This window comes from Pristiophorus japonicus, unplaced genomic scaffold, assembly GCF_044704955.1.
Source record: "Pristiophorus japonicus isolate sPriJap1 unplaced genomic scaffold, sPriJap1.hap1 HAP1_SCAFFOLD_931, whole genome shotgun sequence".
Taxonomy (NCBI): Eukaryota; Metazoa; Chordata; class Chondrichthyes; family Pristiophoridae; genus Pristiophorus; species Pristiophorus japonicus.
Window position 1 is genome coordinate 78,890 of NW_027254859.1, and position 70,345 is coordinate 149,234.

Below are 70,345 nucleotides of genomic sequence, written 5' to 3' on the forward strand. Positions count from 1 at the left end.
GACGCGGGACACGCGGCGGGCACCAACTCCTCCACGGAGGGATGTTGTTCCCCCTCCGTCTCATCGGAGCCGTGCCTCCTTTTGTTCCTGGGGGCGCGCGGAGTCAGGGAGACCTCCATGTCTGCCGAGGCCTCCCGCTCCGCCCCCCCCTTTTTCTTTTCTTGCCCGCGCCTGGGCCCCTCTGTGGTGTTATTCAAGGGCCCGGGCACGGGCTCGGGGCACCCCGCGCTCGCCGGTGACTGGGTTGGGCTGAGCGCGGTGGTAAAACTTTCCGGCGCACCGAGGGGACCCGCCTCTAGATGTTTCTCCTTCTTCCGCGCCTTCTTTCCGCTCGGACGCTCTCCCTCCCCCCCGCCGGAGGCCCTGAAAACAAAGGCCTCCGACGATGCCCGCGCACCCATGGCTCCCGGCACGCGGACGCAACTAGGGGGAGGGGTGGCGGCGGCGCCAGCTATGGCCGCCTTCGGTGGTTTGGCGGCCTTGGAGGCGGGGCAGTTCTTACGAACGTGCCCCACCTCCCTGCAGGCATGGCACCGCACGCCGTCCGACGTCCAGAAGACGCGGTAGGCAGTCCCCTCGTGCACCACATTAAAGTGCCCTTCTGTCATGTCCTCCCGCGCCAGCCGGACAAAGAGCTGGCGGCGGAAGGAGAACACGTGGCGCAGGCTGTTCTCCCTGAGGCCGAGCGGTATGGGGTTGATCCCCGACCTTACCTCCCCCAGTTGGTGTAGGTGAGGGAGGAGGAGCTCAGCGGGAACAAAGGGCGGGACGTTTGAAATGATGACCCTCTGCGCGGTGGCCTCGAGAGGGTCCACCGGCAGGAACGTCCCGCCCACCGTGAGCCCCTTTTCAAGGGCCAGGGACACCGCCCGCTCCGACCCCAGGAAGAACACGGCCTTCCCAGACATCTTGGAGGCTGCGACAATGGCCGAGGGGCCGACTACCCCAGCCATCGCCCGCACGCACTCCTCGATGGTCATTGTGGGGTGAGTGTAGCTCTTGACCCCGTGTTTTTTAGTAATTAATCTAAAAGGTGGCAGGGCAGCGGGTGGCGCAGGAGGTGCCGTGGATGTGGACACCGCCTGCGCATACGTCCTTGCTGGCCCTGCCACCGGCGTGGATGGGGTCGCCATCACGGGGTCCCTTTAAGGGCCACACCCACCCCAAAGTCACAGGCCTTAATGGTCTTTAATTGGCCTCGTTTGATTAGACTGAGCAGAGGAGCCCTTAATGAGGTACCTCTCCCCTAGTTGGTAATTGGGGAGGGGCCTTGCTCCCTCTGCTCAGTTGTCTTAGTTGGTTTTGTTTTTTTTTGTAAATTTGGAAGGAAGAGGCCTCAGAGAGAGAGGGGAGAAACAGAGTAGCAGAGAAAGAGAGAGGGGGGTGGGAAGGGGGGGGGACTGCGAGGGCAGGTCTCCCCTCGCAGCTGTGGGTGGGTGCACTCCCCAGATGGCAAAACACAAAAGTCTTTGGGGTGGTCTTCAGGTGGGGGGAGAAGATGTCTTCACCTGGGGTAGCTGGAGGCACCAGGCACTCCTAACGATCTTTAATTGGGTGATTAATGACAATCTTCAGCCTGGTAGCTCCAGCTATCCCAGGCTAGGCAAATGTGGGGGGGTGGGGGGGGTTCCAATTGTGGGGGGGGACCTAGTTGTAAGCACGGCCCCCACGCACACTACCACACACACACACACCCCCCGCGATGTTCCGGCCCTCAGTGGTCTTCTTTCCTCCCCCCACCGAAACAACAAAGTCTGTTTGGGGAAATGCACCCACACCCACCTGTTGAAATGTAGAGTCTCCCTCCTTCCACACTGGATGTTGTTGGTTTTTCCCCCTCTCTCCAACTCCTTGCAGAAGTGGTAAAAAGTTGATAAATGTTTTCTGTTCTCCTCCTCTCCCTCTGGGTAAAGTTGAAGGTGAAGCCCCTTCCTTCCTTCTCCTCCTGGGCTGGTCTCAGGGCTCTCCAGGCAGGAGCTCAAGTTGCTAGCTGCTCTCCTCACTGCTCACAGCTCCAACTGAGCAGGACACGCCTCTACTGCTCTACCATTGGTTCCTTGTGCATGAAACTCTTTTGAGTTTACCTGCGAAAACATAAAACATGTATCCGTGCCACCCGACCTGGGTGACACACACAAGACATTTACAAGGCCCTTTTTTTTTTTTTGGTTTTTTTTTTTTTTTTTTTTTGGGCACTAAAATCAAAAAATTTTCCTTTGTCCAGTGCCCCCTATAAAAGGAGAGGGGGACATTAAAAGCACCGGCAATTAAAACAAATTAAACTTAAAAAACGTAAAATCAAATTAAAATTTGGTTGCCGGGCGTGATGATGCACTCCAGTCCCTTCGGTGCCCACCTCTCGCGGAAGGCCGCGAGCGTACCGGTGGAAACCGCGTGCTCCATCTCCAAGGACACCCTGGACCGGATGTAAGAGCGGAAGAGAGGCAGGCAGTCAGGTTGAACGACCCCCTCGACCGCCCGCTGCCTGGACCGGCTGATGGCACCCTTGGCCGTGCCCAGGAGCAGTCCTACGAGGAGGCCTTCGGACCTACCCGCTCCCCTCCGCACAGGGTGCCCAAAGATCAGGAGAGTGGGACTGAAGTGCAGCCAGAATTTCAGGAGCAGCCCCTTCAAATAGTGGAACAGGGGCTGCAACCTTGTGCACTCCATAAAAACATGGAACACGGACTCCTCCAGACCGCAGAAATTGCAGGCGGCCTGGGAGTCTGTGAACCGGCTTAAAAATTTGTTGCACGGCACTGCTCCGTGCACCACCCTCCAGGCCAAGTCCCCGATGAATAGTGGGAGGACCCCTGCGTAGAGTGCCCTCCATCGGGGACCCCCGCCTCCTCCGGACGGCAAGATGGTACGCCATGGCGTGTCCGGACGGCCGGCGAGGATGGCAAAGTTGAGGGTGTGCAGGAGCAGCCCGTACAGGAAACCCCTCCGCGCGGAACTGAAAGGCACGGAGGGGATTTCCCCGAGGCGGCTCAAGTTGTGAGGCGCCGGCCCCCGAGGGAGGTTCCGGGGTTTGGCGCCGATGAGGAATTCCGTCCGGACGGGGGTCAGTTCGGACGGGATCTCCCCACGTGCTTGAGCCTCCTCGATGCACCTAACGGAGTCAGGGCCCAGGGCTGTTTTTAGCGACTCGATGGCATCGGCCGCGTGGCGGACGTTGGCAGAATTTAGGCGCCGCGCCAGCGTATCTGGCGCCATCCAGCCCGCTCCTCCGCCATCGAGCAGGTCCCTGACCCTGGTCACCTCACCAGCCACAGCCCTCTCTTCCGACCGCCACATAAAGCCTCGGCCGTGGAGGTACGGATTCCCGAGCAGCGGTTCCTGCAGGACGGCCGCCACTCCAGCCGGCGGAGAGCTGCGCTTGGTGGAGACTTTGTTCCAGACCCTGATGAGTTCCCTGTAAAAGACAGGCAGCTCCCGGAGGGCGGTCCTGGCACCCCCCAAGTTCACAAACAGGAGCTGCGTGTCATAATTGAGGTCGAGCTGCTGGCGGAAGAAATACCTCGCCAGAGCACACCACCTAGGAGGGGGCTCGACGTAAAGGTATCTCTGCAGGGTCTGAAGACAGAAAGTCGCGAGCTGGGCGCTGACGCACACCAACGACTGACCGCCCTCCTCAAGCGGGAGACTCAAGACCGCGGCAGAGACCCAGTGCTTCCTGTTGTTCCAGAAGAAGTCCACCAGCTTCTTCTGTATCTTGGCGACAAACGCAGGGGGAGGGGTCAAAGTGACCAGCCGGTACCACAGCATTGCGGCCACCAGCTGGTTTATGACTAGCGCTCGACCCCTGTAGGACAGCACTCGGAGCAGTCCTGTCCAGCGCCCTAGGCGAGCGGCGACCTTGGCCTCCAGCTCCTGCCAGTTCGCCGGCCAGGCTCCCTCGTCGGGGCTAAGGTAGACTCCCAGATAGAGGAGATGGGTCGTGCTCCAGGCAAAAGGCCTGAGCTCCTCCGGCAGGGAGTCCACCCGCCACTGACCCACCAGGAGTCCGGAACATTTCTCCCAGTTGATCCTGGCGGAGGACGCGGCCGAGTAAATCTCCTGGCACTCACGCATCCTCCGCAGGTCAGCGGGATCCTCTATCGCGAGGAGCACGTCATCGGCGTAAGCCGAGAGGACGACCTCCACGCCCGGCCCTTGCAGAGCCAGTCCCGTCAACCTCGTCCGCAAGAGGCGCAGGAAAGGCTCCACGCAAACGGCGTATAACTGGCCGGACATGGGGCATCCCTGGCGCACCCCTCTCCTAAAGCGAAGGGGCGCCGTCAAGGACCCGTTAACCTTAATCAGACACTCCGCGGCGGCGTACAAAAGTCGGATCCGGGCGACGAAATGCGTCCCGAACCCGAAAGCGCGCAGAGTTCCGAGCAGATAGTCGTGATCCACCCTGTCGAACGCCTTCTCTTGGTCGAGGGATAGGAAGGCGACCGACAGACCAGCCTCCTGGGAACAATGGATGAGGTCCCGGACCAGATGGATGTTATCGTGGATTGTCCGGCCCGGGACCGTGTATGACTGGTCGGGGTGGATCATGTGGTCCAGCACGGCACCAAGGCGAGCAGACATCGCCCTGGCGAAGATTTTGTAGTCCGTGCTGAGGAGGGAGACCGGGCGCCAGTTCTTAAGGAGGCGGAGATCGCCCTTCTTAGGCAGCAGGACGATGACTGCCCTGCGCCAAGAGAGGGGCATCTCCCCGGTCGCCAGACTTTCCCCCAGGACCCGCGCGTAGTCGCCCCCCAGGACGTCCCAGAACGCCCTGTGGAACTCCACGGTCAGCCCGTCCAGCCCCGGGGATTTTCCCCTCGAGAGCCAGGCGAGGGCACCGGTCAGCTCCGCCAGCTTAGCGGAGCTTCCAGATTTTCGGCGTCCTCCGGGCCGACCTTCGGCAGGTCCTCCCACAAAACTCTACGCGCTTCCTCGCTGGACGGATCCGGAGAGAACAGAGCCCCGTAATATTCACGGCCCCTGTTGTTGACGCCCTCCGGATCCGAGACGAGAGAGCCGTCGTCGGCCAGCAGCGTCAAGAGCTGCTTACGGACACTCTGCCTTTTTTCCAGCGAGTAGAAGAAGGGGGAGCCGCGGTCCAGATCCCACAGGAACCGGATCTGCAACCTCACGAACGCGCCTCGGGACCCGACGAGCTGCAGGTCCTTCAGCGCGGCCTTCTTCGCTTCGTACACCGTCCGCAGGGCTGGGTCCCGGACGACTTGACCGAGACGGGCTTCCAGGTCGAGCACCTCTTTTTCTAGGCGCCCGACTCTGGCCGCCCGCCTCTTGGTCGACCCCCTCGCGTACTCTTGACAGAAGACGCGGACGTGAGCCTTGCCCACGTCCCACCATAGCCTCAAGGAGGGGAAGCCCCCCTGCTTCCTTCTCCAGTCGGACCAGAATCGACAGAACGAGTCCTGGAAACGCACGTCCTCCAGCAGCCGGTTGTTAAAGTGCCAGTACGCGGACCCCGTCCTCGCGCGGAGCGAAGCGAGCTCCGCCCACACCAGGTGGTGGTCCGAACACGGCACCGGCCGCATGGAGGCCGCCGGGACGCAGGAAACGTATGCCCGAGACACGTAAAGGCGGTCGACTCTAGACCATCCAACTCCAGGCCTCACCCAAGTAAAGGCGCTGGAGTCGGGGTGGAGATTTCGCCAGACGTCCATCAAGTCGAAGGACCCGACCAGGTCCCTCAACTTCTCCATCGCCGTCATGCACTGCGGGGCACCGGAGCTGTCCCTCGCCTCGAGGGTGCAGTTAAAATCCCCCCCGAGGACAATGCAGTCGCCGACATCGACGGAGCCAAGAAGAGCGGACACCTCTTCAAAGAAGCGCGTTTGCTGCGGGCCGGGATGAGGGGCATACACGTTCACGAGATGGAGCGGCACGTCCCCCAGGCGAACCGTTACGTGCAGCAAGCGGCCTGGCACGGGCTCCTCGACCCCCAAGATCTCCGGCTGAAAATGCGGGCCCAGCAAGATGGCCACCCCACTAGAAATGGCGGTGAGGTGGCTCATGCGGACCTCTCCTTGCCATTCCAGGAGCCACGTGGCTTCGTCTCCCGGAACGGTGTGGGTTTCTTGCAGGAAGCACACCGCATATTTCCCCTCCCGCAGGAGCGAAAAATTGTCAAATCTACGGCGTGCCCCTCTGCCGCCGTTGATGTTGAGGCTGGCTATGGTTATCTTCATGGCAAAAGCATAGTGCAACCTCTACCTTAACCTATTGTGGGGGAGGGAGCGGAGTCTTTTGTTGAACTCCGCTCCCTCCGCAGCCCAGCGAGGAGTCCCTCGAGCTCGCGCAGCTCAAGGTGCTGCTCCTTTGTCAAGGGCCCGCCCGCGGCCAAGGTTTTAACGGCGGCGCGGACGGACCCCTTGATCAGCTCCGGCTCGGACCATTTTTCCAGGGCCAGTCGGGCTTGGTCGCGGCGACCCCGGCTCTGGGCCAAAAAGTCCCGGAGTTCCTTTGCAGGAATGAGGAGGGCCTCAGCGGCGGCCGCGAGCAGATCCACCGCCTCACTGGCGGTGGTCTCTAGGTCTTCACCCGCGTCCCCCACCGAGTCCCCGTCCTCCTCCGGGAGGTGGCTGCCAGCAGCCAGCCCATCGACCGCACAAGGTACGGCAAATGAACCGGCCGCTCCAACCGGCCCTGGCTCTGCCCCGATCCCACCCCCAGGATCGTCGGTAGAGGAGTCCCCACTGGGCTCTTTTAAAAATGGTGCTGGGTCGGGAAATGACAGCGGAAGGGGTTCCCCCTCCGCCCCAGGAACCGGAGAACAAGGAGAGACCCGGCCATAGGAGATCCCCAGGCTCCCCAAGTGCTCCAGCTCCAAAGTAAGAGGCGAGGGTGGGTGTTCCTCCCCCTCCCCGCTGCCACCCCCCGGCCCAGCATCTACAGTTTCATTAAAATCTGTTTGTGTTTCTGCCGGGTCGAGCGACTCCCGGGGGAAGTTGGGTATTGGCTGGGCGGGCTCAGGTTCGGCCTTTTCGGCCCCGCCCGCCTCAGTCCCCGGGACGCCCGGCCCGGCGGCAATGCATTCTTCCGCTGGCGCCACGCCCCCCACGACAGGCAGATCTTCCACTCCATCCCCAGGAGGCAGCGGCTGGGCAGCCTCGACTGCCTCACCCTCCCCGGGGACAGACTCTTCGCGCCTGCAGCGCAATTTGGGAGCGCTGGTGGGGGACGCGGGACACGCGGCGGGCACCGACTCCTCCGCGGAGGGATGTTGTTCCCCCTCCGCCTCATCGGAGCCGCGCCTTCTTTTGTTCCTGGGGGTGCGCGGAGGCAGGGAGACCCCCATGTCTGCTGAGGCCTCCCGCTCCGCCCCCCCCTTTTCCTTTTCTTGCCCGCGCCCGGGCCCCTCTGTGGTGTTGTTCAAGGGCTCGGGCACGGGCTCGGGGCACCCCGCGCTCGCCGGTGGCTGGGTTGGGCTGAGCGCAGTGGTCAAATTATCTGGCGCACTGAGGGGACCCGCCTCTAGATGTTTCTTCTTGTTCCGCGCCTTCTTTCCGCTCGGACGCTCTCCCTCCCCCCCGCCGGAGGCCCTGAAAACAAAGGCCTCCGACGATGCCCGCGCACCTACGGCTCCCGGCACGCGGACGCAACTAGGGGGAGGGGTGGCGGCGGCGCCAGCCTTGGCCGCCTTCGGTGGTTTGGCGGCCTTGGAGGCGGGGCAGTTCTTGCGAACGTGCCCCACCTCCCTGCAGGCATGGCACCGCACGCCGTCCGACGTCCAGAAGACGCGGTAGGCAGTCCCCTCGTGCACCACATTAAAAGACCCCTCCGTCGTCTCCTCCCGCGCCAGCCGGACAAAGAGCTGGCGGCGGAAGGAGAACACGTGGCGCAGGCTGTTCTCCCTGAGGCCGAGCGGTATGGGGTTGATCCCCGACCTTACCTCCCCCAGTTGGTGTAGGTGAGGGAGGAGGAGCTCAGCGGGAACAAAGGGCGGGACGTTTGAAATGATGACCCTCTGCGCGGTGGCCTCGAGAGGGTCCACCGGCAGGAACGTCCCGCCCACCGTGAGCCCCTTTTCAAGGGCCAGGGACACCGCCCGCTCCGACCCCAGGAAGAACACGGCCTTCCCAGACATCTTGGAGGCTGCGACAATGGCCGAGGGGCCGACTACCCCAGCCATCGCCCGCACGCACTCCTCGATGGTCATTGTGGGGTGAGTGTAGCTCTTGACCCCGTGTTTTTTAGTAATGAGTCTGAAAGGTGGCAGGGCAGCGGGTGGCGCAGGAGGGGCCGTGGAAGCGATTGCCACCTGCGCATACGTCCTTGCTGGCCCTGCCACCGGCGTGGATGGGGTCGCCATCACGGGGTCCCTTTAAGGGCTACACCCACCCCAAAGTCACAGGCCTTAATGGTCTTTAATGGCCTCGTATATTAACTGAGCAGAGGAGCCCTTAACGAGGCACCTCTCCCCTCGTTGACAATTGGGGAGAGGCCTTGCTCCCTCTGCTCAGTTGTCTTAATTGGGCTTTGTTTTTTTTTTAAATTAGGAAGAAAAGGGGCCTCAGAGAGAGAGGGGAGAAACAGAGGGTAACAGAGAAAGAGAGAGGGGGGTGGGAAGGGGGGGGGCTGCGAGGGCAGGTCTCCCCTCGCAGCTGTGGGTGGGTGCACTCCCCAGATGGCAAAACACACACAAAACACAGTCTTTGGGGTGGTCTTCAGGTGGGGGGAGAAGACGTCTTCACCTGGGGTAGCTAGAGCCACCAGGCACACAATCCCAAAAGATCTTTAATAGGGTGATTTAAAGAATCTTCAGCCTGGTAGCTCCAGCTATCCCAGGCTAGGCAAATGTGGGGGGTGGGGGGGGTTCTAATTGTGGGGGGGGCCTAGTTGTAAGCAAGGCCCCCACACACACTACCACACATACACACACACCCCCCGCGATGTTCCGGCCCTCAGTGGTCTTCTTTCCTCCCCCCACCGAAACAACAAAGTCTGTTTGGGGAAATGCACCCACACCCACCTGTTGAAATGTAGAGTCTCCCTCCTTCCACACTGGATGTTGTTGGTTTTTCCCCCTCTCTCCAACTCCTTGCAGAAGTGGTAAAAAGTTGATAAATGTTTTCTGTTCTCCTCCTCTCCCTCTGGGTAAAGTTGAAGGTGAAGCCCCTTCCTTCCTTCTCCTCCTGGGCTGGTCTCAGGGCTCTCCAGGCAGGAGCTCAAGTTGCTAGCTGCTCTCCTCACTGCTCACAGCTCCAACTGAGCAGGACACGCCTCTACTGCTCTACCATTGGTTCCTTGTGCATGAAACTCTTTTAGAGTCTACCTGCAAAACATAAAAACATGTATCCGTGCCACCCGACCTGGATGACACACACAAGACATTTACAAGGCCCTTTTTTTTTTTTTTTTTTTTTTTTTTTTTTTTGGGCACTAAAATCAAATTTTCCTTTTTCCAGTGCCCCCTATAAAAGGAGAGGGGGACACTAAAAGCACCGGCAATTAAAACAAATTAAACTTTAAAACGTAAAATCAAATTAAAATTTGGTTGCCGGGCGTGATGATGCACTCCAGTCCCTCCGGTGCCCACCTCTCGCGGAAGGCCGCGAGCGTACCGGTGGACACCGCGTGCTCCATCTCCAAGGACACCCTGGACCGGATGTAAGAGCGGAAGAGAGGCAGGCAGTCAGGTTGAACGACCCCCTCGACCGCCCGCTGCCTGGACCGGCTGATGGCACCCTTGGCCGTGCCCAGGAGCAGTCCTACGAGGAGGCCTTCGGACCTACCCGCTCCCCTCCGCACAGGGTGCCCAAAGATCAGGAGAGTGGGACTGAAGTGCAGCCAGAATTTCAGGAGCAGCCCCTTCAAATAGTGGAACAGGGGCTGCAACCTTGTGCACTCCATAAAAACATGGAACACGGACTCCTCCAGACCGCAGAAATTGCAGGCGGCCTGGGAGTCCGTGAACCGGCTTAAAAATTTGTTGCACGGCACTGCTCCGTGCACCACCCTCCAGGCCAAGTCCCCGATGAATAGTGGGAGGACCCCTGCGTAGAGTGCCCTCCATCGGGGACCCCCGCCTCCTCCGGACGGCAAGATGGTACGCCATGGCGTGTCCAGACGGCCGGCGAGGATGGCAAAGTTGAGGGTGTGCAGGAGCAGCCCGTACAGGAAACCCCTCCGCGCGGAACTGAAAGGCACGGAGGGGATTTCCCCGAGGCGGCTCAAGTTGTGAGGCGCCGGCCCCCGAGGGAGGTTCCGGGGTTTGGCGCCGATGAGGAATTCCGTCCGGACGGGGGTCAGTTCGGACGGGATCTCCCCACGTGCTTGAGCCTCCTCGATGCACCTAACGGAGTCAGGGCCCAGAGCTGTTTTTAGCGACTCGATGGCATCGGCCGCGTGGCGGACGTTGGCAGAATTTAGGCGCCGCGCCAGCGTGTCTGGCGTCATCCAGCCCGCTCCTCCGCCATCGAGCAGGTCCCTGACCCTGGTCACCTCACCAGCCACAGCCCTCTCTTCCGACCGCCACATAAAGCCTCGGCCGTGGAGGTACGGATTCCCGAGCAGCGGTTCCTGCAGGACGGCCGCCACTCCAGCCGGCGGAGAGCTGCGCTTGGTGGAGACTTTGTTCCAGACCCTGATGAGTTCCCTGTAAAAGACAGGCAGCTCCCGGAGGGCGGTCCTGGCACCCCCCAAGTTCACAAACAGGAGCTGCGTGTCATAATTGAGGTCGAGCTGCTGGCGGAAGAAATACCTCGCCAGAGCGCACCACCTAGGAGGGGGCTCGACGTAAAGGTATCTCTGCAGGGTCTGAAGACGGAAAGTCGCGAGCTGGGCGCTGACGCACACCAACGACTGACCGCCCTCCTCAAGCGGGAGACTCAAGACCGCGGCAGAGACCCAGTGCTTCCTGTTGTTCCAGAAGAAGTCCACCAGCTTCTTCTGTATCTTGGCGACAAACGCAGGGGGAGGGGTCAAAGTGACCAGCCGGTACCACAGCATTGCGGCCACCAGCTGGTTTATGACTAGCGCTCGACCCCTGTAGGACAGCACTCGGAGCAGTCCTGTCCAGCGCCCTAGGCGAGCGGCGACCTTGGCCTCCAGCTCCTGCCAGTTCGCCGGCCAGGCTCCCTCGTCGGGGCTAAGGTAGACTCCCAGATAGAGGAGATGGGTCGTGCTCCAGGCAAAAGGCCTGAGCTCCTCCGGCAGGGAGTCCACCCGCCACTGACCCACCAGGAGTCCGGAACATTTCTCCCAGTTGATCCTGGCGGAGGACGCGGCCGAGTAAATCTCCTGGCACTCACGCATCCTCCGCAGGTCAGCGGGATCCTCTACCGCGAGGAGCACGTCATCGGCGTAAGCCGAGAGGACGACCTCCACGCCCGGCCCTTGCAGAGCCAGTCCCGTCAACCTCGTCCGCAAGAGGCGCAGGAAAGGCTCCACGCAAACGGCGTATAACTGGCCGGACATGGGGCATCCCTGGCGCACCCCTCTCCTAAAGCGAAGGGGCGCCGTCAAGGACCCGTTAACCTTAATCAGACACTCCGCGGCGGCGTACAAAAGTCGGATCCGGGCGACGAAATGCGTCCCGAACCCGAAAGCGCGCAGAGTTCCGAGCAGATAGTCGTGATCCACCCTGTCGAACGCCTTCTCTTGGTCGAGGGATAGGAAGGCGACCGACAGACCAGCCTCCTGGGAGCAATGGATGAGGTCCCGGACCAGATGGATGTTGTCGTGGATCGTCCGGCCCGGGACCGTGTATGACTGGTCGGGGTGGATCATGTGGTCCAGCACGGCACCAAGGCGAGCAGACATCGTCCTGGCGAAGATTTTGTAGTCCGTGCTGAGGAGGGAGACCGGGCGCCAGTTCTTAAGGAGGCGGAGATCGCCCTTCTTAGGCAGCAGGACGATGACTGCCCTGCGCCAAGAGAGGGGCATCTCCCCGGTCGCCAGACTTTCCCCCAGGACCCGCGCGTAGTCGCTCCCCAGGACGTCCCAGAACGCCCTGTGGAACTCCACGGTCAGCCCGTCCAGCCCCGGGGATTTTCCCCTCGAGAGCCGGGCGAGGGCACCGGTCAGCTCCGCCAGGCTTAGCGGAGCTTCCAGATTTTCGGCGCCCTCCGGGCTGACCTTCGGCAGGTCCTCCCACAAAACTCTACGCGCTTCCTCGCTGGACGGATCCGGAGAGAACAGAGCCCCGTAATATTCACGGACCCTGTTGTTGACGCCCTCCGGATCCGAGACGAGAGAGCCGTCGTCGGCCAGCAGCGTCAAGAGCTGCTTACGGACACTCTGCCTTTTTTCCAGCGAGTAGAAGAAGGGGGAGCCGCGGTCCAGATCCCGCAGGAACCGGATCCGCGACCTCACGAACGCGCCTCGGGACCCGACGAGCTGCAGGTCCTTCAGCGCGGCCTTCTTCGCTTCGTACACCGTCCGCAGGGCCGGGCCCTGGACGACTTGACCGAGACGGGCTTCCAGGTCGAGCACCTCTTTTTCTAGGCGCCCGACTCTGGCCGCCCGCCTCTTGGTCGACCCCCTCGCGTACTCTTGACAGAAGACGCGGACGTGAGCCTTGCCCACGTCCCACCATAGCCTCAAGGAGGGGAAGCCCCCCTGCTTCCTTCTCCAGTCGGACCAGAATCGACGGAACGAGTCCTGGAACCGCACGTCCTCCAGCAGCCGGTTGTTAAAGTGCCAGTACGCGGACCCCGTCCTCGCGCGGAGCGAAGCGAGCTCCGCCCACACCAGGTGGTGGTCCGAACACGGCACCGGCCGCATGGAGGCCGCCGGGACGCAGGAAACGTACGCCCGAGACACGTAAAGGCGGTCGACTCTAGACCATCCAACTCCAGGCCTCACCCAAGTAAAGGCGCTGGAGTCGGGGTGGAGATTTCGCCAGACGTCCACCAAGTCGAAGGACCCGACCAGGTCCCTCAACTTCTCCATCGCCGTCATGCACTGCGGGGCACCGGAGCGGTCCCTCGCCTCGAGGGTGCAGTTAAAATCCCCCCCGAGGACAATGCAGTCGCCGACGTCGACGGAGCCAAGAAGAGCGGACACCTCTTCAAAGAAGCGCGTCTGCTGCGGGCCGGGATGAGGGGCGTACACGTTCACGAGATGGAGCGGCACGTCCCCCAGGCGAACCGTTACGTGCAGCAAGCGGCCTGGCACGGGCTCCTCGACCCCCAAGATCTCCGGCTGAAAATGCGGGCCCAGCAAGATGGCCACCCCACTAGAAATGGCGGTGAGGTGGCTCATGCGGACCTCTCCTTGCCATTCCAGGAGCCACGTGGCTTCGTCTCCCGGAACGGTGTGGGTTTCTTGCAGGAAGCACACCGCATATTTCCCCTCCCGCAGGAGCGAAAAATTGTCAAATCTACGGCGTGCCCCTCTGCCGCCGTTGATGTTGAGGCTGGCTATGGTTATCTTCATGGCAAAAGCATAGTGCAACCTCTACCTTAACCTATTGTGGGGGAGGGAGCGGAGTCTTTTGTTGAACTCCGCTCCCTCCGCAGCCCAGCGAGGAGTCCCTCGAGCTCGCGCAGCTCAAGGTGCTGCTCCTTTGTCAAGGGCCCGCCCGCGGCCAAGGTTTTAACGGCGGCGCGGACGGACCCCTTGATCAGCTCCGGCTCGGACCATTTTTCCAGGGCCAGTCGGGCTTGGTCGCGGCGACCCCGGCTCTGGGCCAAAAAGTCCCGGAGTTCCTTTGCAGGAATGAGGAGGGCCTCAGCGGCGGCCGCGAGCAGATCCACCACCTCACTGGTGGTGGTCTCTAGGTCTTCACCCGCGTCCCCCACCGAGTCCCCGTCCTCCTCCGGGAGGTGGCCGCCAGCAGCCAGCCCATCGACCGCAGAAGTTACGGCAAATGAACCGGCCGCTCCAACCGGCCCTGGCACTGCCCCGATCCCACCCCCAGGATCATCGGCAGAGGAGTCCCCACTGGGCTCTTTTAAAAATGGTGCTGGGTCGGGAAATGACAGCGGAAGGGGTTCCCCCTCCGCCCCAGGAACCGGAGAACAAGGAGAGACCCGGCCATAGGAAATCCCCAGGCCCTCCAAGTGCTCCAGCTCCAAAGTAAGGGGCGAGGGTGGGTGTTCCTCCCCCTCCCCGCTGCCACCCCCCGGCCCAGCATCTACAGTGTCATTAAAACCAATAAATTGTTTTTCTGCCGGGTCGAGCGACTCCCGGGGGAAGTTGGGTATTGGCTGGGCGGGCTCAGGTTCGGCCTTTTCGGCCCCGCCCGCCTCAGTCCCCGGGACGCCCGGCCCGGCGGCTACGCATTCCTCCACGGTCCCCACGCCCCCCACGACAGGCAGATCTTCCATGCCATCCCCAGGAGGCAGCGGCTGGGCAGCCTCGACTGCCTCACCCTCCCCGGGGACAGACTCTTCGCGCCTGCAGCGCAATTTGGGAGCTAAAAGGTGGCACTTCCGACACTGCAGCACTCCCTCAGTACTGCACTGAAACCTCAGCATGGATTTATGAAAGGGAAATCATGCTTGACAAATCTTCTGGAATTTTTTGAGGATGCAACTAGTAGAGTGGACAAGGGAGAACCAGTGGATGTGGTGTATTTGGACTTTCAAAAGGCTTTTGACAAGGTCCCACACAAGAGATTGGTGTGCAAAATTAAAGCACATGGTATTGGGGGTAATGTACTGACGTGGATAGAGAACTGGTTGGCAGACAGGAACCAGAGAGTCGGGATAAACGGGTCCTTTTCAGAATGGCAGGCAGTGACTAGTGAGGTGCCGCAGGGCTCAGTGCTGGGACCCCAGCTATTTACAATATACATTAATGATTTAGATGAAGGAATTGAGTGTAATATTTCCAAGTTTGCAGATGGCACTAAGCTGGGTGGTGGTGTGAGCTGTGAGGAGGCTGCTAAGAGGCTGCAGGATGACTTGGACAGGTTAGGTGAGTGGGCAAATGTATAGAAGATGCAGTATAATATGGATAAATGTGAGGTTATCCACTTTGGGGGCAAAAACACGAAGGCAGAATATTATCTGAATGGCGGCAGATTAGGAAAAGGGGAGGTGCAATGAGACCTGGGTGTCATGGTACATAAGTCATTGAAAGTTGGCATGCAGGTACAGCAGGCGGTGAAGAAGACAAATGGTATGTTAGCCTTCATAGCTAGGGGATTTGAGTATATGAGCAGGGAGGTCTTACTGCAGTTGTACAGGGCCTGGAATATTGTGTTCAGTTTTGGTCTCCTAATCTGAGGAAGGACATTCTTGCTATTGAGGGAGTGCAGCGAATGTTCACCAGACTGATTCCCAGGATGGCAGGACTGACATATGAGGAGAGACTGGATCGACTATGCCTGTATTCACAGGAATTTAGAAGGATGAAAGGGGATCTCATAGAAACATATAAAATTCTGACGAACTGGACAGGTTAGATGCAGGAAGAATGTTCCCGATGTTGGGGAAGTCCAGAACCAGGGAACACAGTCTAAGGATAAGGGGTAAGCCATTTAGGACTGAGATGAGGAGAAACCTTTTCACTGAGAGAGTTGTTAACCTGTGAAATTCCCTACCGCAGAGAGTTGTTAGATACAGAGTAAAGCTTCCTCTACACTGTCCCATCAAACACTCCCAGGGCATGTACACGGGCGTGTTACTAATGGCTTCCCTGGATCCCAAGGCTGGGAGCGGCGCTCTGGAAGGTATGGGGAGCTCGGACTTGTCCATGATAATAACCAACAGCAAGAGAACTGAAATAATCCAGAGTAATGAGGTGTTGGTCATGGCTCAGTGGTAGCATTCTTGTCTCTGAGTCAGTAGATTGTGGATTGAAGTCCACCTCCAGAGCCTTGAGCATAAAATCTAGGCCGGCATTCCAATGCAATACAGAGGGAGCGCTGCACTGTCAGAGGTGCCGTCTTTCACATGAGACGTTCAATCAAGGCCCCATCTGACCTCTCAAATGGGCGTAAATGATCCCATGACATTATTCAAAGAAAAAGGGAGTTTACCCCAGTGTCCCTCAACCAACATCACTAAAACAGATTATCTGGCCATTATCACATTGCTGTTTGTGGGAGCCTGCTGTGTGCAAATTGGTTGCTGCATTTCCTCCATTACAACAGTGACTGCACTTAAAAAGCACTTGCTTGTCAAGTGCTTTGGCATGAAAAGCACTTTATAAATACAAGTCTTCCTTTAACAAAGGAGAAAAGGCTCAAAAATGGAACAGGCTATCAATTAGTCTCCTCTTGGAGAAATCAAGGAATCGACTGTATGTTGGAAACAAAGCTGATTTATTTGAGAGTTGTTTGACAGAGGGTGCAGAAAAGATTTACAAGAATGGTTCCAAGGCTGAGGGACTTCAGTTATGTGGATATACTGCAGAAGCTGGGGTTGTTCTCCTTACAGCAGAGAAGATTGAGAGGAGATTTGATAGAGGTGTTCAAGATCATGAGGGGTATAGACAGAGTGGATCCAGAGGACAAAAGGTGATTGGCAAAAGAACCAAAGGCGACATTAGGAAAAAAAAATTTACGCAGCGAGTGGTTAGGATCTGGAATGCACTCCTGAAAGGGTGGGAGGCAGACTCAATTGTCGCTTTCAAAAGGGAATTGGATAAGTACCTGAAGGAAAAAATTCACAGGGTTACGGGGCAAGGGCGGGGGAGTGGGACTAGCTGAGGTGTTCTTGCAGAGAGCCTGCATGGGCTTGATGGGTCGAAAGCTGTAACCATTCTATGATTCTAAGCTTTCCAGAAAATTAAACTCCAGCCCAGTTATAGGGATTAATTACATCAGTGGCAAAAAACCCCAACTGTCCAAGTGAACACGGTTCAGTCCTGGATGTGATTAACAGCAGAATCCACACCTGCAGTGTGAACTCGCTGGTGTCTCAGTAGGTGGGACGACTGAATGAATCCCTTCCCACACTCAGAGCAGGTGAACGGCATCTCTGCAGTGTGAGTGCGTTGGTGTGCCAGCAGGTTGAATGAACGAGTGAATCTCTTCCCACACTCAGAACAGGTGAACGGCCTCTCCCCAGTGTGAGTGCGTTGGTGTGTCATCAGATCCTTTCTGCTTTTAAAGCTCTTCTCACAGTCAGGACATTTAAACGGTCTCTTATTGGTGTGAACAAGTTGGTGTTCAGTGAGCTGGGATGAACGAGTGCATGCCTTCCCACACACAGAACAGGTAAAATGTTTCTCCCCGGTGTGAACAGGTTGGTGTGCAGTGAGCTGGCATGAACGAGCGAATTCCATACCACACATGGAACATGTGAACGGCCTTTCCCCGGTGTGAACTCGCTGGTGTTCAGTGAGGATGGATGAATGAGCGAATCCCTTCCCACACACAGAGCAGATGAACGGCCTCTCCCCGCTGTGAACTCGCTGGTGTCTCAGCTGATGAGATGAATTAACAAACCCTTTCCCACATATGGAGCAGATGAATGGTCTCTCCCCAGTATGAACTCGCTGGTGTTCAGTGAGGCGTGAAGAACAAGTGAATCCCTTCCCACACACGGAGCAGATGAATGGTTTCTCCCCAGTGTGAACTCGCTGGTGCTCAGTGAGGTTGGATGACTGCCTGAACCTCTTCTCGCAGTAAGAGCAACTGAACGGCCTCTCCCCAGTGTGAACTCGTTGGTGTTGATTTAGTTCACGAGAAGTTTTAAAGCTGTTCCCACAGTCAGAGCATTTAAAAGGTCTCTCATTCGTGTGAACTCGCTGGTGTGATAGAAGGTGAGCTGAACGAATGAATCCCTTCCCACACACAGGGCAGGTGAACGGCCTCTCCCCGGTGTGACGACGTCGATGAGTTTCCAGCTCAGAGGGGCAATTGAATCCCTTCCCACAATCTCCGCATTCCCATGGTTTCTCCGTGATGTGGGTGTCCTTGTGTCTCTCCAGGTTGTACAATCAGTTGAAGCCTCATCCACACACACACACATGTACGGTTTCTCCCCGTTGTGAATGGTGCGATGTTTCTCCTTCCACTTTAAAAGGCCGATGATATCCAGCTCCTGATGAATGGAGTGACTCTGTCAGATCTGACATATTTGGTTGGGTTTTCCGTCTGCAAATGCTCCCCTTCTAATATCCTGTAAAAGGATTTTACAAAAGTCAGCACTGGAAGTGCAGGATAGAAATTGAAGACAGACAATTCTCATTTCTATGGCACAGTCTTTCCCCTCTATTGTTCCCCCAAAGCTGTAAATCCCTGTCCCGCACACTCTCCCTCCTCGCTGTGCTGAAATTCAAACCCATCGCACCATCTCCAACATTTCTTTACCCTCCCCCCTCCACCGTTTGCTCCCTCCCTTTGCTCTGGTTGGGTTCAGTTCTACACCCGCTGTGTGGAAAGTGAGAATAAAATCAATGAGGCATTAATGTTTTTCTCCTGGGTACTGGGACCCTGAAGCCCCGCCCACTCTCTGCTCCTGTACGAAAATGGCTGCGCAGTCGCAATAATCCGGCCTTGTCACCGGGGATTGCCTTTGCGAATATGGCCGCACAGCCGCCCTGAACGTCCCTGTCCAAGATGGCGGCCAGTGAACCCCGGCGGTCGGGCCTATCTCCGCGGTGCAAACACGGGCCTGCGGGCTCTTATTCGGAGCCTGTCCGCTCATATTCGGTGCCTCTATGCTCTTATTCAGTGCCTGAGGCTTTCGCGACCTGTTTATGAAGCTTCCCAGCGTATCCGGCTGTCCAATTCCTCCGCTCAGACCACAATCTCCCGGCGCCTCGCAGAACCGTATCTTCTGTCACAAACGATCTTCACCACTGGCACTGCGCATGCCCAGAGCACAGACCGGCCGCACGCCTGCGTACTGGGCTCCTGTAGTCATTGATAGGCCACTTTGAGCCTCGCGGGGGTTTCTGGGTAAACATCCTTCCATTCATTGAAAGCCCCAGGTGGTGAAGATAACATTTATTTTGTGTCAGCCGATTGAAATTGTTTTTTTTCACTACCTGTAGGGGGTCACACCAAGTTGCTCCAGTGTTAGCAGATGGGAACAGAAATCTTTAAAGCAAGTGCCCTCGTATACCACAAATATGAAATAAATAGTAATAACTATTTACACACAAATCATAAAGTGATTGTGAGGATCAATTATCACCTCTTTAACCTGCGGTGTCCACCGGTCACGAAAGTTATCAAGCCTTCCACATGGACACCACATGGTCCCTCTCCATAGCCAGCCGGGCAAGACCGTGGAAGCGAGGTAGGCAGCCAGTGTGACCTCCCAATGGGCCCGCTCATCTTGGACTTGCAAATTTTATGTTTTTGCCAAACCCAAGAGCAGGTCCAGGAGAAGATCCTCTGACTTACTCATCCGACATTTCCACTCCATCACCCTCCACATCGGGCAATCGAAGAATAAAGCATGGTGCTGAAGTGTAACCAAAACTTGAGGAGCAGCCGCTTCAGGTAACTATGCAGGGGCTGAAAAATCGATCACTGAATATATACATAGCCCATGGATTCCTCTCCCCACAAAAATCCACATCTGGCCTTGGAGCCCGGAAAGGGGAGTTATGCTGGAACTGTATACAACACTAGTTTGGCCACAGCTGGATTACTGTGTGCAGTTCTGGTCACCACATTACAGGAAGTATGTGATTGCACTAGAAAGGGTTCTGAGAAGAGGCTGTTTCCAGGATCGGAAAACTTTAGCTATGAGGAAGGATTGGGTAGGCTGGGGTTGTTTTCCTTGGAACAGAGGAGGCCGAGGAGAGATTTAATTGAGGTGTATAAAATTATGAGGGGCCTAGATACAGTGGATAGGAAGGACATTTCCCTTAGCTGAAGGGTCAATAACCAGGGCTATAGATTTAAAGTATATGGTAAAAGGATTAGAGGGGAAATAAGGAAACATTTCTTTCCCTGGAGGGTGAGAGTCTGGAACTCACTGCCTGAAAGGGTGGTAGAGGCAGAAACCCTCATCACATTTAAATAGTTCTTGATGTGCACGTGAAGAGCCGCAACCTGCAGGGCTACGGGCCTAGTGCTGGAAGGTGGGCATAGGCTGTTTAGCTCTTTTTCGACTGGCGTGGACATTATGGGCCGAATGGCCTCCTCTGTCATAATTTTTCTATGATTCTATGAAAAATGATTGCACATGACTGCTCCGTGTAACAGTCTCCGCCCTAGACCCCAGTGGTGCAGGGGAGGACTCGCGCGTAGAAAGCCCCCATTGGGGAACCCAGCCTCGGTCGGAAGATAACCCACCAGTCTGATTTTTCAATAAACAAACTTAATAAATAAATTATACAAAGACCGGAGTGCCAGGGTCCTCAGCCATGGTGCTGATACATTTCCGTTACTAACTCGCATCTCAGGACACACCGTGTCTGAGTTCATTGCTAAATATATTCTAACTGTTTTGTAACTTGAGTTCTGGCCTCATTCTGAGGGAAATTTACGAGGTCTCATTTTGTTTGTGTGTCCCACTGGAGAGGCTGTTAATGGCTTTAATAAACTGGCAACAAGTTTTTTTTAATTTTGGAGGTGAAAAACACTATTAGTGATGCCTCAAAACACATGGGACAGAGAAATCCAGTTCACAGTGCCCCTGCCACAGCACTCAGTATCCACCCTCTCTACCATTGGTACTGTTTCTGCAGTAATTATGGTCTATAAGATGACGCAAGTCAGACCATGTGGAGTCAAGGGCCAGGTAGTAGAATGGATGGAAAGATGACTACTAAACGGAAATCAGAGGATATGAGCTAAGTGAAGTTTCTCAGACTGGCAGGAAGTGAGAAGTGATGTCCCGCAGGGATCCGTGCCAGGACCACTGTTGTTCACCATTATATAGACTCAGAAATTGTGGCATGTTTTCCAAATTTGCAGAGGATACCAAGTTGGCCCATGTGGAGACCAAGTTCTGCCTTCACACTGAGGACAACCACCATCATATTGTGTGGCACTACCACTGTGCCATATGGAATAGACTAATAATTGACCTAGCAGCTCAAAACTGGGCAGCCATAAGGTGCTCTGGGCTATCCACAGCTGCAGAATTGTATTCCAACACAATCTGCAAGCTCATGGCCTGGCATATTCTTACTCCTTCATTACCATCAAGCAAGCTGACCAACCTCCGTTCAATGAGGAGTGTAGAAGAGCATGCTGGGAGCAGCACCAGGTGTACCTAAAAATGAGCTACCAAACTGGAGAAGCTACAACACAGGACTACCTGCCTGTTAACCAGCATAAGCAGCATGCTATGGTCAGAGCTAAGTGATCCCACAACCAATGGATCAGATCACAGCTCTGCAGTCCTGCCACATCCAGTTATGAATGGTGGTGGACAATTAAACAACTAACAGAAGGAGGCGTCTCCATGAACATTTCCATCCTCAATGATGGCAGAGCCCAGGACCTAAGTGCAAAAGAAAGGCTGAAGCATTCATAACTATCTTCAGCCAGAAATGTTGAGTGTATGATCCTTCTCTACCTCCTCTGAAGTCAACAACAACAACTTGCATTTATATAGCTCCTTTAACATAGTAAAGTATTCCCAGGCTCTTCACAAGACTCTTATCAAAAAAGATTTGACACAGAGCCACATAAAGAGATGTTAGGTCAGGTAGCCTAGAGCATGCTCAAAGTGTCTAAACTGAGACATTTAGGAAGGGTGGAAGTTGTGAGGCTGGCCAGGAGAACACTGGAATAGTTAAGTCTGGAGGCAACAAAGGCATGGATGAGGGTTTCAGCAGCAGATGAGTTGAGGCAGGGGCGAAGCAGGGTGATATTACGGAGGTGAAAGGATGTCTCAGCTGATCTACTGCTGAAACCCACAACCATTCCTTTGTTACATCCACACTTCAGTATTCCAATGTTCTCCTGCCACCTTCAAAGATTTGTATACATACACCCCAGGTCTCTCTGTTCCTGCATCCCTTTCAAAATTGTACCATTTCATTCATATTGCCTCTCTTTATTTTTCCTACCAAAATATATCACTTCACACTTCTCTGCATTAAATTCCATCTGCCACGTGGCTGCCCATTTCATCAGTCTGTCTATTATCACCTGAAGTCTTTTACTACTCTCCTCCAAGTTTTGTGTCATCTGCAAACGATGAAATGATGCCCTGTATACCCAAATCCAGCCCAAAAAGAGCAGTGGTCCTAACGACCGCTGGAAAACACCACTGGATACTTACCTCCAGTCTGAAAAACAACCATTCACCACTACTCTCTGCTTTCTGTCCCTTACCCAATTATGTACACATGCTGCCACTGTCCCATTAATCCCATAGGCTTTAATTTTGCTAACAATTCTATTATGTGGTGCTTTGTCAAGTGCTTTTTGTAAGTCATCTGCACAACATCAACCGCACTACCCTCATCAACCCTCCCCATTACTTCATCAAAAACCTCGGTAAAGTTACTCAAACATGATCTGCCTTTAACAAATCTGTGCTGACTTCCAGTTATTAGCCCATAGTTTCCCAAATGCCAATGAATTTTGTCCCAGATTATTGTTTCTAGAAGTTTCCCTATCACCGACGTTAGGCTCACTGATCTGTAGTTTCCGGGTTTATCTCTCGCCCCTTTTTTAAACAGGGGTGTAACATTTGCAGTCCTGCAGTCCTCTGGCACCACGCCGATATCCAAGGAGGATTGGAAGATTGTGGCTAGAGCCTCCGCAATTTTCATCCTTACTTCCCTCAGTAATGTAGGGTCATGTAACCTTTCTACTTTGAGGATTGCCAACCTTTTAAGCACTTCCTCTTCATCGATTTTTGTCCTATCCAATATCACTACTGCCTCCTTCTTTACTGCTACATTGGTAGCATCCTCTTCTCTAGTGAAGACAGCTGTAACAGACTCATTTAATACCTCAGCCATGCCCTCTGCCTGCACAAGATCTCCTTTTTGGTCCCTAATCAACCCAACCCTTCCTTCGACCACCCTTTTACTAGTTATGTGTTTATAAAAGACTTTTCGGTTCCCCTTTATGTTAGCTGCTAATCTATTTTCATACTCTCTCTTTGACCCTCTTATTCCATATTTTAGATCTCCTCTGTACTTTCTATATTCAGCTTGATTCCCCACTGTATCTGAACCTTGCATTTGTCAAATGGCTCCTTTTTTGTCATTTTAACCTCTATACGTTTAGTCATTCAGGGAGCTCTGGCTTTGGATGCCCGTCCTTTCCCCGAATAGAAATGTGTCTCCTCTGTCCCCGAACCATCCCCTCTTTGAAGGCCTCCCATTGTTCACTTGCTGTTTTGCCTCCCATCCACCTGGGCCAGATCCTTTTCATTCTAGCTCACTGCATAATGGGAACGGTAACATAGTGGTAACATCACTTGGCTGATAATCCTGAGGCCTAGACTAATAATCCAGAGATGTGAGTTCAAATCCCACCATGGCAGCTGGGGAATTTAAATTCAATTAATTAAATAAATCTAGAATAAAAAGCTACTATCAGTAATGGAACTACTGGATTGTTGTAAAAACCCATCTGGCTCACTGATGTTTTTGAGAGAAGGAAATCTGATGCCCTTATCTGGTCTGGCCTATATGTGACTCCAGATCCCACAGCAATGTGGTTGACTCTGAAATATCACTCAGTTGTAACACACTACGACAAAGTTGTTGGGGGGGTTATTTCTCGGACTTGCTGGGTCGCCGCCGTTTCTTGCTACTCTCTGTTTTCCAGAGATTCCCGACTTTATTTTATTATTTTAAATTTAATTTTTGTGCGACTATATCCGGGCCTCGGGTCAGGGTGTGCGGGGGGCTAGTGCGGTTTTCGGGATGGTGTCTCGGGTCAATCGGTGGTTTGTGTGTTCGGGCCTAGTGCCGATGATGAGCCTCGGGCTGGATTTCTGTGTGGCCCGGGAGGGAGGCGGGTTGGAGCGGAGGTCCCGGGGAAGGGAATCCGTCTCCGGGTTTTTTAGGTTGATTTTAAGTCGCTGTTACGTTCTTTGGGGAGACTGAGTTTTGTACTTTGGTGGTGTGATTGTCTGATTTTTATTTTTGGATTTTTAATTTAATTGTTTAATAACAACAAATGACCTTGTTTTAACTGTTTGGGTGAGGGTTGTGTTTATGAATGATGGGGCGGGGGGTTTAGGACGCACTTTGCTCTTGTTTTTCGATGTATTTTTGTCTGTGTACACTCCGGTACCACGGCAATAATGCCCTGTTGTGGGGCAAGGGGACAGAGACATCAGGCCCGGCGGCACACACTGACATTGATTGTAACTAATGGGACAGGAGCACCGTGGGTCCGAAATCTGATAGAGTGAGAGAGAAATCCACCAGGGAGGGGGAGGAAAGGTCCGGGGGGATTTATACTCACTCCATGATCCGTGTCTCGGTGGCTGATTGTAGTCTGTCGGCCTCACCTTTCACCCTGACTGGGGCTTCACCACAGGCCGGGGAAAGCAGGGGGGTTCAAGGGTCAGAGGGTATTAGAATGAAAAACGTACAGTGAGAGGTTATGGAGGGTTTAGAGCTCCTCACCTTCCGCTAGGTCAGTCAAAACGAGAAGGGCTGTGAGCAGGGACAAGAACTATTTAAAGCTCCTGCTTCTCTCAGTGATGTGGTGTTAATTGTTTGTTTTGTCTGGTCTTATGGTCCTTATTTCTCCCTCTGCTGTGCTCGAAGGGCCGAATGGCCTACTCCTGCACCTATTTTCTATGTTTTTGTAGTCTGTTGCCCAACTGTTTGTTAGGTGAAAATGTAGAAGCCCGCCATCTTTTTGTTCTGTTAGTATGTGATGCCACACCGAGTTGAATACCCGTGGTTTGGGGTGGGCATTTTTTGTGGGAGGGGTCTAATGTTTTATTTTCCTACTGGTTTGTTTGTTTCTTTTCTGCCGTATATCTCCTTTTCCCTTACTTTCCATAAATGTTTGTTTTTTGATTTAAATAATAAAAAATATAAATTTTTTAAATTATTGTTTAGGGTTTGGTTCTGTTATATTCTTATTACTGTCTTAGTTTTGCTATCTGTTTTTATATTTTGTGCTAGTTTACTTTCATAGTCTACCTTCCCTTAATCATTTTTTTGGTCATTCTTTGCTGGTTTTTAAAAGCGTCCCAATCTTCTGTCCTCCCACTAGTTTTGGCCACTTTGTATGCCCTTGTTTTTAATTAGGTACCATCCTTTATTTCTTTAGTTAGCCATGGATAGCTATTTTTTCTTTTACACCCTTTCCTCCTCACTTGAATGTATTTTTCTTGAGTTATGAACTAGCTCCTTAAATGTACGCCACTGTTCATCAACTGTCCTATACTTTAATCTATTTTCCCAGTCCACTTTATCAAACTCTGCCCTCATAACTTTTTCTCTCCTTTATTTAACCTTAGTACGCTGGTTTGAGATCCAACTTTCTCGCCCCCCCATCTGAATTTGAAATTTAACCATGCTATGGTCACTCATTCCAAATGGATCCTTTACTAGGAGATTGTTTATTAATCCTGTCTCATTACACAGGACTAGATCTAAGATCGCCTTTCCCCTGGTTGGTTCCGTTACATATTGCTCAAGGAACCCGTCCCTTATGCACTCTATGAATTCTTCCTCAGGGCTATCCTGACCAATTTGATTTGTCCAATAAATACAGAGGTTAAAATCCCCCATTATTATTGCTGTTCCCTTTTTACAAGCCCCCACTATTTCTTGGTTTATACTCTGACCAACAGAATTGCTACTGTTAGGGGGCCTATAGACTATGCCCACCAGTGACTTTTTCCCCTTTTATTATTCCTTATCTCCACCCAAACTGTTTCAACATCCTGATCATTCGAGCCAATGTCATTTCTCACTATTGCAGTGATTCCATCCTTTATCAACATAGCTATTTTGTTTCCCTGGAGTTCCTATTATGAGTTTCAGAAACTTTGGTGCCAAGTGGACCAGGTGTTTAAAGATTTCCCTCTTTCCATGTTGCTGTTAGTTAAAGGTACAGAGACTGATTTCCCCCTCATTATGCATCTTTAGTAGTTAAACAAAAATCCTTCCTGTTCGTAATGAGTCACATTCTGCACTGGGGGAGATGGCTGGTGACTTCAGCCTTTAAAATACTCCTCCTCTTGTTCAAATCCCTCCAAGGCCTCGCCCCTCCCTATCTCTGTAACCTCCTCCAGCCCGCCAACCCTCTTAAGAAGGAGAAACAATTTTCAGTGTCAGAAGGGTCGGTAACCAGAGTGGAGTTGAGGTAAAAGATCAGCCATGATCTTACTGAATGGTGGAGCAGGCTCAAGGGGCCAATGGGCCTACTCCTGCTCCAATTTCTTATGTTCGTAAAGGGTTGTGGAAATGCAGAACTCGATGTTTTCCATATAACTGAGACTGGGGGCCAATTGAACAGGCTCAAGGGGCCGAATGGCCTATTCCTCTTTCTATGTTCCAGTGATGACTTTTGTAAACAGCTTTTACAGGGGTTTAGAAGGGGAGGATACGCCGAGGGGATTAAACCTGGGCCCCTCCTGTGAATGTGACTCAGTCACACTGGTCAGTGCCTGTAGCCACTGAGCCATTGGGAGGATAGTCCAGTGACCCTGCTGGAAAATGCATGATGAGGCCTCAGGTGAGGGCAATGGAATAGCCTGTCGACACTCACTGTCGAGGTTCACACATGGACATTGGGCACATGAGTCACATATTGGAGAGAAACTGGTGAGTGTAGAACTGAACCCAGCCAGAGTCAGCACCTTTAGGGGAGGAGAACCAGTGAGTGTAGAACTGAACCCAGCCAGAGTCAGACATTAGTGAACCAGTTGGGTTTTTACGACAATCCGGCCGCTTTCAAGGTCACTTTGTTGTCATGCCACCCCCACAAATTAGCAGATTCATTAAGTTTAAATTACTAACCTGCCTCTTTGTATGTTCTCTCTCACACTGCCTTTTTCCTGTTCTAAATTAATTTTACAGGGGAGGGGAGGATTTGCCAACGGGAAACTCAAATCGCACACCGCATCAAGATCTGACCGCGTCACTCGATTCATCGGGACCTGAATATCATCGGCCTCTCAATATAGAAGCAAAAAGCACCGTTGACAGTGGGGAGAAAGTGTACACGTGTTCTGTGTGTGGACGAGGCTTCAGCCGAATCTCTGGCCTATCGAGACACAAGCGCAGTCACACCGGGGAGAGGCCGTTCACCTGCTCCGAGTGTGGGAAGGGATTCACTCGTTCATCCTACCTTCTGATACACCAGCGAGTTCACACTGACGAGAGACCTTTTAAATGTCCGGACTGTGGGAACTGCTATAAAAGCTCTGGGGAACTGATGTACCATTAACATGTTCACAGTGGGGAGAGACCGTTCACCTGCTCTGAGTGTGGGAAGGGATTCACTCGTTCATCCATCTGCTGACACACCAGCGAGTTCACAAGTGACTGCAGGGGATGGATTCTGCTGTTGTTGCTGCTGTTAGTCACATCCAGGACTGAACCATGTTCATTCTGACAGTTGGGGTTTGTTTCTGCTTAATAACCCTATAACTGGGCTGGAGTTTAATATTCTGGATGAATGGGAAATAAATCAGCTTTGCTTTAAACACATTGCTGTGGATTTTTGTCTTTCCCACCTGAGTGTTTAGCATCACCTGGCTGGAGCTCAGAGAGGACAATCTGGGGGGAGGATTGTATGGGTGAAACAGAACTTCAGCCTGGACACAGTCCTTCAGGGAGAGGGGCAAACAGCACTTTGGTCTTTCTCGTCTCTCTGCACTGACAACAAAGTCGCCGTGCGGGTTAATCTTGAGCTGTGTAAGAAATGTTCCCAGCCGCTCTCTTCCATGGTTCAGACTCCTGGGCATGGAACAGAAGGTTCCTTTAGAAATGAACCCCAGTGCTTTGTTTGCTTTTTAAAATGGCCGTATTAACCTGCGTCACTACTTTTAGTGATTTGTGTATCTGTACCGCTCGATCCCTTTGGCCCTCGGCCCCATTTAGACTCTTATTTCCCAAATAGAATGTGGCCTCCTTATTCTTCCTACCAAAACGCACCACCTCACACTGATCTATACTGAAATTCATTTCCCAATTACACACGCATTCTGCAAACTTATTAATGTCTTGCATTTTGTCACAGTCTTCCTCAGTATTAACTCTACCTCCCAATTTGTGTCATCTAAAAATTTGGAAATTTTACTTCTCATTCCCGAGTCCAAATCCTTTATTTAATTAGTGAACAACAGTGGTCCCAGCACCAATCCCTGTGGAACATCACCTCCCACCTATTGCCAGAACAGTGGTCCCAGCACCGATCCCTGTGGAACCACCTCCCACCTATTGCCAGAACAGTGGTCCCAGCACTGATCCCTGTGGAACCACCTCCCACCTATTGCGTGAACAGCGGTCCCAGCACCGATCCCTGTGGAACACCACCTCCCACCTATTGCCAGAACAGTAGTCCCAGCACTGATCCCTGTGGAACACCACCTCCCACCTATTGCCAGAACAGTGGTCCCAGCACCGATCCCTGTGGAACAGCACCTCCCACCTATTGCCAGAACAGTGGTCCCAGCACTGATCCCTGTGGTACACCACTGCCCACCTATTGCCAGAACAGTGATCCCAGCACCGATCCCTGTGGAACACCACCTCCCACCTATTACCAGAACAGCGGTCCCAGCACTGATCCTTGTGGAACACCACCTCCCACCTAATGCCAGAACAGTGGTCCCAGCACCGATCCCTGTGGAACACCACCTCCCACCTATTGCCAGAACAGTGCTCCCAGCACTGATCCCTGGGGAACACCACCTCCCACCTATTGCCAGTCTGAGTAGCTACTCTTAACCCTACTCTGTTTCCTGTTTTGTAACCAGCTTGCTATCCACAACAATATGTAAGATCTACAAGATGATCAAAGTCAGGCCACGTGGAGTGAAGGGCCAGGCAGCAGAATGGATGGAAAGATGGCTGCAAAACAGGAATCATTTGTTGGAGTTGAGGGCAGTTTTTTGCCATATTTCCATTCATTCTGTTACCTGACCTTTGACTCCACACGACCTGACCGTGGTCATTTTGTAAGACCGTACATACTGCAGACACAGTGCACCAGTGGTGGGAGGGGGTGGATATTGAGCCCTGTGGCACGGGCGCTGATGAAGTGGGTTTCTCTGAGTTTTGAGGCAGCCCAAGTGGCATTTTTCACCACTTTCCAATTTTTAAAATAAAAATCTTATTGCCAGTTTATTGAAGCCATTAAAAGCCTCTCGGGTCGCACAATAAAATGAGGCCTCATAGCTTTCCACCAGAGTTAGAATCACAGTTAGAAAGCATTTAGTGACTGGGCCGGGCTTAAGGTGCGAGTTAGTGATGGAAAAGTGGCGGCCAGCGTACTTGGCTCCAGGACTGAGAACCCGGGCACTCAGGTCTGTGTATATTGATTGATGAATTTTGTTCATTGCCCAGTCTCAGTCGCAATGGTGGGACATCCTGCTGTCCAGCCGAGGCGGAGATCCCCAATGGAGGGCTCTCTACGCAGGGGTCCTTCCCTGCACCATTGGGGATCTGGGGTGGAGAGTGTTGCATGGAACAGTCGTGTGAAACGGTTTTTATAATAACTTTTATTTATATAGCGCCTTTAACGTAGTAAATCGTCCCAAGGTGCTTCACAGCAGTGTTAACAAGACACAACATAAATTTGACACCGAGCCACAAAAGCAGATGACCGAAAGCTTGGTTAAAGAGGTAGGTTTTAAGGAGCGTCTTAAAGGAGGAAAGACAGCTAGAGACTGAGGTTTAGGGAGGGAGTTCCAGAGCTTGGGGCCCAAACAGCTGAAGGCATAGCCACCGATGGTTGAGTAGAGATAATGAGGGTTGTTCAAGAGGGCAGAATTTGAGGAGCACAGACGTCTTGTGGGGCTGTGAGGCTGAAAAAGACAGGGAGGGGTGAGGCCATGGAGTGATTTGTAAACAAGGATGAGAATTTTGAAATCGAGGTGTTGTGTAACCGGGAGCCAGCGTAGGTCAGAAAGCACAGGGGTGATCGTGACTTGGTGTGAGTTAGGACACAGGCTGCTGAGTTTTGGATGACCTCAAGTTTATGTAGTATAGAATGTGGGAGGCCAGCCAGGAGTGAGTTGGAGTAGTCAAGTCTAGAGGTAACAAAGGCATGGATGAGAGTTTCAGCAGCAAGAGAGTTCTTAACGCCCTTCCAGACTCGAAGGCTGGTTTGTGTTTTGCAGCCTAGAGGAGTCCATGGCCCATGTATATATTCAATGTGAGAGGTTGCAGTCCCTGTATAGTTACCTGAAGGGGTGCTCCTCAATTTTTGGTTCCCCTCCGTCTCCTCCCCTGAAACTGCTGACTCTGGCTGGGATCAGTTCTACACTCACTGGTTCCCTACTTTTTGTGAAGTGCTCTTGGCACTTTATTAAACACACACAGCAGACGCACATTAATGTGATGGGAGATCACTGACATAGAAGCAGCCAGTGGTGTGGAGCCTCCTGAGAGTCTGGTCCTTTTACAGCCAATATTTACAAGAGCTGGGGCACAGGAAGAGTCCCATTAAAATCACTGATACATTTGTTAACTAAAAATAGTAATTTTGCCTTAATTTACAGATGCTTCCTGACCAGTCCTCATTTCTCCTCCATTTAGAGATGCTCCCTGACCAGTCTCCATTTCTACATTTATAGACACTCCCTGACCAGTCCCCATTTCTCCTCCATTTACAGACGCTCCTTAACCAGTCGCCATTTCTCCTCCATTTACAGACGCTACCTGACCAGTCCCCATTTCTTCATTTACAGACACTACTTGACCAGTCCCCATTTCTCCTCCATTTACAGACGCTCCCTGACCAGTCCCCATTTCTCCTCCATTTACAGATGCTCCCTAACCAGTCCCCATTTCTCCTTCATTTACAGATGCTCCCTGACCAGTCCCCATTTCTCCATTTACAGACGCCCCCTGACCAGTCCCCTATTCTCCTCCATTTATAGACACTCCCTGACCAGTCCCCATTTCTCCTCCATTTACAGACGCTCGCTGGGGATTTCCCGGCACTTCCTAGTTGTCCCGGAGTTTGTGTCTGAAACTGGCGGGTAGTTGTGGGGAGGTGGATAATGCGGAGTGTTGTCTCTCGGGCCTGGGCCCACACGCGGTGTGTGTGAAGACCCCTCAGAGATTAGGAAGAGCGGGGCGGGGCCAGAGCAGCAGTCGGATGGTCCTCCAACCAATCAGTGTCTGAGGGGCGGGGCTTGCGGCACCCAGTGGGCGGGGATGAGCCCGGATGTCCCTGATTGGCTGAAACTCTGCCCCATTGTTAAAGCTGATTTCTCTCAAACTCCAGGAGGAAACGGGACCTTTCTGTTGTGGCTTTAAATAGATGGAACCCTGAAGGGTGGAGCAAACATTGCAGCATTTGTTTGTGAAATGTATTAATTCAGGACAGACAGCAGGGATTCAGGAAATAACACAATGCAGTGAGAAAGGAAATGCAGTGGAGGTTGTGTAGATGGATTGTCAAAAGATGTTTGATAAGGTGCCGGACAGGAGGCTTGTTGATCAAATTAAGGCTCACGGTATTAAAGGGAATGGGGCAGTGTGGAGAGGAATTTGGGTAAAGGGCAGAAAACAGAGAGTAGTGGTTAATGAATGTTCTTCAGACTGGAGGGATGTAAACAGTGGTGTCCCCAGGGTCAGTGTTAGGACCATTGCTCTTCTCAATACAGAGAAATGATCTGGGCTTTGGTATATGGGGCACATGATCAAAATCTCCAGGGAACACCAAAAAGGGCCCATGGCCAACTGTGAAGAGGACTTTAAGTGCCTTCATTGTTTTTACATAGGTTAGTAATTGGGGCAGGTAGATGTGTAATGAAATTTAATGCAAAGAAATGTGCTGTGATAGATTTTGGGAGGAAATGTACATTAAATGGTAAAACTTTCAATGGAGTAGAGGAGCAGAGAGATTTAGGGTTGTAAGATTCTAGCTAATTCCTTGTCTTATTAGGGATTGAGAGTCCACTGTTAGAACACAAGAACATAAGAAATAGGAGCAGGAATAGGCCATCTGGCTTCTCGAGCCTGCTCTGCCATTCAATAAGATCATGGCTGATCTGATCCTGGTCTCAACTCCACTTCCCTGCCTGCTCCCCATAACCCTTGACTCCCTTATCTTTCAAAACTCTGTCTATCTCCACCTTAAATATATTCAATGATTAATTATTAGCAATTTTAATATCTTAAGAAATATAATTTGACCAGATTCTCTGTGCTCTACCACATCAGAGTAAACATGCAAGTCCCACGTGTCCACAGTAACAGACACGAGGTCAACCCGCTGGATGGAACCTCAGGCGCCCTGAGCTTGATCTCCGGTGTCTCCAGTCCTGATTACCCCCTTACATCAGTCTCCCCTCACTGTTATACCCTACAGTGATCCACCTCTGGCACCGGACTCTTCTTTGTCTTCTCTGCTCGGTTTGGGCAAGAAGCTGGGAAAAGACAGCTGGAATTTCTCTAATTTACAAGGACACTTTCCCTGGTTCCCAGCAGTTACTTTTCTTCAGTAATTTTGTCAGTATCGCTAAACTCCCCTGCCTGCTGTTAGTAGTTGTTTCTTATAGTTTCACAATTCTAGGTATAAACATCACACATTATAATCTAATCTATTGTGTTACTCACTCTGGTTTGAGCTTACATTGTGGTTACTAACAGACAAACCCTGTTCTTTCCCCTGATCTGATTACAGATTCCAACAGTGGGTTCAGTGAATGGAATGTCTTATCAGTGTTGCCATGGTGACCTGTCTGCAGTGAATCGATTGTTTGAGTTACCTCAGATTAAACTTCTCTTTCCCATGATGCACATTTTATCAGCCACTTTATGTCAATGTGTTTTAGCCATGTTATGTTAATATCTCTAAAACCTACAAGGGCTTCAGATACATAAACCTTTAAAAGTAGGAGGGACAAGTGATAAAGTGGTTAAAAAGCACATAGGATCTGAGGTTTTATAAATAGGGATGTGGAGTACAATGGGGCAAAGGTCATGTAAACCTGCACAAATCATTGGTTAGGCTGCAGTTCGAATATTGTGTCAGGTTTTGGGGATCTTATACCAGGAAGGATGTGGAGGCCATGGAGATTCACTGAGATGATACCAGGGACAAGAGCCTTTAGTTATTGGGGAGATTGGAGAAACTGGGGTTCTTTTCATTAGAACAAAGGGTAATTGGAGATCTGAGGGAGGTGTTCAAAATTTGATCATGTAAATGAGGATAAACTATTTCCACCAGTCGATGAGTCAGTAACTCGAGGGCATCAAATTCAAATCATCACCAAAAGGCTCAGACCCAGGGAGGAACTATTGAGCACACTGTACAACAATGTTCAGGACACTCGCCCCTCCGGATCTGTGTCCAGGGGAGGAACTGATGGGTTTCTCTTATCTTTGGGTTAACTGATGTTCTCATCGAGGTGATGGATGTCAGTGCTGGGGAATGGGGTATTCTGAGATCATATTGTCTGCCTGAAGCACTCTGCAGTCAGGAACAGCACAGGTTAGATACAGAGTAAAGTTCCCTCTACACTGTCCCATCAAACACTTCCAGGGCAGGTACAGCACGGGTTAGATACATAAAGCTCAATCTACACTGTCCCATCAAACACTTCCAGGGCAGGTACAGCACGGGGTTAGATACAGAGTAAAGCTCCCTCTACACTGTCCCATCAAACACTTCCAGGGCAGGTACAGCACGGGTTAGATACATAAAGCTCAATCTACACTGTCCCATCAAACACTTCCAGGGGAGGTACAGCACGGGTTAGATACAGAGTAATGCTCCCTCTACACTGTCCCATCAAACACTCCCAGGGCAGATACAGCACAGGATTGCTGCATTGTCGGCGTTGCCATCTTTCAGATGAGTCGTTCAACGGAGGCCCCATCAGCCCTCAAACAATATCACTCAAACAGATTATCTGGCCATTGCTGTTCATGGCAGCTTGCTGTGTGCAAATCATCTGCTGCATTTCCTATACTACAGCAGTGAATGCACTTCAAATGTACTTTGATATTGTTGTACTTCATTGGCTGTAAAGCACTTTGGGACATCCTGAGGTCATGTGAGGTGCTGCATAAGGACAAGTCTTTGTTAAATGGAGGAGAAAAGTTCCAAAAAAGGAACAGTTGGTAACGGGACAACAATTAGTCTCCTCTTATAATGGAGAAATCAAGGAATCGACACAGTGTGTTGGAACCAAAACTGATTTATTTGTCAGATAGCCAGAAAATTAAACTCCGGCCCAGTTACAGGAGAAACACAGCCCGACTATCAGAATGAACACGGTTCAGTCCCGATGTGGTTCACAGCAGAATCCAACCCTGCAATCACTTGTGAACTCGCTGGTGTTTCAGCAGGTTGGATGAACAAGTGAATCCCTTCCCACACTCAGAGCAGGTGAACGGTCTCTCCCCAGTGTGAGTGCGTTGGTGCATCATCAGACTACTTCTGCTTTTAAAGCTCTTCTCACAATCAGAACAGTTAAAAGGCCTCTTATTAGTGTGAACAAGTTGGTGTGTAGTGAGATGGCATGACTGAGTGAAACCCTTCCCACACTCTGAGCAGGTGAACGGTCTCTCCCCAGTGTGAGTGTGTTGGTGCATCATCTGCTGATTTCTGCTTTTAAAGCTCTTCTCACAGTCAGAGCATTTAAAAGGCCTCTTATTGGTGTGAACAAGGAGGTGGGCAGTGAGGCTGGATGACTGAGTGAATCCTTTCCCACACACAGAGCAGGTGAATGGCCTCTCCCCGGTGTGAACTCGCTGATGTCTCAGCAAATCCATTTTGATTTTAAAGCTTTTCTCACAGTCAGAACATTTAAAAGCTCCCTTATCAGAGTGAACAAGTTTATGGCGCCTCAGTTCCCCGGAACTTTTAAAGCATTTCCCGCAGTCCAAACATTTAAAAGGTCTCTCCGCAGTGTGAACTCGCTGGTGAGCTACAAGGCTGGATGAATGAGTGAATCCCTTCCCACACACCGAGCAGGTGAACGGCCTCTCCCCAGTGTGACTGCGTCGATGAATTTCCAGCTCAGATGGGTAACCGAATCCCTTCCCACAGTCACTACATTTCCACGGTTTCTCCATGGTGTGGCTATCCTTGTGTCTCTCCAGGTTGGACGATCAGTTAAAGCCTCGCCCACGCACATAACACGTTTGCAGTTTCTCCCCGCTGTACATGGTGCGATTTTTTTCAGGCTGTGTAACTGGTTAAAGCTCTTTCCGCAGTCAGTGCACTGGAACACTCTCACTCGGGTGTGTGTGTCTGGTGCTTTTCCAGTCACACTGATGTTTGAAATCTTTTCCCACAGACAAACATTTCTCCTTTCCCTTTCAAAGGCCGATGATATTCAGATCCTGATGCATCGAGTGACTCTGTCAGATCTTGACACAATGTTTGGTTCGAGTTCCCCGTCTGTAAATCCTCCCCTTATAATACCCTGTGAAAGGAGTTTGCAAAACTCATCACTGTAAGGACAGGACAGAAATTCAGAACAGACAATTCTAGTTTCTATGGAACATTCTTTTCTGTCTTGTTCCCCCCAAAGCTGTAAATCCCCATCCCTCCTCCCTGAGCGGAAATCCAAACCCATCGCACAATCTCCATCATTTCTTCCTTCTCGCTATTTTCTTCCTCCCCTGAAGGTGCTGACTCTGGCTGACTTCAGTTCCACACTCAATGGTTCCCCTCCCTCTCCTCCCCTGAAGGTGCTGACTCTAGCTGGGTTCAGTTCCACACTCACTGGTTCCCCTCTCCTCCCCTGAAGGTGCTAACTCTATCTGGGTTCAGTTCTACACTGTATTCTACGGGTATGCTGAGCACCGAGTGTGTGCCTGAAATACGTTCTGGTCAGATACAGAGTGAAGCTCCCTCTATACTGTCCCATCAAACATGTAGAAAGTAAGTTTGAAGTCAGAGGAAACAAGGGGAAAAAAGGGGAAAAAAATAAATTGAAAAGCTTTGTCTAAATGCATGTAGCATTCGCAACAAAATAGATGAATTGACGGCACAAATAGATACAAATGGGTATGATCTGATAGCCATTACAGAGACATGGTTGCAAGGTAACCAAGACTGGGAGCAAAATATTCAGGGGTATTTGACAATTCGGAAGGACAGACAGAAAGGAAAAGGAGGTGGGGTAGCATTGTTAATAAAGGATGGGATCAGTGCGTTAATGAGAAACGATATTGGCTCAGAGGATCAAGAGGTTGAATCAGTTTGGGTGGTGATAAGGAATAATAAAGGGAAAAAGTCACTGGTGGGCATAATCTGTAGGCCCCCTAATAGTAGCTACACAATTGGACGGAGCATAAATCAAGAAATAATGGAAACTTGTAAAAAAGGAACGGCAATAATCATGGGCGATTTTAACCTTCATATATTTTGGTCTCCGTATTTAAGGAAGGATATACTTGCATTGGAGGATATTCAGAGAAGGTTCACTAGGTTGATTCCAGAGATGAGGGGGTTGACTTATGAGGATAGGTTGAGTAGGTTGGGCCTAGACATATTGGAGTTCAGAAGAATGAGAGGTGATCTTATTGAAACTTATAAGATAATGAGGGGGCTCGACAGGGTGGAAGCAGAAAGGATATTTCCACTCATAGTGGAAATTAAAACTAGGGGACATAGTTTTAGAATAAGGGTCCGCCCATTTAAAACTGAGACGAGGAGAAATTTATTTTCTGAGGGTTGTAAATCTGTGGAATTCTCTGCCCCAGAGGGCTATGGAGGCTGGGTCATTGAATATATTTAAGGCGGAGATGGACAGATTTTTGAGCGATAAGAGAGTAAAGGATTATGAGGAGCGGGCAGAGAAGTGGAGCTGAATCCATGATCAGATCAGCCATGATCTTATTGAATGGCGGAGCAGGCTAGAGGGTCCAAATGGCCTACTCCTGCTCCTATTTCTTATACACTTCCAGGGCAGGTACACACGGGTTAGATACAGAGTAAAGCTCTCTCTACACTGTCCCATCAAACACTCCAGGGCAGGTACAGCACGGATTAGATACAGAGTAAAGCTCCCTCGACACTGTCCCATCAAACACTCCAGGGCAGGTACAGCACGGGTTAGATATAGAGTAAAGCTCACTCTACACTGTCCCATCAAATGCTAAACCCAGACCATAATGAGCACGGCTCAGGGAGGTTAGTTGCTAGGCACTGCAGTGATGTTATAAAGCAGGGCCAGTCAGCCCAGCGGGTCCTCTCCTTGTCCCGGGGAAGGACCAGGGCCTAGAGTGTGGAACACAACCAAGGGGGGGAAGGAGGTGTAAATGAAGGAGTCGGGACGGAGGGACACCAAGCTTCAGTTTTAGAGCCTGTAGACTTCAGATGGGAAGAGTGAGTTCAGTAGTTTTAGGATCCAGGGAGAGAGCAAGGCACATTGCACATATTCCTATTATTTTATCCTTCTCTCCTCTCCTCCCCTGAAGACGCTGACTCTGACTGGGTTCAGTTCTACACTCACTGGTTCCCCTCCCTCTCCTCCCCTGAAGGTACTGACTCTGGCTGGGTTCAGTTCTACACTCACTGGTTCCCCTCCCTCTCCTCCCCTGAAGGTACTGACTCTGGCTGGGTTCAGTTCTACACTCACCAATGTATGACCTATGTGCCCAATCTCCATGTGTGATCCTCGACAGTGAGTGTCGACAGGCTATTCCACTGTCCTCACCTGCATTTTCCAACAGGGTCACTGGAGCCTCCTCCCAATGGCTCACTGGGTAAAGGTAACACCCAGTGTGACTGAGTCATAGCCACAGGAGGGGCCCAGGTTTAATCCTGTTTGAATATCCTCACCTTCTAATCCCCTGTAAAAGCTGTTTACAAAAGTCATCACTGTAAGTAGGAACATAGGAACAGGAAAAGGCCATTCAGCCCCTTGAGCCTGTCCCACCATTCAATTAATCGTGGCTGATCAGTATTTTAACTCCGTCTACCTGCCTTGGTTCCATTACCTTAATACCCCTGCCTAAGAAGAATTTATCAATCTCAGTTTTGGGATTTTCAATTGGCCCCCAGCCTCCGTTTTATGGGGAACAGAGTTCCGGATTTCCACTATGCTTTAAGAGCATAAGAAATAGGTACAGGAGTAGGCTAAACAACCCCTCGAGCCTGCCGCGCCATTCAACAAGATCATGGCTGATCTTCTACGTCAACTCCACTTTCCCGCACTATCCCCATATCCCTGGATTTCTTTGCTGTCCAAACATCTATCGATCTCAGCCCTGAATACACTCAATGACTGAGCATCCACAGCTCTTTGGGGCAGAGAATTCCAAAGATTCACAACGCTTTGAGTGAAGACATTTCTCCACATCTCAGTCCTAAATGGCCGTCCGTTATCCTGAGACTATGAGCCCTAGTTCTAGACTCTCCAGACAAGAGAAACAGCCAATCAGCATTTGTGTGAGGAAGTGCTTCCTGACATTAGCCCTGAATGGCCGAGCTCTGATTTTAAGGTTGTGTCCCGTTGTTATGGACTCCCTCACCAGAGGAAATAGTTTCTCTCCATCCACCCCATCAACTCCTTTAATCATCTTAAACACCTCAATTACATCACCCCTTAATCTTCTATATTTCTCATAATTTACAAACTTCATCACTGTCAGTACAGGATCATAGAATCACAGAAGTTTACAGCATTGAAGGAGGCCATTCAGCCCATCGTGTCCATGCCAGCCAACAAAGAGCTATCCAGCCTAATCTCACTTTTCAGCTCTTGGTCCATGGCCTTGTAGGTCTCAACAATTCAAATACATAATCCAAGTTCATTTTAAATGCTGCAAGGGTTTCTGTCTCTACTATCCTTTCAGGCAGTGGTTTCCAGACCCCCACCACCCTCTGGGTGAAGAGATTTCCCCTCTAAACATCCTACCACTTTAAATCTACGCCCCCTGGTTGTTGACCCTCTGCTAAGGGAAATAGGTCCTTCCTATCCACTCTATCTCGGCCCCTCATAATTTTATACACCTCAATTAGGTCTCCCCTCAGCCTCCTCTGTTACAAAGAAAAAAAACCCCAGCCTATCCAATCTTTCCTCATAACTAAAATTCTCCAGTCCTGATAACATCCTCCTAAATCTCCTCTGTACCCTCTCTAGTGCAATGACATCTTTCCTGAAATGTGGTAACCAGAACTGCACACAGTACTCTAGCTGTGGCCTAACTAGTGTTTTATACAGTTCAAGCATAACCTCGCTGCTCTTGTATTCTGCGCCTCGGATAATAAAGGCAAGTATTCTGTATGCCTTCTTAACCACCTTATCTACCTGTCCTGCTACCTTCAGGGATCTGTGAACATGCCTTCCAAGGCCCTCCGTTCCTTGACACGTCCGTGCAAGCACATACACCAAATGTTTGAACCTGCGGTTCCTCTTGTACTGAGCAGGATTACTATTGCAACAACACTACTATTTTCTAATTTATTTTTAAAATAAGGAAGATATCCCTAAAAATAGATGAGTGAAAGTTCTTGTTGAATTTTCCTCATGAGTGTCACTTAGTGGGATCAAGTTTTGGCCTGAGTTGCTCCTATTTTCTTGGAGCAACTAGTTTAGAATGGAGTATCTTAGAAATTGCAATTCTCGTCATTTAGTTTGCTCCAGTTCTAGTGAGTTAGAACAGTTTCATTTTAGAACAGATTTTTTTTCAAAAGAGAGCGTGTCTGGCCACTTACGCCCGTTTTGCAAGTTTAGGCAGCGAAAACTTACTCCAAACTAACTTAGAATGGAGTAAGTGTAGATTTTTGCACGCTCAGAAAAACACTTGGAAATCAGGCGTAAGGTACTGAAGGTACTGACTCTGGCTGGGTTCAATTCTACACTCACTGGTTCTCCTCGCCTGAAGGTGCTGACTCTGGCCGAATTGAGTTCTAAACTCACTTGTTCCCTTCCCTTTCCCTCCCCTGATGGTGCTGACTCTGGCTGGGTTTAATTCTACAATCACTGGTTTCCTCTCCCTCTCTGAAGTGCTGGCTATCTTAGATCTGGTCCTGTGTAATGAGATAGGATTAATAAACAATCTCCTAGTGAAGGATCCCCTTGAAATGAGTGATCGGTACCTCTCTGTTTCTGGTATCAGAGTGTGTGTTTTATTCTGTACCTGTCAGTTTTTGTGAAGTGAGTGAGAGATTTATTCTGTACCTGTCAATCTCTGCTATGTGTGAGTTGGGATTTATTGTGTACCCGTCAAGTTTTGATATGCGAGTATGGGTTTTATTCTGTACCTGTCAGTTTCTGGTATGTGAGTGTGGGTTTTATTCTGTACCTGTCAGTTTCTGGTATCTGAGTGTGTACTTTAACCTATATCATCAGCTTCTGGAAGGTAAGTGTGGATATTGACCAGTATCTGTCAGTTTTTCGGATTGGAATATGGATTTTATTCTGTACCTATCAGATTCCGGTATGGGAGTATGGGGTTGAATCGGTACCTGTCAGTTTCTGATATGTGACTGTGGTTTTAATCTGTACCGGTCACTTTCTGGTATCCAAGTGTGGATTGCATTCTGTACCTGACAGTTTCTGGAATCTGGGTGTTGATTATATTCTGTACCTGTCAGTTTTTGCTTTGTGAATGTGGATTTTATTCTGTTCTGGTCAGTTACTGCTGTGTGAGTGTAGGAATTAATATGTACCTCCAGTTTCTGGTATGTGATTGTGTTTTTTTTCTGCACCTGTCAGTTTGTGGTAGATGTGTAGGGTGTCAGTTTCTGGTATTCAAATGTGGATTTTTATCTTTATATGTCAGTTTGTGCAATGTGAATGTGGGATTCATTTTGTATCTCTCATTCTGGGGTAAGTGAGTGTGTGTTTCCTCTGTACCTGTTAGTTTCTGGTATGAGAGTGTGGGTTTTATTCTGTATCTCTCATTCTGGGGTAAGTGAGCGTGTGTTTCCTCTGTACCTGTCAGTTTCCGGTATGTGAGTGTGGGTTTTATTCTGAACCTGTCATTTTCTAGTATCTGAGTGGGATTTATTCTGTATCTGTCAGCTTCTGGTATGTTAGTGTGTTTTATCCTATATCTGTGAATTTTTTTTCCTCATTATATTGGATGAATGCGATTCAGAAATATTTCGAGTAGAGACGAGCTATTATGCGTCAGTGGTACAGTGAGTGAGTGTGGGATTCACTCTGTATCTGACAGTCAGGGGTACAGTGAGTGAGTGTGAGATTCATGCTGTATCTGTCATAAATGCAAATGTTTGTTGTTGTTGTAGAAATGAAATTTTTCAGTTACTTACGGTGGTTAACATTTACGCAGAAGAAAATGTCAGAAGCAGCCTCGTGGATAACCGTCAGGAAAGTGCTGTTACTGGTGAGATCACGATGTGCTCGATGCAAACTTGGCTAATAACTCTAGAGGTGATGGAAAAGAAAGCAACATTTTGTGACGTTTGAGCGAGATGAGAAAACATAATCAGCGCGAGGAGCCGATCAGAGAGCTGGCGGGCAAGAAGCATTGAGCTCCTGTTTACTGCCCGATGCTATTTCCAAAACAGCAGGGAAGAACGGTCCCTGGATCTGGGAACTTGCGGAGGCCTTACAGCACATGGATCCAGGAGGCCATTCAGTCCCTCGAGCCTGTTACATAAGGAACAGGGGGAGGCCATTCAGGCCCTCGAGCCTGATACATAAGGAACAGGAGGAGGCCATTCAGTCCCACAAGTCTGTTACATAAGGAACAGGGGGAGGCTATTCAGTCCCTCGAGCCTGTTACAGTGGAACAGGAGGAGGCCATGCAGTTCCTAGAGTCTGTTAAATTAGAATTGGAGGAGGCCATTCAGTCCCTCGACGTGTTACATAAGGAACAGGGGGAGACCATTCAGTCCCTCGAACCTGTTACATAGGAACAGGAGGAGGCCATTCAGCCCACCGAGAATGTTATAGGAACTGGAAGAGGCCAATAAGCCAGTTGCACATGTTATAATGCAATTGGAGGAGGCCACTCATCCCATCTAACTTATTACACAGGAACAGAAAGTGGCTGTTCAGCACCGAATGTTGTTAGACAGGAACAGGATGAGGCTATTCTTCCCCTCGAGCCTGTTTCATTGGATCAGGAGAATGCCATTCAGCCCTTCCATTCTGTTATGTGGGAAGAAGTGGAGACCATTCAGCCTCTCTAACATTAGAAACATGAGCAGACCACTCAGCCTTTGATTCTGTGACATGGGAACAGCAGGATGTTTTTCATCCCCTCGAGCTTCTTACATTAGGAACAGGAGAAGACCACTCAGTCCCTCGGGTCTGTTACATAGGAACAGGAGTAGGCCAATTCCACCCCTCGGAACTGTTAACCAGGAACAGGAGGTGACCATTCATCCCCTCGAGCCTGTTAGAGGAATTGGAGGAGGCCATTCAGCCCCTCCTGCATGTTATATGGGAACTGGGGGAGGACATTCAGCCACTCGAGCATGTGGTATAGGAACAGGGGGAAGACATTCAGCCCCCAAGCATGTTTAATTAGGATCATGAGCAGGCCATTCAGCCCTTTGACCCTGTGACATGGGAGCAGGAGAAGGCCATAGAACCCGTCAAGAATGTTATATAGGAAGAGGAGGAGGCCATTCAGCTCCTCGAGCCTATTACATTAGGAACTGGAGAGGGCTTTTCAGTTCCTCGAGCCTATTACATTAGGAACCGGAGGAGGCCATTCAGCTCCTCGAGCCTATTACATTAGGAACTGGAGAGGGCTTTTCAGCTCCTCGAGCCTATTACATTAGGAACTGGAGGAGGCCATTCAGCTCCTCAAGCCTATTACATTAGGAACTGGAGAAGGCCATTCAGTTCCTTGAGCCGATTACATTAGGAACTGGAGAAGGCCATTCAGCAACTGGAGTTAAAAAGCAATAGGACAACACAATTCTGCCCCTCGGGTCTGTTACATTAGGAATAGGACAAGGGCAATCATCCCCATGGGATTGTTTCATGGGAACAGGAGGAAGGCATTCAGCCCCTCGAGCTTGTTCCATCGGGACTGGAGGAGGCTATTCAGCCCCTGGAACCTGTTACACAGGAATAGAAGTGGCTATTCATAAGAACTAAAGGAGGCTATTCAACCTATTCTAACCTGATACACAGGTACAGGGGAAGGTCATTCTGCCCCGAGAGCTTGTTACATATTAACAGGAGGAAGCCATTAAGCCCCTCGTGTTTATTACATTAGGAACAGGAGAAGGCCACTCAGTATCTCCAGTCTGTTAATTTAGGAACAGGAGGTGGCCATCAGCCCCCTCGGGCCTGTTACACAGGAATAGGAGGAGGCCATTCAGCACCACAAACATGTTTAATTTGGATAACCTGTCTATGTACCCGCACACTGTGATCGGTACCGAACCTACTGTGTGTGAGAAGGAGCTGGTTGCACTGTTCCTTATGTCTCAGGTGGAGGAAACTTCACATTTGTTCCAGTTCCTTCAATTCCTTGCCTGCAGGAGGATAAGGTATCTCTGATCATTCAAGAACAGGAGAGGTAGAAAAGACTAAAGTGATTAATGTAATCGTTCAATTAATATTCATTATGAACATTCACAAAGGGAAGCCAGCGATACAAACAGTGTCAGTGTCTGACTCCTCTGCAGCACTGAGCTTCTGCACACCAAGTGTGTTGGGCAGATTTACAGCAATTTACTGACATCCAGATACAACCCAACCCCTGCCCTGCTTCAGGAATGGGACTACCCGATGGGGCACGGACTTTTACACAGCTCAGATTGCTACTCCCCTCTCCCAGGGCACTAACCGTTCAACCAAAAACAAAGAGCCACTGTTTAAAACATGTCCTTCACATTTCTCACCCGGTGCCTGCAATAGATGCTCCTTGTATAAATCCTCAGTGTCCGGCTCTGCTTCCACTGCTCGCTGTCCAATGACAACAAACACGATGAGACTGGAACTAAAGCAGGAACGTTCACTACTGATTTGCAGGGAGAAAGCAGCAATGATTGTCAACAGCAGATCCTTCCCATTCTGTCTCCCTTACCCGGGACACACGCTGTCCACACACAGCCCGAGAATGGCCTCTCCCTTCCCCCACTCACTCCACGCACTGAGACCAGTTCTTGCTCCACTCCGCCTGTTACACACAGACTCCGACTCCCCCTGAACTTCCCCCGGACTCAGTGCCGATCTCTGAGCCCATCTGCGGACACGCTCCTAAAGCGATGTGCTGCTGTAAGGAGGCTGCAGCTCGCTGCCTTACCCCGGGGCCGCGGTGACTCAATTCCCGGTTGTTTAAACCACCTTCTTCCGCTCACTGAGTGAATGGCGCTCACAGGCAGGGCTGGGGGAGGGGAGGGCGTATGCGCTCTTCTGCTCACTGGCAATCGACCCAAGGGGCGGGGCTTATCCGCGCACGCGCAGCTCGCTGCAATAATTCGGCCTTTAAAAATCAAAGTGAACTTTTCCAAATTTACTTTTATCAGAATCTGAGCAAAGGAACTGGGCCTGGGGGGGGCAAGGACAGAGAATGTTTAAAGCTGGGAACCTTGCCCCTTTGAGATGCTCAATTTGGGATCATTCCGTGCAGGGTGTTTTTCTCTTCGTGAGCCCGTCTTCACAAAACAATCCTGTCGAAACATCGGAGGGACGGCGGAGTAGGAGTGTTTGCTGGGACTGTGCAGGAGTTAATATCTGACAGAAACTGTCCCAGTTTAGTTGAATCAGAGTGAAACACTCGGTTACTGAGAGTAATACCGAACGGCCCTGAGCTGCAAGATTACAGGGAGTACAACAGGCAAGCGAGGGTTAAATGTGGGACCTTGTTTCTCTCACTCTCTGACACTGTCCCGCAGTGTGGGATTAATAATGTGTCTGTATGTGGTACAATATCAGTGAGAGAGGGGACTGTATCTTCTGTCTCCCCAATGGGAACTTTCAGGATAAAACCGGACCTCACAGATCAATTGGGACAGATACTGTGTAAGTCTTTCTGTGTCTCACCGTCCTGCCTCGATCTCTCCGATCTCTCACTTAGCACTCTCCCCCATCTCTGACTCTGTTACAATCCTTTTCTCTTGTACTGTCTGTGAAGGGGGGATACTGTTATTTCGCGTGATGTGGAAACACTTGTGAGTACAACACTATAGGAGCAGGGAGGTCTTACTGCAGTTGTACAGGGCCTTGGTGAGGTCACACCTTGAATATTGTGTACAGTTTTGGTCTCCTAATCTGAGGAAGGACATTCTTGCTATTGAGGGAGTGCAGCGAAGGTTCACCAGATTGATTCCAGGATGGCAGGACTGTCATATGAAGAAAGACTGGATAGACTAGGTTTATATTCACTGGAATTTAGAAGAATGAGAGGGGATCTCATAGAAACATATAACATTCTGACGGGATTGCACAGGTTAGATGCAGGAAGAATGTTCCCGATGGTGGGGATGTCCAGAACCGGGGGTCACGGTTTAAGAATAAGGGGTAAGCCATTTAGGACCGAGATGAGAAGAAACTTCTTCACTCAGAGAATTGTGAGCCTGTGGAATTTTCTACCACAGAAATTTGTTGAGGCCAGTTCGTTAGATATATTCAAAAGGGAGTTAGATATGGCCCTTACGGTGAAAGGGATCAAGGGGTATGGAGAGAAAGCAGGAATGGGGTACTGAAGTTGCATGATCAGCCATGATCATATTGAATGGTGGTGCAAACTTGAAGGGCCGAATGGCCTACTCCTGCACCTATTTTCTATGTTTCTATGATACTGTTTCTGTTTCTCTCTCTGGTGCTATACATGACGGTGTGGCACTGTTACTGAGCGTAATATGGAAACACTGATACCAAGTGTAAGACTGATAATGTGTCTGTCTCTTTCTCTCTCTTTCGGTGGTGCTATACATGAATGTGTGATACTATTATTGAGAGTAATATTGAGACACAGTTAGGGAGTTTAAGACTGATTCTGTGTCTGTCTCTCTGTCGCTCCCTCTGATAGCCATCTCTGGGTGGTGAGTATGGGATGGATAGGATACCAGTTACTGTTATATGTCCCTCATTTTCGGAGGAGAGAGAGAGAGAGAGACAAAGAGAGGGTGGAGGGGCGGTGAACTCATAATTTCTATTTTCACGTTAATCAAACATATTTCTGCGTGCGAACAATGTAATAACTTAACAGCATATATGGGTTAAGCCAGCCTCTGCTGTGATTGGCTCCTGCCCCTGAATCTGGGGAACAGACACTCTGAGGAACGCCGGCCTCAGAGTGTTTAACACTTACTGAGCTAGGAAACTACAACTAACCCCGAGAATCGGCAGCACAGGCCGAGCGGAGAGGTAACCCTGTGCTGGGAGCTGTAAATCTGGGACAGTTTGTGCTGTGAATGTGCAGATGTGAACATTGTGTGAGCGAGAGTGTGTTAAAGGGGCGGGCCGGTGAGACGAATGTCACTTTGTTTGTGTCATCGCCGGATTCCAGAGTCCCGCTTGTGTAAAATTCAAAGATTTTCCTGTCACAGGATCGCCCTGCTGCCCTGCTCAGGTCTAAAGTGGGAATTAAACGTCAAGTTTGATGTGATTTCAAATTTCAATCGAAAAACAGAGAAAATGTCCGCGATCGGGTGAGAGAGCGCGATCAGTGCAGCAATGCTGCCATTAATTCGGAGGAAGCTTTCTCGACAACAAACATCCCGGTCTTCGGGACAGAAAGAGGCCAGTCTGGGAATCTGGAGGGCCCGGGTTGAATTGGAATCGGACAGTTAATGAGGAGAGAGAAACACAGAGAGGCTGGAGGGGCGGGGAGCTGACAGCAGGATGTCTCGCCCCGTCCGCTCGCTGCCTTTAAGTTGCTCTGTGCCGCCGCCTCCCGTCGTTTCATTTCTGACCGAGCTCTGACTGTCAGAGAGATTTTCCACAGAGTCGCCGACATGACTGACACTTCAGCCGCCGAAACAGCTCCTTCTGCCGCCGCCGCTCAAGCCAAGGCCCCCCGCAAGAAGAAGAAGGCAGCTCCCCGCTCCAAGCCAGCCGGCCCCACGTTGGGCGAACAGATCCTCAAGGTTGTGACCGATGGCAGCGATCGCAAGGGGATGTCTCTGGCCGCGATAAAGAAGGCTCTGGCGGCCAAAGGCGTGGATGTGGAGAAGCGCGGGTCCCAGATCAGGTTCAGTATCAAGAGGAATGTGACAAATGGCTTCCTGCTGCAGACCAAGGGCACGGGCGCCTCGGGCTCCTTCAAAGTCGCTAAGAAGGAAAACCAGGGGAAAGTGGGAAGGAAGGTGAAGAAACCAGCAGCCAAGAACTCTCCAGCCAAGAAACCAGCAGCCAAGAAATCTCCAGCCAAGAAACCAGCAGCCAAGAAATCTCCGGCCAAGAAACCAGCAGCCAAGAAATCTCCGGCCAAGAAACCAGCAGCCAAGAAATCTCCGGCCAAGAAAACGAGCACCAAGAAGGCGCTAACAGTAAAAAAGTCAGCGAAAGCGGCGGCTGGGAAGAAGGCGGCAGCGGCGAAGCCCAAGAGCCCCAAGAAGGCCTCGGGCGCAAAGGTGAAGGCGGCCAAAAAGGTGGGAAAACCGAGGGCCAAGGCCAAATCAACAAAACCCAAGAAACCAGCGCTCAAAAAGTAAATAAAAAGTGCAACTTGTAAACATCTGAACCCAAAGGCTCTTCTCAGAGCCACCCACGCCTCTCAGAAAAGAGTTGATCCCCGAATCAAATGATCCCTGTCCCGGGGCCGGGCTCAGATTTCAGACAGAAATCATTGAACATGAAGCCAGGATCCCTGGTGACTCGCTGACATTGGCTGCACCCACCCCTCCCCCAGTGTCTGCAATAAAACACACAGAGAATGGGATGTCCGGCCCGGGCCTCACTGTAACTGGGGATGTGTTCAGCTCCAGTCTCAGTTCCTGGTCATTGTCATTTCACAGATTCAGGGGGAGAGTCTGTGAGACGGTGACACTGGCGGAGATACCCCGCCTCACAACTCAAACCCCAAACACCACATTCTCCAAATCAGCTGGAATAAGGTGTTTGAAAACTGCTGAACCCGTCTGTGAGAGGAAGTGTGGGGAGATGGAACAAGGTCTGAGATTGACAGGGAAGGGGCTGTATATAGGCGGGAATATTCGCGATTGTTAATTGTAGCGGGACTTTATTTAAAAGCTTCAGGTTCCTGGAAGCTTTGAATATAAATTCCGAGTCTGTTTCGGTTCTATTGTCGGAAAACGGTTTGAAATTAGCGGCTGCAGAAAGCTGGAAGATCAGAGGCCGCTCTCTGCTCTGTCTGTCAATCTTGACTATGTCTCCTCCCCTTCCCGCCTCTCTCACTCTGCGCTTTCTCAGTCAGGTCGGCTCCGGCTCTATAAAAAGGAGCCGGCAGCAGTTCACTTCTCATTCAGCGGCAGTTTAAGTGAAGAGTCATTATCATGTCTGGTCGCGGGAAAGGAGGCAAAGGACTGGGTAAAGGCGGAGCCAAGCGGCACCGTAAAGTGCTCCGTGATAACATCCAGGGCATCACCAAACCAGCCATCCGCCGCTTGGCTCGCCGTGGCGGTGTCAAACGGATCTCGGGCCTCATCTACGAGGAGACCCGCGGGGTGCTGAAGGTTTTTCTGGAGAATGTGATCAGGGATGCGGTCACCTACACTGAACACGCCAAACGCAAGACGGTCACTGCCATGGATGTGGTGTACGCTCTGAAACGGCAGGGCCGCACTCTCTATGGATTCGGCGGCTGAATAACTCGACCCTTTTCCCCCAAACACAACACAAAGGCTCTTCTAAGAGCCACCCACCGGCACACAGAGAGAGCAGCGACCTGGGGATCGGAGCGCGGACAGTTTGGTTGGGAAATGGTTTCGGCTGTTTAATTAATGGAAAGAAAGGTTTGGATTTATATTGCGCCTTTCACGACCACCGAACGTCTCAAGACACAGAAAAATAGAAAATAGGTGCAGGAGTAGGCCATTCGGCCCTTCGAGCCTGCACCGCCATTCAACAAGATCACAGCTGATCACCTCCCCACGCCCCCTCCACACTCCCAACCCCCGCCCCCCCCTCAGCCGCAAGGACCACATCCAATGAACAAGACCAATGAAGTACTTTTGGAGTGTAGTCTCTAGGAATATGGGAATTATTAAATATTTTACAACTATTGTAAATATGAGAGATCAGAAACTCCGGCTGACAGTCACAATTACCGGGCAGGATACACAGTCCTCTTTACACATTACAGTCTCCCCTCACAGATAATTCCTGTCATGTGAGGTTTCTGTGTGAGAATCGGTTAAGTGGGACGGCACTGGCGGGATCGATGCGGGACTTTATGTTTACAGGAAGCAGTGACCGCGGATTTATTCCCGCCCGGTACAGACGGATCAGGGAATGGAACATAATTCAAACCGGAATGTGACAGAATGGGATTGGTGACTTATAATGGGGCACAATCGCCGTTATAAAGAGCGGGATTCTTAAATTGCTGGCGGGAAATTAGATTTTATTTAATCTCTGTTGGTTGATATTCTGAAATTGGCGGGCTTTTTGAAATTGACCAAATGTCAGTTTCAGTTCAGCCAATTAGGGCCCAGTATTCCTCGCCCTTCATTTTCACTCGGTGCTTGGTTCAAACTTGATTGGCGGTCGGGTTGCAGCCAATCACAGCTCCATGCGGACCCTCACACACTTTAAATGGAAGCAAAGAGGAGTCCCCGCATTAACAATCCGTGTGTCCCAGATTGTGTTGAGATCCGTTCAGAAAATGGCCAGGACCAAGCAGACAGCGCGCAAATCCACCGGAGGGAAAGCTCCTCGCAAACAGCTGGCGACCAAAGCGGCCCGGAAGAGCGCTCCGGCCACGGGCGGAGTGAAGAAGCCTCATCGCTACCGACCCGGCACCGTGGCTTTGAGGGAGATCCGCCGCTACCAGAAATCCACCGAGCTGCTGATCCGCAAACTGCCCTTCCAGCGCCTGGTGCGGGAGATCGCTCAGGACTTCAAGACCGACCTGCGCTTCCAGAGCTCGGCCGTCATGGCCCTGCAGGAAGCCAGCGAGGCTTACCTGGTGGGGCTCTTTGAGGACACCAACCTGTGCGCCATCCACGCCAAGCGAGTCACCATCATGCCCAAAGACATCCAGCTGGCCCGCCGCATCCGCGGGGAGCGCGCCTAGACTCCCCCTGCCCCGGCTCCAAGCTTCAGCACCAAGTGCAACAACGGCTCTTTTCAGAGCCACCAAATCAGCAAAGGAAAGAGCTGCGATCTACTGTAACCAGAGCTTCGTGTTGTTCATTAACCCATTGTAGGGACGGGCAGAGGGTGTGAGACTGATTACTGATCGTGTCTTCATATACCAACTCGGTTCACATGGGAATTATTGACGATTAACTGGTGAGTCTTTTAATATTTTCAGAAACTGACATCGGCTTTGCGTCGCTCTGACCTCGAGTTCCCCGGGGCAGAGCACAGATTTCCCCATTCGGTGTTGCCGGAGAATGGGGGCAGGTAGATCTGGGAAGCACTGCAATGGACTCGGGTCCTGTATGTGTGCATCGCTCGCTGCTCCAGTGCGGTCTAAACTGACCGGCTTAGCAGAGAAATACAGAGCCCGGGAACGGCCAGAGCTCCCGAGAACAAAATCAGCATTCAAACTATCTCAAACCAGACCAGAATTAAACTAGGCCCTTTTATTACTACATTAATTCATCATTGCCGACTCTCTCGTTTTCAGACAGATTAAAGAATATTTAAAGAACCGGTGGCAGTATTTATACAATTGTTGAGTGACAACTGTAGTTCAATTATTCGCTGTTAACGGGAAGTGTATGTGTGAGCAGAGAACCGTAATGCAGAGACCGGGAACTGAAAACTCCCGCGTACGGATAAGGGGAAAGCCATTTAGGACTGAGATGAGGAGAAACTTATTCACTCAGAGTTGTTAACCTGTGGAATTCCCTACCGCAGAGTTGTTGATGCCAGTTCGTTACATATATTCAAGAGGGAGTTAGATGTGGCCCTTATGGCTAAAGGGATATGGAGAGAAAGCAGGAAAGGGGTACTGAGGGAATAATCAGCCATGATCTTATTGAATGGTGGTGCAGGCTCGAAGGGCCGAATGGCCTACTCCTGCACCTATTTTCTATGTTTCCAGGTCTAAAACAGGCCCATCGATCGGTACATGAATTAAAGGGCTCTGACTCCATTAAGATAGTAAGCATCCCCTTCACAGATACTGTGGGTGGCTCTGAAAAGAGCCTTTGGGTTATTAGATTAAATCTTGTCCGCTTTACTTGGCCTTGGACGAAGTGGTGGTTTTCTTGGGCAGCAGCACAGCCTGGATATTCGGCAGCACCCCGCCCTGAGCTATGGTCACCTTTCCCAGCAGCTTGTTGAGCTCCTCGTCGTTGCGGATGGCCAGCTGCAGGTGTCTGGGGATGATGCGGGTCTTCTTGTTGTCGCGGGCCGCGTTGCCGGCCAGCTCCAGGATTTCAGCGGTCAGATACTCGAGCACAGCAGCCATGTAGACCGGGGCTCCGGCACCCACACGCTCAGCGTAGTTCCCCTTTCGCAGGAGTCTGTGAAGACGGCCCACAGGGAACTGCAGTCCGGCTCGGGAGGAGCGAGACTTGGCCTTGGCGCGAGCTTTGCCGCCAGTTTTTCCTCTTCCAGACATTTCCACGATTCACAAGTTCAGACAAAGAATGAGAAACTCCTCCCACATCTGCCCTTCTTATACATTCTGGAGGGATGCAGGGAGCGAACTTGTGATTGGTCGCTCTGAAGTGGATTTCATTGGTCTTTTCCGCTGACCAATCACCGTCTGTTTAGCCCGCCAATGTAAACAGGGCGAAAATTACTGTTCGACTGCCAACGAATCTTCAATTTCAAAAACCCCGCCAATAATTTTTACAATGCGGATTATGTTAATAAATTCAACATTAGCCAAAGATTTCCAAACACTTTTTATTTCCTTTTGCCGTATTCTTTATTGCCTTCCAAATTCCAGGATGTTACAATCAGGATTAAATTCGCGTTCAGTTTCAAACGTTCTGTAACGGGACACATTCCAGCACAATCTTTGTACAATTTGGGAATCACAGATCATGGATCGATCATCCGCACAGGCGGCAGTGAGACCAGAACTGGGAGTTCTTCTGTGAAAAGAGGGACAGAGGGTTCAAACTCCCTGTTCTGGTCTCTGTAAGAACTCCCAGTCTGGGCTGTTGCACTCGGAATCTCGGATTAATAAGCGGGTTGACCCGAACTAGAATTTTTTTTATATTGTAAAGGGTTTGAGAGAGAATGAGGTGACTAAAGTCTGAGTTTCACCTCCTAAAACAAGATCATAATTCATTGGCAAGCGACCAGGGACAGTGTGTGCAGTTTACTGGGAGGAAAATTCATCAGAGAAGCTAAGGTTGAACCGGACAGTAAAACCGCTTATCTGATAATTCAAATCTAAATCTACAGCTGGAATTTTAAATGCTGTCAAACACACTTGCTCAGGAAATAAATACAGTAAATTGAGTTTAAAGGGTGATGTGTTTGTGCAGCTCTTTCAGAGACGTTGTGGGTGGCTCTTAAAAGAGCCGTTGTGTTTAGGGATTGTTGTGTGAGGACAACGTGGAGTTTTACTTGGAGCTGGTGTACTTGGTCACCGCCTTTGTCCCTTCCGATACGGCGTGCTTGGCCAGCTCCCCGGGTAGCAGCAGACGCACGGCGGTCTGGATCTCCCGGGAGCTGATGGTGCGGCGCTTGTTGTAATGGGCCAGGCGGGAAGCCTCACCTGCGATGCGCTCGAAAATATCGTTCACAAAAGAGTTCATGATGCCCATGGCCTTGGAGGAGATGCCGGTGTCGGGGTGAACCTGCTTCATCACTTTGTAGATGTAGATGGAGTAACTCTCCTTCCTCGACTTCCTGCGCTTCTTACCGCCCTTTGGTGGTGTTTTCTTGATCACTTTCTTGGCGCCTTTCTTGGCAGTAACTGATTTCTTCTCTTCAGGCATCGTCTTGTTCAATCCAACCCAGACATGACGTAAACTTAGCTCGGAGCTCGCATTATATAGGCAGCCCCACACTCCGCCCACAGCCCTATGCTAATGAGGGATGGGTGAAGGCAACAATTGTGATTGGTTCACTCACTGCGTTGTCAATTTCTATTGTTCTGTAATTCTCTGATTGGATGTTTAAAGAGACCAATCAGATTTACTGCTCGCCACAATCTCAAATTCTTCAATTAGGTCATCAGTTACATCCCCTCCCGACTTATACTCTGTTCTTTATCGATCTAGATTTCTACATGTTTGACAGACATTGACCGGTTTGTAACCGAGATTGCCTGAGGGCCACTTCTGGTCAGGACTTGGAAGTCTATGAGGTCAAAAGACCCTCAATGTCCTTCCTCCCTGATGCTGCCTTCCTCCCACCGTTTAATTCAACACCTTTCTTATCTTTCACTGCTGTAACTACATTAGTTGTTTCAGTGTTACCTTCACCTGGAATATGCCGTACCTTCTGTGCCGTAAAGGGCCTATTTCCCTTAGCACAGGAGGCATAAATTTAAAGTAATTGGTAGAAGATTTAGAGGGGAAATATCTTCACGCAGAGGGTGGCTGCGCTCTGGAACTCACTGCCTGAAAGGGTGGTAGAGGCAGAAACCCTCACCACATTTAAAACTACTTGGATGTGCACTTGAAGTGCCGTAACCTGCAGGGTTACGGACCTAGAGCTGGAAAGTGGGATTCGGCTGGATAGCCTTTTGTTGGCCGGCACGGACACGATGGGCCGAAGTGGCCTCATTCCGTGTTGTAAGCTTCGATGATAAATATCTATAATTCTGAAACTAAAAGGATATTCCGTCCATCGTGCATATGCTGATTTAAAATATCTATCGATACCGAACAAAATGTAAATGAACTATATCTCCCTCCCTCCCCCCGTGAGGCGGTGGGTGGGACTTAGAAGAGCCTTTGCTTTGTGCTTGGGGGAAGAGAGTCCCGTTGAATCCATAGAAAGTGCGGCCCTGCCGTTTCAGAGTGTACACCACATCCATGGCAGTGACCGTCTTGCGCTTGGCTGCTCAGTGTAGGCCTAAACTGACCGGCTTAGGAGAAAAATACACAGCCCGGAACGACTGGAGCTCCCGGGAACAGAACCAGCATTCAAACTCTCAAACCAGACCAGAATTAAACTAGGCCCTTTTAATAACCGCCGACTTTCTTCATACAGCTTTCATTGATAAGATTAAATATTTAGGGAACCGGTTGCGGTATTTATACAAGTTTTGAGTCTCTGACAACTGTAGTTTAATTATTAGCTGCTAACTAGAACAGTTTGTGTGAGCAGAAAACCATAATGGAAATACCAGGAACTGAAAACTCCCGCATACAGGTCTGAAATAGACCAATTTATCGGTACCTGAACTCAAGGTCTCCATTAATACAGTAAGCAGCCGTTTCACAGATACTGTGAGTGGCTCTGAAAAGAGCCTTTGGGTTATTAGTTTAAATCTTGTCCGCTTTACTTGGCCTTGGACGAAGTGGTGGTTTTCTTGGGCAGCAGCACAGCCTGGATATTAGGCAGCACCCCGCCCTGAGCGATGGTCACCTTTCCCAGCAGCTTGTTGAGCTCCTCGTCGTTGCGGATGGCCAGCTGCAGGTGTCTGGGGATGATACGGGTTTTCTTGTTGTCGCGGGCCGCGTTGCCGGCCAGCTCTAGGATTTCAGCGGTCAGATACTCGAGCACAGCAGCCATGTAGACCGGGGCTCCGGCACCCACACGCTCAGCGTAGTTCCCCTTTCGCAGGAGTCTGTGAACACGGCCCACGGGGAATTGCAATCCAGCCCGGGAGGAGCGAGACTTGGCCTTGGCCCGAGCTTTACCGCTGGTTTTTCCTCTTCCAGACATTTCCACAATCCACAGGCTCAGAGAAAGAATGATAAACTCCTCCCATATTTGCCCTTCTTATCCCTTCTGGAGGGATGCAGGGAGCGAACTTGTGATTGGTCACTCTGTCGTGGATTTCATTGGCCGTTTCCGATGACCAATCACAGCCTGTCTAGTCCACCAATGAAAGGAGGGCGGAAATTACTGGTTTCCCAACAGCCAGAACCTAACGATTTTTTAAATTCAAAAATCCCGCCAATAATTGTGAAAATTGCGGATTGAGTTAGTAACTTCACCATTAGCCAAATACTTCAAAACACTTTTTGTTTCCTTTTGTCTTATTCCATATTTCCCTTGCAAATTCCAGCCTGTAACAATTAGGATTAAATTCGGCTTCAGCTTCAAACTGTCTGTAACGGGCGGGACTCAGTCCCCACTGATTCTGTAACAGGACACATTCCAGCTCCATCTTCGTAAAAGTGAACTTGTTTTCACAGGAGCTGCTGTGGGAGTGAGACCAGAACTGAGAGTCCTTCTGTAAAAAGAGAAGAGGGACAGGGTGTTCAAACTGCCCCTGTTCCAATCTCTAAGAACTCCCATTCTGGGTTGTTACACTGCGGGGAGTCTCGAGTTAATAAACGGACTGAGCGCAACGGAATAAAAAAAACTCGTGAAAAGGACTTGATTGAGAACGTGACTGAAATCGGAGTTTCCCCGCCCCCCAAAATAAATTCGTCGGCATGCGCTGTGAATGAACGGGTCTGAGAACAAAGGGAAAGCGACCAGGGACCGTGTTTGTAGTTTACTCACTGCAGGAAATTCCAGTGACGCCAAGGTCAAGCCGGTCAGTGAAGCTACTTATGAGAATTCAAAACTAAATCTACAGCTGGAACTACAAAGGTTCTCACACACACTTGTTCAGGAAATAATTACAGTAAATTCAGTCTAAAGGGTGATGTTTGTGCAGCTCTTTCAATTATGTTGTGGGTGGCTCTTAAAAGAGCCGTTGTGTTTGGGGTTTGTTCTGTCAGGACAGCGTGGAGTTTTACTTGGAGCTGGTGTACTTGGTCACCGCCTTTGACCCTTCCGACACGGCGTGCTTGGTCAGCTCCCCGGGCAGCAGCAGGCGCACGGCGGTCTGGATCTCCCGGGAACTGATGGTGCGGCGTTTGTTGTAATGGGCTAGGCGGGAAGCCTCACCCGCAATGCGCTCGAAAATATTATTCACAAACGAGTTCATGATGCCCATGGCCTTGGAGGAGATGCCGGTGTCGGGGTGAACCTGCTTCATCACTTTGTAGATGTAGATAGCATAACTCTCCTTCCTCGAATTTCGGCGCTTCTTGCCGCCCTTTGGTGATGTTTTTTTGATGACTTTTTTGGCACCCTTTTTCGAAGCTGGTTTCTTTTTTTATTATTCGTTGCCAATCTTTCCAATTCTTTGTGAGATCATAAACGCCAGAGGTCACCTTGCACCCATCAAGGATCACTCTGCGCCAATGCTCTTAGCCAAAAGGCCTCGAGCCCAAGCACCGTTCCTGGAAGTACTGCAATATCAGGTTCGTGCCATGGAGGTGGATGGGTCAAGCCCCACACCCACCTCCTATTTCCAAAAAGCATAGGAGAACCACCTTCCTGATCCAGGGAGAACCACTTTCTGGTCATGGTTATTCCCCTGTCAGGTCAGTTACGCATGATCTTGGCCAAAAAACCGAGAAGCTGGTTTCTTTTTTTTTAAATTCGTAGCCAATCGTTCCAATTCTTTGTCAAATCACAAACGCCAGAGGTCACCTTGGGCCCATTCAAGGATCACTCTGCGCCAATGCTCTTAGCCAAAAGGCCTAGAGCCACTGCACCGTTCCTGGAAGTACTGCAATACCAGGTTCGTGCCATGGAGGTGTATAGGTCAGGTCCCCCACACACCTCCGTGGAGGTGGATGGGTCAAACCACCCCACCCACCTCCTATTTCCAAAAAAGCAAGCATATACCTTCCTGATCCAGGGAGAACCACCTTGGGGTTATGGTGGTTACTCCCCTGTCAGGTCAGTTACGCATGATCTTAGCCAAAAGGCCGAGAAGCGGGTTTCTTTTCCTCAGGCATCGTCTTGTTCAGTCGGGTAGATATGAAAGAAATTTTGCTCCGGGCTCGCATTATGTAGGTAGCCCCACACTCCGCCCACAACCTTATGCTAATGAGGGATGGGTGAAGGCAATGACTGTGATTGGTTCATTGGCTGCGTTGTCAATTTCCATTGTTCTGTATCTCTCTGATTGGTATCTTTAAACATCCAATCAGATTTATTGTTTGCCACAATCTCAAATTCTTAAATTAGGTCATCAATGACATCCCCTCCCGATTTATATTCCGTTTTTGTTTCTATTCTGCTCTCAGGCAAAAATGGTTAATGACGGCCGGACTTATGAGGAAGGTTCATTCACGTTTTTTTCTATATATACATTCAATAATCTGAACAGCTGTGTTTGTCGATCTACATTTCTACATGTTCGAGACATTGACCGGTTTGTAACCGAGATTTCCTGAGGGTCACTTCTGATCAGGACTTGGGAGTCCTTCTATGAGGGCAAGGGACCCTCACTGTCCTTCTGCCCTGATGCTGCCTTCCTCCCATCGTTTAATTCAACACCTTTCTTATCTGTCACTGCTGTAACATGGATGTAACAGTATGGATTTATGAAGGGGAAGTCATGTTTGACAAATTTGCTGGAATTCTTTGAGGATGTCACGCACAGGGTGGATAATGGGGAAGTAGTGGATGTGGTGTATTTGGACTTCCAGAACGCATTTGACAAGGTGCCACATAAAAGGTTACTGACTGCACAAGATAAAAGTTCACGGGGTTGGGGGTAATATATTAGCATGGATAGAGGATTGGCTAACAAACAGAAACCAGAGAGTGGGGATAAATGGTTCATTCCCGGGTTGGCAATCAGTAACCAAGGGGATGCCACAGGAATCAGTGCTAGGACCCCAACTATTTATGATCTATATTAATGACTTGGAAGAAGGGACCGAGAGTAACGCAGCCAAGTTTGCTGACGATACAAAGATAGGAGGAAAAGCAATGGGTGAGGAGGACACAAATTCTGCAAAAGGACATAGACAGGCTAAGTGAGTGAGCAAGGATTTGGCAGATGGAGTATAATATTGGAAAGTGTGAGGTCATGCTCTTTGATTTGTGCAAGTGCAAGTTATTATTTCAATGGTGAAAGATTGCAAAGTGCTGCAGTGCAGCGGGACCTGGGGGTACTTGTGCATGAAACACAAAAGGTTAGTATGCAGGTACAGCAAGTGATCAGGAAGGCCAATGGAATCTGGCTTTTATTGCAAAGGGGATGGAGTATAAAAGCAGGGAAGTCTTGCTACAGTTGTACAGGGTATTGGTGAGGCCACACCTGGAATACTTCATGCAGTTTTGGTTTCTATATTTACAAAAAGGATATACTTGCTTTGGAGGCAGTTCAGAGAAGTTTCACAAGGTTGATTCCAGAATGAGGGGGTTGACTTGAGGAAAGGTAGAGTAGGTTGGGCTTCTACTCATTGGAATTCAGAAGAATGAGAGGTGATCTTATCGAAACATATAAGATTATGAGGGGGCTTAACAAGGTGGATGCAGAGAGGATGTTTCCACTGCTAGGGGAAACTAGAACTAGAGGGCTTAATCTTAGAATAAGAGGTCGCCCATTTAAAACTGAGATGAGGAGAAATTTCTTCTCTGAGGATTGTGAATCTGTGGAATTCGCTGCCTCAGAGAGCTGGGACATTGAATAAAATTAAGACAGAAACAGACAGTTTCTTAATAAGGGAATATGGGGCAGGGAAGTAGACCAGAGTCCATGATCGTATTAAATGGCGGAGCAGGCTCGAGGGGCCGTATGGCCTACATTTGCTCCTATTTCTTATGTTTTTATGTTCTTATGTTCTAACTACATTAGTTTTTTCAGTATTACCTTCATCTGGAATGTCCCGTAAATGTCTATGATTTGAAGACTAAAAGGACATTCTGTCCATCGTTTATATGCTGATTTAAAACACCGAACACCACAATACAGATCTTGGCAAAAAACATATCTATACAGAACAAAATGTAAATCAACGATCTCGCCCCCGTTCCCCAGGTCACTGCTCTCTCTGTGAAGAGGTGGGTGGCTCTGAGAAGAGCCTTTGTGTTGTGTTTGGGAGAAAGGGTCACGTTATTCAGCCGCCGAATCCATAGAGAGTGTGGCTCTGCTGTTTCAGAGCGTACACCACATCCATGGCAGTGACAGTCTTGCGCTTGGCGTGCTCAGTGTCGGTGACCGCATCCCTGATCACATTCTCCAGAAAAACCCTCAGCACCCCGCGGGTTTCCTCGTAGATCAGGCCCGAGATCCGCTTGACACGGCCACGGCGAGCCAGGCGGCGGATTTGGTGATGCCTGGATGTTATTACGGAGCACTTTATGGTGCCGTTTGGCTCTGCCTTTACCCAGTCCTTTGCCTCCTTTACCTCCTCCAGCCATGATGATTCTTTACTGAAATTGCCGCTGAATGTTAATCTCTCGCCTTACCCATTGTCTGCTGAGACCACCAATGAAACGACGGCGGAAATTCCTGTCCTCAACAGTCACACCTCGAACTATTTTTAATTTCAAAAACACCGCCAATAATTTTTTAAAGTGCGGATTATGTTAATAAATGCACCATTAGCCAAAGGTTTACAAACAGGTTTTACTTCCTTTTATTTTATTCCATATTTCCCTTACTAATTCCAGGCTGTTACAATCAAAATTAAATTCGCGTTCACTGTCAATCTGTCTGTAACGGACGGCAATCAATCCCCACTGATTCTGTAACAGGACACATTCCAGCTCAAACTGTGTAAAAGTTGGGAATCACAAATCATGGATTGATCTTCCGCACAGGCGGGAGTGAGACCAGAACTGGGAGCCCTTATGTGAAAAGGGAAGAGGGATAGAGTGTTCACACTGCTCCCGTTCTGGTCTCTGTACGAACTCCCATTCTGGGTTTTTACATTGCAGGGAGTCCCGAGTTAATAAACAGATTGACCGTAACAGGAATTGAAAAATAAATTTGTAAAGGGCTTACGAGAGAATGAGGTGACTGAAATCTGAGCCTCATTTCCTAAACAAGCTCTTAATTCCTCGGCAGGCGCTGTAAATGGGAACGAGCGACAAGGAATCGTGTTTGTAGCTTGAATGGCGGGAAATTCAACAGCGGTCCTAACGTCGAACCAGACAGTGAAGCTGCTTATGAGAATTCAAAACTAACTCCACAGCTGGAACTGCAAAGGTTCCCAAACACACTTGTTCAGGAAATAATTACAGAATATTGAGTCTAAACGGTGATGCGCTTTAGGTCTTTCAGAGAGGTTGTGGGTGGCTCTTAAAAGAGCCATTGTGTTTTTGGTTTGTTCTCTCAGGACAGCATGGAGTTTTACTGGGAGCTGGTGTACTTGGTCACCGCCTTTGTCCCTTCCGACACGGCGTGCTTGGCCAGCTCCCCGGGCAGCAGCAGGCGCACGGCGGTCTGGATCTCACCGGAGCTGATGGTGTCAGATTATAGTATGAGAGTGTGTATTTTATTCTGTACCTGTCTATCTCTGGTATATGAATGTGGCATTTAATCTGTACCTGTCAGTTACTGGTATATGATTGTTGGGGTTACTCTCTACCTCTCAGTTTCGGTTATGTGATTGTGGGTTTTAATCTGTACCTGTCACTCCCTAGTATTTGAGTGTGGTGTTTATTCTGTATCCATTTGTCTCTGGTATGTTAGTGTGGGTTAATCTGCACCTGTCAGCTTGCTATGTGAGTGTGGGTTTATTATGTATCTCTCGGTTCTGGTATATGTCTGTGGGGTTAATCTGTACCTGTCAGTTTCTGGTTTGTGAGTGTATTTTTTCTGTAACTGTCAGTTTATATGTGAGTGTGTATTTTATTCTATACATTTCAATCTCTGGTATGCGAATGTGGGGTTTAACCTGTACCTGTCAGTTTCTGGTAGATGAGTGTGGGGTTAATCTGTACCTATCAATTTCTGGTCTATTATTGTGGGCTTTAATCTGTACCTATTAGTTTCTGGTATGTGAGTGTGGATGATATTCTGTACCTGTCTGTTTCTGGTATGAGAGAGTGGTTTTAAGATGTACCTTTCAGTCTTTGATATGTGAAAGTGGGGATTAATCTGTACCTGTCAGTTCCTGGTATTTGAGTGTTGGTTTTATCCCATAGCTGTCAGTTTCTGGTCTATGTGTGGGGTTTAATCTATACCCATCAGTTTCTGGTGTGCAAGTGTGGGTTTTATTCTGTATATTTCAGTATCTGGTATATGAATGTGATATGTTTCAATAGTGAAACAGCATTTGATCCTACCGCTCTGTGTGGCTGTAAGATTCACAATGTAACTCAGCCACTTCGGATCACTGTTGGACTGACAGCTTCTGCTGCCTGTGATAACAGGATTGAGGTCAGTTCTGTGTCTCTGCGCTCTGAGTGATAATGTACTTACTGTATGCGAGAAGGAGCTGCCTGCACTTTTTCTTGTGTTCTGGATGGAAGAAATATCATTTTATACTGGCTCAATGAAGTATTTTGCTTTGAGAATAATACCAGAAAAATATTAGTTATGATATGGACAACTGATGGGGAAAATATAAAATAAAGTTGCAATGAATGTATATGTTTATAATAAAGTAAAATATCTGGAGAGAGGAAACCGTGATACAAACAGTGTCCTTGTCTGACCTCACTGCAGTACAGCGGCACTCAGATTTTCCACACCAGGTGTGTAGGACGGTTCTATAGAAAGTTATCAGCAACCAGACACAACCCAAACCCAGCACTGGTCCATGAATGGGATCACCCGATTAATACAATCGAGGTTTATATCCTCCACTCCCATAGGACTACCTGTAAAATTCTGAATCGCTTTCTGGATTATAACCACAGGTACATGGGCTGTACAACAATTGTTCTCAGTCTATTGGAACCGAGTTAAGTGCCTGTGCAGTCAACAGAATGTCACAGAGCCCGGATCATGATGTATCGGAGGGAGCAACAATGTATCTCTCGATCACCTTCAACACGGTTCTGGAGAACTCAACGCACCAAAACAAAATGACCAAATTTGAAATGTCTACTTTCTGTCCTGGTGCCTGCAATAGATACACTTTGTGACACTCCTCACATCCTCACTGTCAGGCTGTGTTTCCACTGTTCAATGTCCAAGAAGGGCAGACACGGTGAGATTGGGACTGAATCAGGAACATTCACTACTGGTTTGGTGACAGAAACCAGCAATGATTTGAAAGAGTGTGGTGATTAACTTTCTCTGTTACCTTACACTGTACACACACAGCCCGGGATATCTCCGCTCCCTTCCCCCACTCACTCCACGTTCCCGAACTACTTCCTGCTCCATTCTGCCTCTTACAAACAGCCCCCGATTCCCTGACACAAAGCCCATTTGCGGACACAGTCCCAACGCGATGAGCTGCTGTAAGGTGGCTGCTGTTTGCTCCCTTACACTGGCCCGGGATATCTCCGCTCCCTGATGTGTTCAATGATTATCAGCCCAGCACAGAGGAAATGGCAGCCACAGGCAGAGTTGGGGGAGGGGAGGTCGCATAGGCCCTTCCCGTCGGTTTAAACACTGGGCGGGGAGACGAGTGGCCGGGGGCGGGGGGGCAGCAGGCAAGTATTTCAATGCTCGAGTGTGAAGTTTGGAGGTGGATCTGGAAGCTCAGAGGCCGCTGTCTCTGTTCAATCTGTCACCCTGTATTGTTCAGACTATGGGATATGAGTCTTTGTTTTACATTGTATAGTTCAGACTATGGGATGTGAGTGTGTGTTTTACACTGTATAGTTCAGACTATGGGATGTGAGTGTGTGTTTCACACTGTATTGTTCAGACTATGGGATGAGAGTGTGTGTTTTACACTGTATAGTTCAGACTATGGGATGTGAGTGTGTGTTTTACACTGTATATTTCAGACTATGGGATGTGAGTGTGTGTTTCACACTGTATTGTTCAGACTATGGGATGTGAGTGTGGGTTTTACACTGTATTGATCAGACTATGGGATGTGAGTGTGTTGTTAAATTTTATATGAATGGAAAAGCCGAATGTTTAAAAGAAGAGAGACTAGTAAATGTAGTTATTCAGGGGGATTTGAGTATCATTGTACACGAATCACATACAGTTAACTTGCAGCTACTGCAAGCAATTAGGAAGGTAAAGGATATGTTGGCCTTTATTACAAGGGGTTTGGAGTATAAGAGTAAAGAAGTGTGGCTGCAATTATGTCGGGCTTTGGTGAGACCACACCTGGATTACTGGGCACAGTTTTGGTCTCAGTGCCTAAGGAAGGATATTAGAGGGGGTGCAACATTGAATCCTGGGATAGAGAGATTGAGTGAAATGCACCTATACACTGGAGTTTAGAAGAATGAGAGCTGAGCTCATTGAAACCTAAAAAAAAAATCTTAGAAGGCTTGACAGGGTAGGTGCTGTGAGGATGTTTCCCTTTGCTGGATAGTCTCGATCTAGGGGGTCATAGAAACATAGAAAATAGGTGCAGGAGTAGGCCATTCGGCCCTTCTAGCCTGCACCGCCATTCAATGAGTTCATGGCTGAACATGCAACTTCAGTACCCCATTCCTGCTTTCTCGCCATACCCCTTGATCCCCCTAGTAATAAGGACTTCATCTAACTCGTTTTTGAATATATTTAGTGAATTAGCCTCAACAACTTTCTGTGGTAGAGAATTCCACAGGTTCACCACTCTCTGGGTGAAGAAGTTCCTCCTCATCTCGGTCCTAAATGGCTTACCCCTTATCCTTAGACTGTGTCATAGTCTCAGGATAAGGGATCAGGCACTTAGGACTGAGATGAGGAGAAATATATTCACTCAGAGGGATGTGAATCCTTGGAATTCTATACACATAGGTCTGAGACGCTCAGTCATTGAGTATATTCAAGACAGAGAACAAAGGGAATCAAGGGAAATGGGTATCAGGCAGGAGTTCAGGGTGAAGTTCAGCCATGAATGTTATGAATTGCGGAGCAGGCTCGAGCGGCCTTACTGCCTGCTATTTCTTATTTTCTTATAGCTGTCAGTATCTGGTACGTGAGTGTTGTTCTTTCTTCAGTTTTTGGTGGGCAAAAGTGGGTTTTATTATACACCATGTCAGCTTCTGGAATGTGACTGCGAGTTCCACTCTGTTTTTGCCTGTCTCCAGGATGCGAGTGTGGATTTTCCTATGTACCTGTCGGTCTCTGGTATGTCAATGCAGGTATTACCCTGCACCTGTCAGTTTCTCGTATGTGATTGGGGATTTATTCTGTACTTGTCATTTTCTGAATTTGTAACATGGGTTTTCCTCTGTACCTGCCAGTTTCTGGGATGTGAGTGTTAATTCTTTCTGATTCTGTCTGTTTCCGGTATAGGAATGTAGGTAAAACTCTGTAGTTCTCAGTCTCTGGGATGTGAGTGTGCGTTTTACTCTATCAGTCAGTCTTCGGTATGTGAGTGTGGGTTTTATTCTATAGCTGTCCTTCTCTGCTGTGCGAGTGTGATTTTACACTTTATCATTCAGACTCTGGTATGTGAGTGGGGTTTTATTCTGTACCTGTCATTTTCTGATATGTTAACGTGGGCTTTAATCAGAACCTGCCAGTTTCTGATATGCGAGTGTGGATTTTAGCCTGTATCTGTCAGTTTATGATATGTGAGAGTGGGTATCTCTCATTGTCTTTTATGTAAGTGTAAGTTTTACTCTGTATTGCTTAGTCTTGGATATGGGAGTACAGAATTTGCTCTATGGTTGTCTGTCTGTGTGATGCAAGTGTAGATTTTACTCTGTATCTGTTAGTCTCTGATGTGAGAGTGAGAGTTTTACTCTGTCAGTTTCTGGTATGCAAGTGTGATTTTCTTCTATCATTCAGGCTCTGGGATGAAAGTGAGAGTTTTACTCTATGTTAATATCTGCGACGTGAGTCTGGGTTGTACACTGTAACTTTCATTTTCTCAAATCTGAGTTGGGTTTTAGAAACATAGAAAATAGGTGCAGGAGCAGGCCATTCAGCCCTTCTAGCCTGCACCGCCATTCAACGAGTTCATGGCTGAACATGAAACTTCAGTACCCACTTCCTGCTTTCACGCCATACCCCTTGATCCCCCGAGTAGTAAGGACTTCATCTAACTCCCTTTTGAATATATTTAGTGAATTGGCCTCAACTACTTCCTGTGGGAGAGAATTCCACAGGTTCACCACTCTCGGTGAAGAAGTTCCTCCTCATCTCGGTCCTAAATGGCTTACCCCTTATCCTTAGACTGTGACCCCTGGTTCTGGACTTCCCCAACATTGGGAACATTCTTCCTGCATCCAACCTGTCCAAACCCGTCAGAATTTTAAACGTTTCTATGAGGTCCCCTCTCACTCTTCTGAACTCCAGTGAATACAAGCCCAGTTGATTCAGTCTTTCTTGATAGGTCAGTCCCACCATCCCGGGAATCAGTCTGGTGAATCTTCGCTGCACTCCCTCAACAGCAAGTATGTCCTTCCTCAAGTTCGGAGACCAAAACTGTACACAATACTCCAGGTGTGGCCTCACCAAGGCCCTGTACAACTGTAGCAACACCTCCCTGCCCCTGTACTCAAATCCCCTCGCTATGAAGGCCAACATGCCATTTGCTTTCTTAACCGCCTGCTGTACCTGCATGCCAACCTTCAATGACTGATGTACCATGACACCCAGGTCTCGTTGCACCTTCCCTTTTCCTAATCTGTCACCATTCAGATAATAGTCTGTCTCTCTGTTTTTACCACCAAAGTGGATAACCTCACATTTATCCACATTATACTTCATCTGCCACGCATTTGCCCACTCACCTAACCTATCCAAGTCACTCTGTAGCCTCATAGCATCCTCCTCGCAGCTCACACTGCCACCCAACTTAGTGTCATCCGCAAATTTGGAGATACTACATTTAATCCCCTCGTCTAAATCATTAATGTACAATGTAAACAGCTGGGGCCCCAGCACAGAACCCTGCGGTACCCCACTAGTCACTGCCTGCCATTCCGAAAAGTACCCATTTACTCCTACTCTTTGCTTCCTGTCTGACAACCAGTTCTCAATCCACGTCAGCACACTACCCCCAATCCCATGTGCTTTAACTTTGCACATTAATCTCCTGTGTGGGACCTTGTCGAAAGCCTTCTGAAAGTCCAAATATACCACATCAACTGGTACTCCTTTGTCCACTTTATTGGAAACATCCTCAAAAAATTCCAGAAGATTTGTCAAGCATGATCTCCCTTTTACAAATCCATGCTGACTTGGACCTATCATGTCACCATTTTCCAAATGCGCTGCTATGACATCCTTAATAATTGATTCCATCATTTTACCCACTACTGAGGTCAGGCTGACCGGTCTATAATTCCCTGCTTTCTCTCTCCCTCCTTTTTTAAAAAGTGGGGTTACATTGGCTACCCTCCACTCGATAGGAACTGATCCAGAGTCAATGGAATGTTGGAAAATGACTGTCAATGCGTCCGCTATTTCCAAGGCCACCTCCTTAAGTACTCTGGGATGCAGTCCATCAGGCCCTGGGGATTTATCGGCCCTCAATCCCATCAATTTCCCCAACACAATTTCCCGACTAATAAAGATTTCCCTCAGTTCCTCCTCCTTAATAGACCCTCTGACCACTTTTATATCCGGAAGGTTGTTTGTGTCCTCCTTAGTGAATACTGAACCAAAGTACTTGTTCAATTGGTCTGCCATTTCTTTGTTCCCCGTTATGACTTCCCCTGATTCTGACTGCAGGGGACCTACGTTTGTCTTTACTAACCTCTTTCTCTTTACATACCTATAGAAACTTTTGCAATCCGCCTTAATGTTCCCTGCAAGCTTCTTCTCGTACTCCATTTTCCCTACCCTAATCAAACCCTTTGTCCTCCTCTGCTGAGTTCTAAATTTCTCCCAGTCCCCAGGTTCGCTGCTATTTCTGGCCAATTTGTATGCCACTTCCTTGGCTTTAATACTATCCCTGATTTCCCTAGATAGCCACGGTTGAGCCACCTTCCCTTTTTTATTTTTACGCCAGACAGGAATGTACAATTGTTGTAATTCATCCATGCGTTCTCTAAATGTCTGCCATTGCCCATCCACAGTCAACCCCTTAAGTATCATTAGCCAATCTATCTTAGCCAATTCATGCCTCATACCTTCAAAGTTACCCTTCTTTAAGTTCTGGACCATGGTCTCTGAATTAACTGTTTCATTCTCCATCCTAATGCAGAATTCCACCATATTATGGTCACTCTTCCCCAAGGGGCCTCGCACAATGAGATTGCTAATTAATCCTCTCTCATTACACAACACCCAGTCTAAGATGGCCTCCCCCCTAGTTGGTTCCTCGACATATTGGTCTAGAAAACCATCCCTTATGCATTCCAGGAAATCCTATTTTGTACCTGTTAGTTTCTAGTATATGAATAGGGGTTTTAATCTGTACCTGTCAGTATCTGCTGTGATAGTGCTGCTTTTGTGCTGTATCTGTCAGTTTCTGATATGTGAGTCTGTTTTAATCTGTACCTGTTAGGTTGTGGTACGTGAGCGTGTGTTTGTTTGACTCTGCATCGATCAGTATCTTTTATGTGGCTGTTGATTTTGCTCTGTAGCTGTCACTCTCTGGGATGTGAATGTGGGTTTGACTCTGTAGCTGTCATTTTCTTATGTGTGAGTGTGTCATAGACTGTATGTGTCACTCTATGGTGAGAGTGTGGGCTTTACTCTGTATCTGTCAGTTTTTGGAATGTGAGTTTGGTTTTAATCTTTACCTGTCAATTTCTGGTATTTGTCTTGTTGTTACACTCCAACCGTTAGTTTCCAGGATGTGATTGTGTATTTTAATCAGTACCTGCCAGTTTCTTGTACCGGAGTGTGGATATTAGTCATATCTTCCAGTCTCTGGTATGTGAGTGTGTGTTTTACTTTATAGCTGTCTGACTCTGGGATGCAAGTGTACATTTTATTCTGTATCTATTGGTTTACAGAATGTGTTAACAAAAGCTGAAGGGTTCAGAATAAAAGTTATGTGAATATCCATTTTACTCTGCACCAGTCACTTTCCAATAGGTGTGTGTGGATTTTAACCTAGATCTGCCAGTCAGTCAGTCTGTTACCATATGTGATTGTGATTCAATCGCAATCTGTCATTCACTGTACCCGAGTGTATGTATCATTATGTGTGTCTCAGTCTCTAGCACTGTTTGTGGGTGTGGGGTCCATTCTGTGTCTCTCAGTCCCTGGCACTGTTTGTGGGTATGGGGTTCATTCTGTAACTGTCAGTTTCTGTTACTGTTTGAGAGTGTGAGATTGATTATGTATCTGTTAGACTAGTGATGTGTGTGAGTGTGAGATTCATTATGTAATTGACAGTCTCTTAGAAACATAGAAAATAGGTGCAGGAGTAGGCCATTCGGCCCTTCTAGCCTGCACCGCCATTCAATGAGTTCATGGCTGAACATGCAACTTCAGTACCCCATTCCTTCTTTCTCACCATACCTCTTGATTCCCCTAGTAGTAAGGACTTCATCTAACTCCTTTTTGAATATATTTAGTGAATTGGCCTCAACAACTTTCTGTGGTAGAGAATTCCACAGGTTCACCACTCTCTGGGTGAAGAAATTCCTCCTCATCTCGGTCCTAAATGGCTTACCCCTTATCCTTAGACTGTGTCCCCTGGTTCTGGACTTCCCCAACATTGGGAACATTCTTCCTGCATCTAACCTGTCTAACCCCGTCAGAATTTTAAACGTTTCTATGAAGTCCCCTCTCATTCTTCTGAACTCCAGTGAATACAAGCCCAGTTGATCCAGTCTTTCTTGATGGGTCAGTCCCGCCATCCCGGGAATCAGTCTGGTGAACCTTCGCTGCACTCCCTCAATAGCAAGAATGTCCTTCCTCAGGTTAGGAGACCAAAACTGTACACAATACTCCAGGTGTGGCCTCACCAAGGCCCTGTACAATTGTAGCAACACCTCCCTGCCCCTGTACTCAAATCCCCTCGCTATGAAGGCCAACATGCTATTTGCTTTCTTAACCGCCTGCTGTACCTGCATGCCAACCTTCAATGACTGATGTACCATGACACCCAGGTCTCGTTGCACCTCCCCTTTTCCTAATCTGTCACCATTCAGATAATAGTCTGTCTCTCTGTTTTTACCACCAAAGTGGATAACCTCACAGTTATCCACATTATACTTCATCTGCCATGCATTTGCCCACTCACCTAACCTATCCAAGTCGCTCTGCAGCCTCATAGCATCCTCCTCGCAGCTCACACTGCCACCCAACTTAGTGTCATCCGCAAATTTGGAGATACTACATTTAATCCCATCGTCTAAATCATTAATGTACAGTGTAACAGCTGGGGCCCCAGCACAGAACCTTGCGGTACCCCACTAGTCACTGCCTGCCATTCTGAAAAGTCCCCATTTACTCGTACTCTTTGCTTCCTGTCTGACAACCAGTTCTCAATCCATGTCAGCACACTACCCCCAATCCCATGCTTTAACTTTGCACATTAATCTCTTGTGTGGGACCTTGTCGAAAACCTTCTGAAAGTCCAAATATACCACATCAACTGGTTCTCCCTTGTCCACTCTACTGGAAACATCCTCAAAAAATTCCAGAAGATTTGTCAAGCATGATTTCTCTTTCACAAATCCATGCTGACTTGGACCTATCATAGCACCTCTTTCCAAATGCACTGCTAAGACATCCTTAATAATTGATTCCATCATTTTACCCACTACCGATGTCAGGCTGACTGGTCTATAATTCCGTGTTATCTCTCTCCCTCCTTTTTTTAAAAAGTGGGGTTACATTGGCTACCCTCCACTCCATAGGAACTGATCCAGAGTCAATGGAATGTTGGAAAATGACTGTCAATGCATCCACTATTTCCAAGGCCACCTCCTTAAGTACTCTGGGATGCAGGCCATCAGACCCTGGGGATTTATCGGTCTTCAATCCCATCAATTTCCCCAAACAATTTCCTGACTAATAAGGATTTCCCTCAGTTCCTCCTCCTTTCTAGACCCTCCGACCCCTTTTATATCCGGAAGGTTGTTTGTGTCCTCCTCAGTGAATACCGAACCAAAGTACTTGTTCAATTGGTCCGCCATTTCTTTGTTCCCCGTTATGACTTCCCCTGATTCTGACTGCAGGGGACCTACGTTTGTCTTTACTAACCTTTTTCTCTTTACATATCTATAGAAACTTTTGTAATCCGTCTTAATGTTCCCTGCAAGCTTCTTCTCGTACTCCATTTTCCCTGCCCTAATCAAACCCTTTGTCCTCCTCTGCTGAGTTCTAAATTTCTCCCAGTCCCCGGGTTCGCTGCTATTTCTGGCCAATTTGTATGCCACTTCCTTGGCTTTAATACTATCCCTGATTTCCCTTGATAGCCACGGTTGAGCCACCTTCCCTTTTTTATTTTTACGCCAGACAGGAATGTACAATTGTTGTAGTTCATCCATGCGGTCTCTAAATGTCT

At 49.5% G+C, this 70,345-nt stretch overlaps 5 protein-coding genes, 1 long non-coding RNA gene and 3 pseudogenes across 6 annotated transcripts; 3 read left to right on the forward strand and 6 right to left on the reverse strand.

The window, feature by feature from the left end:
* Positions 1-16,191: 16,191 nt before the first annotated feature.
* Positions 16,192-44,253, reverse strand: LOC139257929 (zinc finger protein 420-like). Its single transcript, XM_070874677.1, has 5 exons — positions 44,137-44,253; positions 43,277-43,363; positions 41,177-41,291; positions 34,270-35,369; positions 16,192-17,754 (listed from the first exon to the last, which is right to left on the reverse strand). The coding sequence occupies exons 4-5, from the start codon at positions 35,014-35,016 to the stop codon at positions 16,765-16,767; spliced, it is 1,737 nt and encodes a 578-aa protein (XP_070730778.1). The 5' UTR covers positions 35,017-35,369; positions 41,177-41,291; positions 43,277-43,363; positions 44,137-44,253; the 3' UTR covers positions 16,192-16,764.
* On the forward strand, positions 23,717-27,461 carry LOC139257930 (uncharacterized). Its single transcript, XR_011592361.1, has 2 exons — positions 23,717-25,861; positions 26,833-27,461. It is a non-coding gene; the product is annotated as an uncharacterized lncRNA (long non-coding RNA).
* Positions 44,254-46,792: 2,539 nt separating the features above from the next.
* LOC139257923 (histone H1-like) lies at positions 46,793-47,491 on the forward strand. Its single transcript, XM_070874669.1, has one exon. It carries the CDS (start codon positions 46,793-46,795, stop codon positions 47,489-47,491), a length of 699 nt encoding a protein of 232 aa, XP_070730770.1.
* An 801-nt stretch (positions 47,492-48,292) lies between these two features.
* On the forward strand, positions 48,293-48,604 carry LOC139257926 (histone H4). Its single transcript, XM_070874672.1, has one exon. It carries the CDS (start codon positions 48,293-48,295, stop codon positions 48,602-48,604), a length of 312 nt encoding a protein of 103 aa, XP_070730773.1.
* A 3,888-nt stretch (positions 48,605-52,492) lies between these two features.
* LOC139257925 (histone H2B 1.2-like) lies at positions 52,493-52,870 on the reverse strand. The gene has a single exon (XM_070874671.1). The coding sequence runs from the start codon at positions 52,868-52,870 to the stop codon at positions 52,493-52,495; it is 378 nt and encodes a 125-aa protein (XP_070730772.1).
* Positions 52,871-55,794: 2,924 nt separating this feature from the next.
* On the reverse strand, positions 55,795-56,805 carry LOC139257924 (histone H2B-like). Its single transcript, XM_070874670.1, has 2 exons — positions 56,802-56,805; positions 55,795-56,147 (listed from the first exon to the last, which is right to left on the reverse strand). The coding sequence occupies exons 1-2, from the start codon at positions 56,803-56,805 to the stop codon at positions 55,795-55,797; spliced, it is 357 nt and encodes a 118-aa protein (XP_070730771.1).
* On the reverse strand, positions 56,272-56,472 carry LOC139257931 (U2 spliceosomal RNA; annotated as a pseudogene).
* On the reverse strand, positions 56,595-56,833 carry LOC139257932 (U2 spliceosomal RNA; annotated as a pseudogene).
* Positions 56,834-58,966: 2,133 nt separating this feature from the next.
* LOC139257927 (histone H4 type VIII-like) lies at positions 58,967-59,270 on the reverse strand (annotated as a pseudogene).
* Between the last annotated feature and the right edge of the window lie 11,075 nt (positions 59,271-70,345).

Coding starts and splice junctions, on each gene's coding strand:
- LOC139257929 (XM_070874677.1), bottom strand. CDS start 35,016: ATGGAGAAACCGTGGAAATGTAGTGACTGTGGGAAGGGATTCGGTTAC. Junction 17,755..34,269: donor ACCTGCTGAAACACCAGCGA/GTTCACAAGTGA, acceptor TGCCCCTCTGAG/CTGGAAACTCATCGACGTCG.
- LOC139257923 (XM_070874669.1), top strand. CDS start 46,793: ATGACTGACACTTCAGCCGCCGAAACAGCTCCTTCTGCCGCCGCCGCT.
- LOC139257926 (XM_070874672.1), top strand. CDS start 48,293: ATGTCTGGTCGCGGGAAAGGAGGCAAAGGACTGGGTAAAGGCGGAGCC.
- LOC139257925 (XM_070874671.1), bottom strand. CDS start 52,870: ATGCCTGAAGAGAAGAAATCAGTTACTGCCAAGAAAGGCGCCAAGAAA.